This window comes from Helianthus annuus, chromosome 15, assembly GCF_002127325.2.
Source record: "Helianthus annuus cultivar XRQ/B chromosome 15, HanXRQr2.0-SUNRISE, whole genome shotgun sequence".
NCBI lineage: Eukaryota > Viridiplantae > Streptophyta > Magnoliopsida > Asterales > Asteraceae > Helianthus > Helianthus annuus.
In genome coordinates, this window is record NC_035447.2 from 18,482,787 (window position 1) to 18,554,875 (window position 72,089).

Genomic DNA, 72,089 nt, shown 5'->3' on the forward strand with positions numbered 1-72,089 from the left:
GTGAATATCGAGAGAGAGAGAGAGGTGAGAGGGGGTAGAGAGAGACAGGGGGAGGTGAAAGAGATGAGATGTGAGAAAATGGTATTATATATATTTAATATTTATATAAAATTATCAAGTATTTAAATTTTATTTTTGTTTTATTACGAATATGGTCCTTTATAGGTAAAAAAGACTAAAAAACCCTTGGGTGATTAAAATCTAACGTTAAAAATAAACTGGGTTAGTTTCAAAGGACAAACCGTGCAGGATTTGGATACATAAAGTACAAAACACGTCAATTTTAAAGATAAAGGACACCGCCTGAAAAAGGGTATATTGATAAAGGACAAAATTTGCAATTCACTCTTTTTTTAATTATTCATAGTTATGAAATTTATGTAATTATCTTGAGGGTGGGATATATACAATATGCAACTGATTAATGGATAATTAGAGAAAAATAGAATGGAAAGATTTTTTGTTTTTGAAAAATCTAACGGATATACCCAATACACGTATGCCTGATACCCGATGGGATATATATACATATATATATATAGGATAAGGATCATGTGAGAAGTAGTAGGCTAATTGAGAAACTTGAGAGGCATTTTCGACCACACATTTTCCCTAAGTAGTAGGGTTTAGCATTAGTATTTAGGGTTTAGCATTAGGGTTTAGCTTTTGGATTTAGCATTAGGGGTTAGATTTAGGGTTTAGCAATAGTATTTAGGGTTTAGCATTAGGGTTTAGCTTTTGGGTTTAGGATTAGGGTTTAGCTTTAGCTTTAGCTTTAGGGTTTGCATTAGGGTTTAGCTTTAAGGTTTAGCATTAGGGTTTAGCTTTAGCTTTAGGGTTTAGCTTTAGGGTTTAGAATTAGGGTTTAGCTTTAAGGTTTAGGGTTTAGTGTTTAGCATTAGGGTTTAGCTTTAGGGCTTATGGTTTATAACACTTATTTTCAATTTTGAACATGTATATACATATATGTATAATTGATGATATACACATATGTATAGTTAAAAGATTAACAATATACATATGTATATAAATCCCCAAAAAAAATTAAAAAAAAACTTAAACAAAAAGCTCCGATTTTTCCAAAAAATTTTTTTGCATTTTTACATTTTTGCTTAGGGAAAATGTGTGTCCAGATTGCTTCTCAAGTTTCTCAAATAGGGTGGACTTCTCTTAGGATCCCTACCCTATATATATATATATATATATATAGGAGAAGGATCCGTTAGGAACCATCCTTTATTGCGAGAACCGCGAGAATTAATGTGAACACAACCAAAAATACCTAAAAAATCTAAAAACACCCAAAAAATTTTATCTTTTTTAGTATTTTTTTTTTGGAAAAATCGTTATATTTCATCAATAACAAAAAAAACTTTCAAAAAAAAATTTCAATTAACAGTTATCCATGCACATGTGCATATGATCATTTCTTTGACAAATTCCGGAATTCATTACAAATATTAGACAATTGCACTTTCATTTACACTACCATATGTAATACACTACTTTTTACATTACCAATATTAGAAATGCACATATGCATCTATATGTATCAACATGAAATAAGGTGTTTTGGTACACTACTTTGAATACACTTTACCTTTCATCTATCATGTCATCCATAATAGACTACCATTACCTCCTACTATCCATAATACAATACCGTTACCTCCTACCATCTATAATACAATACTATTACCAATATTTTCATTTTATTACATGTATATCAACACCATTTATACCATCCAATCAACATATTACATCATAAAGTCACAACTATAACCAAACCATTAACCACTAGATATAACTAACCAAAAACGTTGTATATGGGCCTACTTCTCCATTCAAAATCACAAACTTTTTGTACCAAAACACGTTATATCATGGTTATACATAATGATGCACATGTGCATTTTGAATATTGGTAATGTAAAAAGTAGTGTATTACGGATGGTATTGTAAATTAAAGTGCAATTGTTTATTATTGATAATGTATTACAGAATTTGTCAAAGTAATGATATATATGCACATGTGCATGGATCTGTTACTCGAAAAAAAAATTGTAACGAAAAATAGCGATTTTTTTTAAATATTAAAAAAATTGAGTGCTTTTTTGATTTTCTTTTTTTAGATTTTATTTTGTGTTCACATTGGTTCTCGCGGTTCTCACAATAAAGGTGGTTCTCAAATGAACAATATATATATATATATATATATATATATATATATATATAGGGTCAGGATTTAGAGAAAACGGTGAAAAGTGTGAGAACAGTGAGAACGCTTATAGATCGTCTGATCAAAACAATCCATTGACTAGATTGCGCGGTGGCATTTTCGTAAATAACATCAATTTTATTATGTGGGACGCGCTTCATTCAAATGATAAAACGCCATACAAAAAATTAAAACGCCATTAAAAACAAAACGCCAAAAATTAGTAATAAAACGCGTTGAATATTACAGGAAGATGAAACAACACAAATAGCTGAATTTCAGTTATTAACATTTATTAGAAGAAATTCCCCCCTAAATTACGCGCCAAAACATCATTATATAAACAAAGGTAAAACATAGCTTCCATAATCTCTTCAATCTATCCATTTTCTGCAAAAAAAAAAAAATCATTAACAAAAAACGCCAACTTAAACAAAACGCCAAAAATGGCAACAATTGTTTCGTGGATATACACTCTGGGAATCAGGCGATACGTCCTTCATTTTGATAACAGAAGGAGGGTGTATGTTAAGACGGCCAGGGCAATTCTGAAGATGGAAGAAGAGATACAGAGGCAAATCTTATCCATTGGCATCGCTCTAGACAACGAATGCCATGAAACGCATATGCTATGAAAGCATTAACCAGCAAATTTGGACCAATCAAAGGAGATGTGAAGCCAGACCCTGTTATGACATCATGGCGTTTTGATGATGAAACAGAGATGGTGACGGTTACATACGACAGCGGAGAGCAGAAAGTCTACTGGCTAGAGAACATCATGACAAAGCAGCGACTGGGTTTCATGGAAGAATTGCATAACGCCACTTGTACCAACACAGAAATAGACTCAATATTGGAGTTAATGCAAGACATGTTCAGGTGGAGGCTTCAGAATCTTCAGGAACAAGAAGCTGATGAAGGTGAATGTGATGACATGGATGAAGATCCAGATGAAGACTCCGAGGAGGAAGAAGATGACGCAAGTGATGGTTACTATTCGGATAAAGTACCTTCTGACGAAGGATTTTAATTTTTTTCCTCTTTTTTTTTCTTCTATGTAACTTTCTTTTTTTTAAAGATAATTAAATGATATATTTCTATCTTTATTAGCAAAACGCCAAAATAATACTAAAAATGGTTAATCCTAACAAAATGCCAAAAATAACAAAAAATATTTTTCCTGCTTAATATTTTATTTACTCCGTTGTTGTATTTTGTCATGTTGGTCTGCATAACGCCATTTAAAAAAACGCCAAAATTAGAAGATGGGACGTCTATAACCTATAAAACTAACAAAAGCTGATCAACACAGTTAATACAAAAAACAGTAACTGAAAAGACAATTATTTTATTACTATCATTTATTACAATAAAAAGTCCCGTCTAAACTACGCACCAAAAAACTCCTATAAGAGAGGGGTCTATACACAATGAAATTAATCACACCCAGAAAACGCAAAAAATGCCATATCCTCTAGAAAACACTCCCTTTAAAACGCCACAGATAGCAAAGCTTTCACTAAAATGGATCCTTTTTTCTGAGGGGGTTAACTCAATAACATTTTGCTGAATGAGATGGACAAATATTCAAGAAAAAAAGACTGATGACAGTGATATGCCATCATGTGAGCTTTATTCTTGATGATTATATGGATGGAATAAAGGGTTCAACACAACTGTAAAATGCTATTTTGGACTCCATTATTACAAATAGCATCAAGCAAGATTTGATCTTTAATGACATGCCACCAAACAAGAATATCACACCAAAAAACAGGATGCCACTAAGCAGCTTCTTCTGAAAAAGACGGGGTTTATGAAGGAAAGTTGGCATCTAGCTAAATTATTCAAAAAAGGTTCAAAACGCCAAAAACAAATTCAAGAAGGAAGAGGCTGATGACATTGAAGATTGGAAAGAAAAATTAGATTACCATTTTTAATTATTTTTGTTTTCATTTTATATTGTATTGATATCAAGTTATATGTTGTTTTGTTATCTAATTCTTTATAAATAAAATAAATTATTATATAAAACACCAAAAACTACAAACACCAAAACGCTAGTAGAATGAAAACTGAGAGAACAGCTGCTGGCAAAGCACCTTGTAAAGGGTATTAAAACGCCAAAAAATTCACTAAACGCCAAAAGAAAAATTGGTCTTATTTTAATCTTATTCAGATATTAATTACTCGTAGTGAATTATTATACAAAACGCCACAAACGCCAAAAAAATTAACCAGAAAACGATATAACGCAAAAAAATTGTATATGTGACACAAAAACAATTAATTCAACGCCAAAAAGTTTAATAAATACAATTAAGGCCAAAAAAACTTAGTCGCCAGAAAATATTATACCGCGTTGTGAAAATAAAAGAAGAATGAAAAGACAAAAATGCCCCTCCGCCCTTCTCTATGGCGCGGGATATGTGTTGGGCCAGGATGCGTTCTTACCGTTCTCACACTTTTGAGCGTTTTCTCCCGAACCTATATATATATATATATATATATATATATATATATATATATATATATATATATAGGGTTGAGTTCATTTCAGAACTCTAAATAAATACAGAACTTTCAGAACTCCTAATAAACAATCATTTTATATATAAGTTTTTGTATTTAGGATATTTTTATCATCTATTATATGTATTTCTTTGATTACATACATGTTAAAAGTAGTTTACATATGTTTAATTGCCAAAATTATATATACGTGTCATAACTAATTACATATATGTAAAAAAACTAATTTACATATGTGTAATTATAAAATTACATATAAAAAATGATAAAATTACTCTTAACATGTATGTAATCGTAAAAATACACATAATAAATGATAAAATTATCCTAAACATAAAAAAGATATAAATAAAAAGATTGTTTATTAGGAGTTCTGCGAGTTCTGTAAATATTTATGGTTCTGAAATGATCCTGACCATATATATATAGGGTAAGGTTCATGCGAGAACCACCCTTATTGCGAGAACCGCGAGAACCAATGTGAACACAAAATAAAATCTAAAAAAAATCAAAAAAGCACTCAAAAATTTTTTTATTTTTTTTTAATATTTTTCTTCAAAAAATCGCTATATTTCGTTACCGTAAAAAAACGTTTTTTTTTCGACTGACAGTTATCCATGCACATGTGCATATGTATCATTACTTCGACAAATTCGGTAATACGTTATCAAGAATAGACAATTTCACTTTAATTTACAATACCATTAGTAATACACTACTTTTTACATTACCAATATTCAAAATGCACATGTGCATCATTAGGTATAACCATGATATAACGTGTTTTGGTACAAAAAGTTTGTGATTTTGAATGGAGAAGTAAGCCCATATACATGTTTTTTAGTTAGTTATATCTTGTGGTTGATGGTTTGGTTATAGTTGTCAATTTATGATGTAATATGTTGATTGGATGGTATAAATGGTGTTTACATACATGTAATAAAGTGAAAATATTGTTAATGGTATTGTATTATGGATGGTAGGACGTAATGGTATTGTATTATGGATGGTAAGAGGTAATGGTAGTGTATTATGGATGGTATGATAGATGAAAGGGAAAGTGTATTCAAAGTAGTGTACCAAAACACCTTATTTCATGTCGATACATATAAATGCACATGTGCATTTCTAATATTGGTAATGTAAAAAGTAGTGTATTACATATTGGTAGTGTAAATAAAAGTGCAATTGTCTAATATGTGTAATGAATTATGAAATTTGTCAAAGAAATGACAAAAAATGCACATGTGCATGCTTGTGTATTATGGATGGAATGATAGATGAAAGAGAAATTAGTGTACCAAAACACCTTATTTCATGTTGATACATATAGATGCACGTGTGCATTTCTAATATTGTTAACGTAAAAAGTTGTGTATTACACGTGGTAGTGTAAATGAAAGTGCAATTGACTATTATTTGTAATGAATTACGGAATTTGACAAAGAAATGATACATATGCACATGTGCATGGATAACTTTTACTCGAATTTTTTTTTTTAACTTTTTTTTTATTTTTTGTATTAACAAAATATAGCGATTTTTTCCAAAAAAAAAAAATAGTAAAAAAATTAAAAAAAAATTTGAGTGTTTTTTAGATTTTTTTAGGAATTACTGTTTGTGTTCACACTGGTTCTCGCGGTTCTCGCAATAAAGGGTGGTTTCTAACGGATCTTTGTCCTTATATATATATATATATATATATATGGGATGGTTCAAATGAAAACCATTTTTAACGTGAAAACTCGAAAACTAACTAAAAAAAAGCCTAAAAAACACACCAGTTTTTTTTTCAATCTTTATATAAAAAATCGCAGGTTTTTATATATATAAAAAAAACTTTTTTTCAAATTTTTTTTTGTATTACACATGTGTAATACTACACATGTGCACTAAAAAAAAAATTTTTTGAAATTTTTTTTATATATAAAAACCTGCGAAAATTGGTATGCAAAAAAAAATTTGTATGTTTTTTTGGCTTTTTTAGTTAGTTTTCGAGTTTTCCGCGATAACTATTGGTTTTTCATTTGGAACCTTCCATATATATATATTGGACTTTTGTTTGTTATACAATATTTAGTTTAGGCTTTTGCTTACCGAGGGTTCGAATCCCTCTCTTTCCTTACCTTCACCTAATTTACCGATCTTACTAACCACAATCTAACCACAATAGATTAAATTAGCAATGGATACGACTATTCCAACAGTTAGGACCTTTCTTGATATGAATTCTCTATTCCTAATGGCTGTGGTACAGAAAATACTGTTAAAAGAAAAGAGTAGGACAAGGAATGAAAATATCCCTCTCGGTCTATGGACACCTAAATGGAAGAAAAATCCGGATCAAACCCTTATTTATCTTAACCTTAGGATAATTTACTTCGCCGAAAGTTTTTATGTGCAAGAACGGGTCATTTGAATAAATGAATTTTTTAGTTTTATTTGGAAACTATTATTATTTGACCCAACCTGAATCGAATAGCTGACCCGACCCTGAAACATAACGATAGAAAAAATTTGTGTCCCATCACTTTATGCCCCCTTGGAAACTTTTGATCAAGCTACGCCACTAATTTCTATCATTATTTTTAGAATGGATGACAAACACATTGTCCTAATCTACACCACCTAAAATTCACTAAAATGTCCATCATAAAGTTTGAACCATTTGAGGATGGGTGTACCTATTGGCACACCCAATGCTTATATACACATCAAAAAGGGCTTTTCGTCTTATATGCACACCCTGCAGTGTCGAGCTGTGGCTAAAGTGCGGCGTTTTGATCTGGTCAACCAGACAAAAGACTGACGGGTCTGTTGACCGGATCAAAACACCGAGCTTTGGCCGCGTTTTGTTCCTGTCAACCAGACAAAAGACTGACCAGGTGTCTGGTGACAGGACCAAAACGCGGCCAAAACTCGGCGTTTTGGTCTGGTCAACAGACCCGTCAGACACCGTCAGTCTTTGTCTGGTTGACCGGACCAAAACGCCGTGCTTTGGCCGCATCTCGACACTACAGGGTGTGCATATAGATAAAAAAGCCCTTTTTAAGCTAACTATTTGCACACCAAGTGTGCAAATATTCTCCCCTACATTCTCATTGGTCCAAAGGACTCTTAGCCTGGTTTCTAACTGAATTTATGATATTCATTTTGTTGTTTTTGGTTATTAATTTGATAAATTTCAGTAAAATATGCCACATTGGATTTTAGATCTAAAATACACAGTTTATTTAGGATTCACGTGTATTTCTTTTTAGGATAAAGAAAGATGAAAAGATACACTGATATGGATACTAAATTGTAGTATATGTCGAGGGTTTAAAATTTACCAACCTCGTTAGGGCAAAAGCCCACAGAAGAACATGAATCTATAGGCTCGTACTTTGTATTCTTGATTCCTAAAAAGGACAGAAACCCATGTCTGGCTGATGAATCAAGACCATGGAGCCAGAGCGTGATTAACAGAGCTTGTGGTCTAGATCATGGCTCGGTAGAGGATCGTTGCTAGCCCATCTTATCCGGTCCTGACATGGCTCCATGGTTGTCTGACAAACACCAATCTCTATAAACCATCATTAGTGCTCTAATGGTGACCATGTGTATTTAAGTTCTACCTATGGTGGGCCCGGATGAGTTTTCCCCTTCAGGTCTCAAGTTTGTGTCAGTGATAGAGTTTCTCATTGAGGGATTTAAATTGGGAATCTATTGTGCGAGGGGGCTCTCTAACGCCAACCCGATTTAAGACAACGTATGCTAAAACTCCCGATATACACGAATAATTCACACCTTTAAAAAACATGCAATAGTTTGATTTGTGAAGGGGTATGGTCCCAGATCTCGCGTCAGCATCGACCGCGAGTGACCATTACCCTTATCAAAACCCCCACCAGCCAACAACTTGTGCCCATGCGAGAACGCGTCGACACAAGGGTTGAATCTAATCTATCTAGTAATGAAGGAGGACTTACCTGGAACATGAGAACGGTAGAGTGATGCGACATAGCATCACATCTGATGTATGAAAACGGAAGTATTCACAGCGATGGTCCAGTGAACACTTCTATCAATACAAGGAAGCTGGATAACAGCAACAGTCACCACAGGCGACGATGCGGCCAAAACCGCATCTCGCGTATTTCTTGATCACAAGCAAGAGACGCGATAACATCAGATGTTACCGCAGGCAGCGATGCGGCTAGTACCGCATCCTATACGCTCAACAAAGTGGGACTGACACCACGGTGCAAGTGGAACCAATGGCAGTCACCTGTCAGGTCTACGTAAGGCGACAGACTGACGTGGCGTCGTCTCCCCGGCCGACATGTCTGACACACCTGCAAAGTGCAGCATGCCTTCAGTCTATCCTTCCACCTCCTCCCTTCACTCCTCGGCTATAAATACCAACCCCAAAACCAGGTTTGAGGTACTCTTCACAACTCTCTCACTACTACTACTATCTTACTTTGCTTCCCAAGCAAACTACTGATTCTCACGCCGTGAGGAGTGGTAACAAGGAGCACCCCCCCACCCCATCCTCCTTGTTACGAGTCACGGTTTGTTTCCTTGTGCAGGAGATCAACCCACGGTGATCCAGCCAGCGATCTCTCCGAGAGGAAGGGATTAACCCTTCTTGACGAGACCAGTGAGTAACCCTGCCCGGTTAACCATTGTTTCATCATTGGCGCCCACCGCTACTCTTAGCACTTTTTCGATCATCCTTTTTCCTCTCTCAAAATCATGACTGATCACCAAAACAATACTGGGGATAACCAAAATCCCACAAATCTAAATCCGGTAGGGGTCAATCCCTCAACATCGCAACCCGGACACATGGCACATCAACGCAACGGGGTCCATTCCCTAACGTTCGGACATGACTTATCACAATACGCATCTGTGATCCCCCCGAACATGGACCCCCATGCCTGGTATGACCAACAGGCCACCCTACTGGCCGCAACATACAACCGCCGCTTGTGCGGAAGCGCACATACAAGCTGGCCAACCCCAGCACCGCACACCCCTGCCGATCGTGTTTTACAATACGAAGGCAGGGCGCATTCACGTCCAGCTTCGAGAAGCAGACGTGAAGACCGTGGATCATCTTACTGTTCGGTACACACAATCAACGAGGATGATTCCGCATACGGGTCCCACACCAGGGGACCAGTGCATACCCGCCTAGGTCCTTACGTTGAGGACAGACGACGATCCGCATCCCGACATGGCTCTGGAATTAAGAGCCGGTTGGGCCCACAGCCATACACCGAAGGGTATGGTCGTACCGACCCGGACGACCGTACATATTGTGGGGATTCACATGACACCTGCAGCAGACCGGAGGACGCAAACTATGTTCCTCCCACTCACCCCCGCAGTACATACCTCAGGGCTGCAAAACGCCCTGAGAACCAGCCCTATAGGCCGAAAGCTGCAGCCGAAAACTCCAAATTCGCCCCGCGAATAGCCCACGCCCATGTCACCACAACAAAATTCCCATTCAACGTTGGGAAATACAGTGGTTCATCCGACCCGGACGACCACATGAACATTTTCATAGGCGCAGGGTGCAATGGCCAATGGACGAACCCACTTGGTGCAATTTTTTCCCCCAGACCCTTACGGGTCTGGCCAGGGCTTGGTTCGATTCTTTGCCAGTGAGATCACTGGACTCATTCGAGGACTTTCATGAAAAGTTCCTCGCTCATTTCAGCCAGCAACGACGTCACACGCGTGACTCGTTGGACGTCATGAATATCTGGCGCAGAGACAACGAATCCCTAGAAGCATTCGTTGTCCGATACAATAAGGAGTGCCTGGAAATAGGCGACGTGGCAGATCAAATGGCACGGAACCATTTCATCAGGGTCGTGAAAGATAGGCAGATGGTTATGACCATCTCTGGCAAAGAAGGCTTGCCTAAAAAATGGGAAGATGTCATTACCGCAGTCAAGACATATGCCCAGACACAGCGGTCCCTCTAACCGCATGTGGCAAAGGCAGAGCCACAGGCCGAAACTTCTAACCACGGGTCCAAGCGTAACAATAAACGCAACCGGGACGTAGAGAATAGCGATATCTCCAAACCATACGTCCCGTGGACCAACCCGTTTGACCCGAGGAAACGCAGCCCTCAACGGGACAACCGGGCACCAAAGAAAGATTCTCGGGACCGCAACTGGACCGAGATCAACATGTCGCCAAGCGAGGTCCTTCTTGCGGACCCGCAATTCTTGCGACCGGCCCAACCAATGAAGTCCAAGAAAAATCAGGACCTCACACTCTACTGTGAGTATCACAAGGACTCGGGCCACACCACCAACAACTGCATCAGTCTCCGGCTGGAGATTGAGCGCGCCTTAAAAGAGGGAAACTGCAACACCTTTTACCAGGTGGGCAAAAACCCACCAAGCGCATCACCCCTCATGGCGAAGGTACCTCCTCCGGAAAGAGAACCATGTACGTGGCTTCTACTCACATGATCAACGGAGGCAAAGGTAGACCGCGCAAAGCGGCGAGAAGGCCGGACAATGACTGTAAAGACGAGCAAGTCGTCTTTCCAAAAGTTCGAGGCGGACCGCGCGATAGGCGCGCCGTCGTTATTTCAGGCCAACTGGCACATTACTGCACCGAGCGTCTATTCATCGACCCGGGCAGTACTTCTGATATAATCTACGAACAATGCTTCAACCAGTTCGACCAGGAGGACAAAGATCGATTGCAAGCAGTAGATTACCCATTGGCTGGGTTCGCAGGGGAAACTGTCTTTCCCCTAGGCCAGATCACTTTTTCTGTGCGCCTTACCAGCGGAAGGCACACAAGAACAGAAGAGGTAAACTTCATGGTTTTACCTCACACTTCCAGATATGACGTACTCCTTGGGAGAGAATCACAAGGAGATTTCAATATGATTACATCCGTCCCCCACTCTGCGGTCAGTTTCCCAACCGAATCAGGGGTCGCGATAATCTATGCCCGCAGGGACGTCATGATGTCGGACGAAGTACGTCCGACCAAGGTCGCAAGGCCCACCCCCAATAACCAACCAGAGAAATGGGTTCTCAACGCGAGATACCCAGAACAAAAGGTTACATTGGGTCACGCCTTGTCCCCGACCACAAAAGCGCACCTGAAGCAGCTTCTCTTCGGGAACCAAGACATTTTCACGTGGACACCCGCAGACATGACAGGGGTCCCGCGTGATATTGCGCAACATCACTTGAATACCTCACCAGGTATCAAGCCGGTGATCCAAGGCCAACGCCACCTTGGGTCCGCAAAGAATCAGGCGATGCAAGAGCAAGTCGAAGAACTGCTCTCCGCAGGCATCCTGCGGGAAGTCAAATACCAGACTTGGTTATCCAACCCGGTCATGGTAGAAAAACCATCCGGGGGCTGGCGCATGTGCGTCGATTACAAAGACCTTAACAAATCCTGCCCCAAGGATTGTTACGCACTTCCGGAAATCGACGAGAAGGTCGATAATCTCGCACCATTCAGATGGAAGTGTTTCCTCGATTGCTACAAAGGGTACCATCAGGTACAAATGGCGATCGAGGATGAAGACAAAACGGCATTCCGCACTCCCACCGGGAATTACTGTTATACAAAAATGCCGTTTGGGTTGCGCAACGCGGGCGCAACCTATCAAAAGCTGATGAACGACACTTTCCGCGGCCAAATAAGCAAAAGTGTCGAAATCTACATGGACGACCTAGTCGTCATGAGCATGGAGGAAGATACCATGCTCACAGACATTGAAAGAACATTCCAGACTCTGCGAAGCGTTAACATAAAGCTCAATCCAGGGAAATGCTCGTTTGGAATGGAAGAAGGCAAATTCCTTGGGTTCATCGTGACTAAAGATGGATTCAAGGTAAACCCGGAGAAAGTTCAGGCGATCGAGCGCATGCCATCGCCTTCATCAATGAAAGATATGCAACGACTAGCCGGCAGGCTAGCGGCACTCAACAGATTCTTAGCCAACCATGCAGCTAAGTCTTATCCTTTCATCAAGACCCCGCGGAACTGTTTAAAGAAGGAACAATTCCAGTGGACCGCAGAGGCTGAAAACGCTTTCCGGGAAATGAAGGAGTGTTTGATACAACTCCCAACCTTAACCGCACCACGCAAGGATGAGCCACTCATATTATACCTATCTGCCACGGACAACGCGGTAGGCGCGGTATTGATAGTGGAGCGGGAGGGGGTTCAAACACCCATCTATTACATCAGCAAGATGCTCAACGACCCAGAAACAAGGTACTCAATAATGGAAAAATTGTTATTAGCACTAGTGCACGCATCAAGAAGGTTGCGACGCTACTTCGCGAACCATGTCATCACGGTGCTAACCAATTACAGGATCGGCCCGATCCTATCCAAACCTGACATTTCTGTGAGATTAGCAAAATGGGCAATAGAGCTGGGCGCGCACACGCTGAACTACAAACCGCGCCCCGTGATAAAAGGCCAAATCTTAGCTGATTTCACTGCCGAAGTACCGGTGAATCGCATCCAAGAATGCGAACAAGCACAAAACCCTGTACCAACGCCATCTTCCTCAGAAACTTGGGCACTATTTACCGACGGTGCCTCCAACGAGGAAGGTGCGGGCGCAGGTCTGCGACTCGTCAGCCCTGATGGCCAAGAACTTACATATGCCATCCGCCTCGATTTCAAAAGCACAAATAACGAGGCCGAATATGAAGCCCTACTGGCAGGACTACGTTTAGCGGTCAAACTCGGCGTGCAGCATCTGGAAGCACACGTCGACTCTTTGTTAGTTGCAGGACAGATACGCGGCGACTATGCCGCAAAGGGGGATATCATGATCCTCTACCTCGAGCAAGCCCTGCAACTAACATCGAAATTCGCTTCGTTCAATATCCGACATATTAACCGAAGTGAAAATAAGTCCGCGGATGCACTATCAAAACTCGCATCCACCAGCTTCCAGCACTTGGCAAAGGAGATACGCATCGAAATTCTGCAAAATCCTTCGGTACCCCTGCGCCAAGTCAACGTCATTCAATACGGTACAACATCATGGATGACACCTATTATCGCATATCTGCAATCAGGTGTGACTCCCGAAAGCAAATCAGAGGCACGCAAGTTACAACATAAAGCGTGCCACTATCAAATGGGAGACGATATCTTATACCGAAAATCATACCTAGGGCCACTCCTGCGATGTGTCAACCCGCAGGATGCCACATACCTCATCCGAGAGATACACGAGGGCATATGTGGCATACATGCCGGACCACGCATGGTAGTGGCCAAAATCATGAATGCCGGATATTACTGGCCAGGCATGCACCTGGACGCCGTCAAAGAGTTGCGCAAATGCATCGACTGTCAACGTAATGCTCCAAAAACTTTGCGGCCAAAGAACAACTTAGTCCCCGTCACAACCGCATGGCCCTTTCAGAAATGGGCAATTGACGTTGTGGGACCTTTCCCTGACGCCCCGGGTGCGGTCAAATTTATCATAGTAGCGGTCGATTACTTCACAAAATGGGTAGAAGCAAAACCGCTCGCCTCAACCACTGCTATGATAACAAGAAAATTCATTTGGGAACACATCATCTGCCGTTTCGGTTTACCAATGTGCATTGTCACCGATAACGGCACCAACTTCGCTGCCGACTAATTCCAAAAATGGCTAGAAGAACTACATGTTGAGCACATATTCTCATCAGTAGCACACCCGCAAGGGAATGGCCAAGTCGAGAGTATCAATAAAAGTATACTCGAAGGCATCAAAGCACGGTTGGGAACGGCCAGGCGTGGCTGGGTCGATGAACTCCCAAGTATCTTACGGGCTCACCGTACAAGCCCAAAAACAAGCAATGGGGAAACACCCTTTAGCCTAGTCTACGGTTCAGAAGCGGTGATCCCCGCGGAAGTAGGTCTCCCCTCTCCTAGAATGTTGGCTATTGAAAAACTAGACAACATCACGGAACGCAGGATCGATTTGGACCTCTTGGAAGAAAGGCGCGAAAACGCTGCCATCAACGAGGCCAAATATAAATCCAAACTTGAAAAGTACTACAACACGCGCGTCCGCGTTTGTACTTTCAATCCAGGAGACTACGTCCTACGCGATAACGAAGCATCTAATGCTGAGCGCCCAGGCAAACTTGCCCCCAAGTGGGAAGGACCCTACCTCATCAAAGAGGTCTTAGGGAAAGGCGCATACAAATTACAAACATTAGAAGGCGAATCTATCGCACGAACATGGAACGCACAACAGCTTCGACGCTGTTATATGTAAGCCATGTTCCTACATTTTCTATGTAACATATCGGGCCGCAGGCCATTGGCAAATAAATAAATAAGCAATTTTATACATTATTGTTTGTTACTACTATTACAAATGCGTGTCCACTTTGCGGTATCCCAAAAACAGATTGGTAAAATTTTCATTCGCGATACCCATACAAAGTGGTAACCACAAACAAATATTGTAATAGGCCAGCAAAAGGCAAAAAGACTTGCATATTTATCCGGCCGGATAAACAAGTTTTTGTTAACACTAACACAATTCCTGAGCCCAAAAAGGCAAACAATGGAATTGACGCGTACTCATACGACAAAGGTATGGAGTATACTTGACCCCATTCACAAATGGGTAGAGTTCCGATTATATAAGTTTTTACAAAGCTTACGCAATTCTAAAACCCTAACGGGGTAAATAACGGAATTGACGCGTACTCATACGACAAAGGTATGGAATATACTTGACCCCATTCACAAATGGGTAAAGTTCCGCATACATACGTTCAAACATGCAAGAATTAAAAACACTTGTACAAATTGAACAAATAAACTTTATATTCAAAAAATTCAAGCACCCACGCGATGCTTAAGGGACTTACATAAAGTTCCTATCATATACAAGAGTAAAGCAAAAATGGGGCACATTAGCCAACCTAAACCCTATTTTGTACCGCTGGCTCCCGCACCATCTCCAGCACCACCAGCGGGATCTTCCTCTTCCGCATCGGCATACAGCATCCGCAGCCGGTCAACGTAGTCTGCAGCCTCTAAACAGTCGTCCAACTTCTCCACACAAGAGAGAGACGTATCATAAAAGGAGGCTACGGCCGCGTTCAGGCGACCTTCGGTATCCACGTCACGAAAGCCGGATCGCTCTTCGATAACACCGCCTATAGACATGACGTTCATATGGGAAATGCAGCGGTTATAACCAGCTTTAAAACCGGCATCGCGGGCACGCTCCTTAACCAGGTCCAAACCAGTTGCGGTCTCAGGTGCATCCATGATAGCCTGAACAATCTGCAATAAAAGGATGATAAGACTCGGATACTAATCCAAGCAAATATAAAGGCAAGGGATACTTACACGCGCGATACCGTGACTCCGCATCCACTCACGGTCAGCCTCCAGTTAGTTAAACGAAGAGGTCAGAGCATCTCTGGCCTCAACGGCAACATTGGCCCGCTCTTCCGCTGCAGTCATGCGGGCTGTGAGGTCAGTGACCGCGACCTCCCGGGCCTGAACTTCAGCCTTTCAAATAGCAGAAAACAGTTTACTCAATAAACATTCTCAAAAGGCAGAGAAATATACAAACAGAAGTAACGAATCATACCTGAAGGCTGGCAACAACTTTATTCAAACGAGTGCGCTCAGCATTCGCCTCTTCAAGAGCCTTAGAGGAGCGGCCCTCCCTCTCTTTGGCCTCATCAAGGGCCTTCGCAGTACGGGCCCCCGTTTCCTTGGCCTTTTCCAGCGCCTTAACAGCCAGGGCCTCTGCTTGTTGAGCCTTAACCGCCACTGCCTCAGCTGCAGCCTTTTCTTTGACCAAAGCAGCGTTCGCTGCCTTGGCATTCGTTAACTCCTGACGAGCACGAAACAGATTGTCATTCTGCTTAGCCCAAGATTCATTCCACTTCTTGCGCTCATTGGAAAACTTTTCATTCCAACTCTTGCGTTCATCAGAAAGAAGTTTGGCAAGAGTACGAACCTGTTTCAACTGAGCAGTGGCAGCCCACTCCGAGGTCTGTTTCTGCTTCTCAAAAGCAGCTCTATCCTTCTCAAGCTGCTCCGCACCCGCACGAGCAGCCTTGACCAACTCCTCTGCTTCCGCCCGCAAGCGCGCAGCTTCTTTCTCGCGGCGACCCAGCACCTTGTAATCTTCCAAAATGGCATTCGCCACAATGGAAGTTCCTACTAACATTGAAGAGAGATGGTTGATGCGCAGCTCACGAGGCGCGGCACGGGCGCGTTCAACTTCAAAGGGGGTACCCAAACCACCCAGAATCTCCCTACACGCGGAAGGATCGTTAGAAACATCATCCCCCTGCATAACAGTCCAGGGGGGTCGATGATACGCGGTACCGCGATCCTGCGTGTAGGTGCGGTAATAGTACTCCAATTCAGACTCCCCAGGCTGAATGGGAGACTCATCGGAACCCGCACCACCAGAAGTAGAACCAGCAGCCTCTCCTCAGCAGAAGATTTAGGCGGCTCCGCATCATGCTGCCGCACCTCAGCATCAGACTTCTGCTTACCAGCATCTGAAAACCTCAAGTCCAATCCATCACCCTCATTAGGAGAGATCAGATTGTCAGAGGAATCTACAGTATCGAAAATATGGGCAGCAGTCTTTTCCACCGTCTTCTCCACGGTGGGATCGCGAACCGGCCCAACAAAAGGAGCCGTAGGCTCCTTGGGCACAACAGGCTCCTTCGGCACCCCCGCACCCGCAGCAGCGGTATGCGAGGGAGACAAAGGGAAGTCAAAAAAAGACAACCCTGCATCTTGGGATTCTGCAACGCAAAGAGCAACAATTGTTAATCCAAACACATTGTACATACGAAACAATGAAAAAAGATATACTTACCAGCAGCAACCGCAGGTTTCTTTTGCGCCGGAGCCGCCCTTTTGGACTGCAGTCCCCACGCTTTGGTTCACCACCACAAGCAACCTTCTGCTCTGGTTCTCTTTTCTCACCAACAACGGGGGGACCCGCAGCAGTTCCACCCGCAGCCGCACCACTACCTATAACACCCAAACCCTCAAGGGTGTCAGATACTACCACGTAATCGGTATATCCACGATAACAAGATCGATAGGTACCTGCGGCTTCAGACACTGAAGAAGGGGCAACTGAGCCTTCAGCCTTCCCCTTGCCACGACCCCGCGTGGTTTTCTTCACCGGTTTCTTCTCCGCATGCTTTTTGGGGATGCGCTTCTCAAACTTCCCCAAATCCGCAAGGATAGCTGCATTGAAACAATCAAGAAAACCAGTTAAAAAGATAAACTAGAAAAACAGATGCAACTTACGAAATACCTCTTGCGTCTCCCGGCACAGGGGCATCCAGCATTGCGCGCGTCGGCACGCGGAAGTTGCTAAGAATTTCTAGGTTGAAGCCTTTCTTCAGCTCAACCGCAATAAGCTCAACCCGACCCTCGAAATCGGGCTCGAACATTCTCCACAAGCCAACCGCATCCACTGATACAACACATGCATGCAGATTACTACAAGGATTAGGAAGTAAGGAAAACAACAAAGAGTAACAAACTTACCACCACTCTTTTCCCGCAAAACGGGCCTTGCCTTCCTATCCGGTCTAGTGAGCATCACCCGCAACACCCACAGCTGATTGTTATCCAACTTCTTGAGTTCAATAGGCCGCAGCCTAGAGAACCAATCCACAGTCTTTGCGGTGGCAACAGGAATATCTTCATCAGAAACTCCAACATTGACATTCCTGAAAGACATGCTGGCATAGACCGCACAGGCTTTAACATAGAAGAATTTCTTCTTCCAGCCTGTCACACCCTTAGGAGGCGTCATCAACTTCAAGCTCCCATGTCGTTGAGTAAACGAGAAAAAACCAGTGTTCACCGTCAACTGGTAGAATCGCCGGAAATTTTCAACAGTAATGGGCAAACCATGGGCACGGAATGTATATTCAAAGTTCCTGATTCGGAACATTCCAAAGGGACTAAGTTGGGAGATATGGAGATGATAATACTCCAACACCTCTGCAACGAACACCGTCACCGGCAACCTAAGGTTGCCGTCGTTGAAAAAATCAGCCCACAAAGTAATATAACCGGCCGGAGCATCGGCACCGGTATCCCCCTCTTGTGGGTAAGTAGCATCCCACTCGTCGGCCATCTGAACGGTGGTTATTAGGGTTTTGAAACCACCCCTCGACCACTTCAACACCGGTAACCCACCACCGGGAACATCAACATCATCATCTTCGTCTTCATCAGCCGCTACGACCGGCTGTTCAGGGTTCTCACCCTCCACATTATATGGACTTGATGGTTCAGCCATCAGAAATGTCGAAGAAACGAAAGAACGTGAGTAGAAACACTAAACTCAACCTCACCGGAAGTTCAAGAAATATCGTCGGAGAAGACAAAGAAATGTTCTCTCACCGGCAAATTTTTGAAATTTCGAACAATTGAGGGGAAACCACGAACGGTTTCCCCTTATATACCCATCGCAATTAATGCGGAGGGAGAAAACGAATCATCACGTTCAAAAAGAACGAATTGCGCGACACCACGTGTCAAGCGCCGTTTTCACTGACGGTTATCACGCGCGCGTGGCCGCCCACGCGCCTGACATAAGAGACGTTTACACTCTTTGCTACAGTGCATTTAATGCCTCGGGCAGTGCAAACGTCCTTTCATTTCAGCACATGCCAGAAAGATCTCACCAACTTCCACCAACTCACACGTGCGCTCAGCTACGTATGTAAAAAAAAGCGACTACCTTATCCAATTACAAGCGGTATGCGGTTTCTCTGATTCCCGCACCATAACCCATACCGCATATCGTTTTTTTTTACATACCCCTAAAAATAGGCAGAAATATATATCTCCACACTATAAGGGGGTATAAGACCTTTCCGCACTATCCACGAGCACACGTGGAATATGCGGAAATGACACACACGAGCCCGTTCAGGTGTGTCAGATACTCAGAACCAGCGTTGTTCTTTGGACTGAACCGCATCTCAGATACAGGTAACCGCATTGCCTTCATTCTCTTCAAGCTTCAAATCCCTCCTGTCCGGTTCACAACCACAGAGGGTGCATGAACCCCTTCTTTAACAAGAAGAAGGAAGGGAATGTATGCGCGCGCACATCAGCAACCCTGACTCCTGAACCTTCAAGATCCACATCCGAATAACACACCCGTTTCGAGCGAATATGGGAATGCAAAACCGCAGACACTCATGAGTCGCTGCGGACATAACCATAGCTTCCGCAAATGGTTGTTACGGAAGAGCCACAACTAACTCCACATCGAGGAACGAAACTACTTCAAGGAAAAACTCCTCGGTATTGGAGCGTGAAGGAAGGTGCCTAAGGAAGAGATGCGGACAAGATCCCCAATGATCATACGAGCCCTTGTCGAACAACAAGCGATCGAACAAGCGGTAACAAGTCTGCTTATGACTTTGTTACCCTACTTGTACGTTGGGTAGAATAAACAATGATAGGCATTACCATGCCTATGATCATGTTTATTTGACCGTTATCCAGAATCACATTGTTCGACCAAACATGGCCAACAATGACGTAAGTGCCCAACGTTGTTCCCACAACCGTGGCCAACAATGTCAAGCAACGAGGTAACCGCAAAGGACGTGCGGTTACTTGAGAGCTAATGGGAAGAACATGAACACCCACGAAAGGAATCATCATTAGATATCCAATCATGGGAACAACATGCTCTCTTCTTCATTCACCACTTCAAAGGTTGGTTCGAAGTTTGTGCACACCTTCAACCACCATCTCAAAGATTGGTTCGAAGTTTGTACACTTCCTCCAACTAATTCCTACAGTTGGTTCGGCACACCAACAGGTGGCAACCAGCCAAAGGCTGAGAATTTCGCATCAGACGAAACATTTTCACCGGTACGGAAGAGGCGTCAAATGACCCTTCCAGACCTCCAGCTTGATTTACAAACAGAAAAGACCATCCACATGGTCTAGGATCTCCTCCAGACTCCAAACTACCTTCTAAACACCATAGTCCAGTACTCCTCCCACATACAACTTATATGTGGCAGCAACACTAGACTGGGGGGACTTGAAGGGGTATGGTCCCAGATCTCGCGTCAGCATCGACCGCGAGTGACCATTACCCTTATCAAAACCCCCACCAGCTAACAACCTACTTGTGCCCATGCGAGAACGCGTCGACACAAGGGTTGAATCCAATCTATCTAGTGATGAAGGAGGACTTACATGGAACATGAGAACGGTAGAGTGATGCGACATAGCATCACATCTGATGTATGAAAACGGAAGTATTCACAGCGATGCGGCCTCGCACCGCGTCCAGTGAACACTTCTATCAATACAAGGAAGCTGGATAACAGCAACAGTCACCACAGGCGATGATGCGGCCAACACCGCATCTTGCGTATTTCTTGATCACAAGCAAGAGACGCGATAACATCAGATGTTACCGCAGGCAGCGATGCGGCTAGCACCGCATCCTATATGCTCAACAAGTGGGACTGACACCACGGTGCAAGTGGAACCAACGGCAGTCACCTGTCAGGTCTACGTAAGCGACAGACTGACGTGGCGTCGTCTCCCCGGCCGACATGTCTGACACACCTGCAAAGGTGCAGCATGCCGTCAGTCTATCCTTCCACCTCCTCCTTCACTCCTCGGCTATAAATACCAACCCCAAACCAGGTTTGAGGTATCTCTTCACAACTCTCTCACTACTACTACTATCTTACTTTGCTTCCCAAGCAAACTACTGATTCTCACGCCGGAGAGTGGTAACAAGGAGCATCCCCCACCCCATCCTCCTTGTTACGAGTCACGGTTTGTTTCCTTGTGCAGGAGATCAACCCACCGGTGATCCAGCCAGCGATCCTCGAGAGGAAGGGATTAACCCTTCTTGACGAGACCAGTGAGTTAACCATGCCCGGTTAACCATTGTTTCATCAGAATGATACATTGTAGGTGGCAAGTACTTGTCAAATACTCTCAAATTAAAAGCTAGAAACAGGAAAACTCACCTTGAATTATATTGAGATGAGAATCTGTGACTCTTGACATCTGAACCCAAACATTCTGCAATAGATATCATCTCACAATGTTCTCCCTTCTTATTTAATGAAAACCACTGTACTCCCATTAAACAAGTACAAGTTAGATCGTGCATGTTAAAAGTTACATGTGATATTCTATAATATAGACATAGAAGCTAATTACCGTTTTGCCGCCGTTAAGGAGGATCCCTTTGGACTGAAACTTCATCGGTTCAACGTCAGATCTGCAGTTCAGAGGACATTGTTTGTTTTGTTCCATTCACCCATAAACTCTTGATAACTGAGTAAATCTAGACTTCTCTCAAGTACTGCCACAACCTCAACCATCTTTGGCCGATCATCACCAGATTCCTTGAAACATTGATACGCAATGTCTGAAAATATTTCTAAAGTACTCTGGTTCAATGGTTGAATGGTCGGATATTTGAAGATGATATCATTTAACTTGTTTTGTTCATATCTCTTAATCCACGTGGTCATTAAGATCTCCTTAACATGATCCTCGCTATCAAGCGTATAGCATAATCTCCCGCATAAAACTTCAAATAAGACCACACCAAAAGAGTATACATCCGACTTTTTCGTTAGGGTGTGTGTCATCGCGTACTGTGGATCACAGTACCCAGGGGTACCTTCTGCGACTGTGACAATAACAGAGTTCTGCTCATCAGCGGGGTCCATTATTGATAATCCAACGTCAGATACTTTAGCATTCCATTGGTCATCAAGTAGGATGTTGGCACTTTTTACACCATAGTGGATAAGTCTTTGGTGTGTCTCCCTTTGATCATGAAGGTACCTTAGCCCCTTTGCGGCATCCAAACATATCTTGAGACGACGTGACCACGTGAGATGAGGGGAGTCCAAATAGCGGTCAAGGCTTCCACGAGACACATGCTCATACACAAGGATCATCTCATCCCCTTGGTAACAAAATCCCAGAAGAGAGACAATATTCTCATGCCTGTAACAGGAAAGAGTCATGATCTCTTTCAAGAACTTAGGGATTCCTTGTCCATACTTCGGATCAATACGCTTAATAGCAGTCATGCTTCGGTCCTTACAGAGAGACACTTCTCCTCTATAAACCTTCCCAAAAGCACCACCTCCAATATAGTTCTTCTCAACATTGAAGTGGTTGGTGGCTAATGTTATCTCTTCCAGCGGGATTGTAAGATCTTGAAATTGCTGCCAGAATACCAACATATTTGGGGATCAGATAATAGTTATTATACAAATCAAGGGTGGGAAAGCAATTGCAAGTGCACAGCTAGACACGACGTCTGCAAACATTTTCGTTTCAATTCGTTGGTGTATTTCAATTTTAATTAATTCCGCAATCTTATTTCTTTGGTGTTTAGAGTGAAATTCCCAAATAAGCTAACATCCTACAAATATAATTTAACATCCTACAAACATAATGTACCTTCTGATATCCTATTGCAGTCTCAAGTTCTGACACAACCTCAGCCATCCTTGGCCGATCTTCACGAGATTCCTTCAAACATCGATACGCAATGTCAGAAAATATTTCTAAAGCGCTCTGATCCAAGGGTAGAATGGCCGTATCTTTAAAGATGACATCATTTAACTTCTTCTCTTCATAGCTTTTAATCCACGTGCGCACTAAATTCTGCTGAACACGACCATTGCTATATGTACAACATAACCTCCCACATAAAACTTCAAATAAGACCACACCGAAAGAGTATACGTCTGACTCTTTTGTTAGGGTGTGCGTCATCGCATACTGCGGATCACAGTACCCAGGGGTACCTGATGCAACGGTGACAATAACCGACTGCTGCTCATTAGCGGGGCCCATTATTGATAGCCCGAGATCAGCAAGTTTACCATTCCACTGGTCATCAAGTAGCGCTTTTTACATCACAGTGGATAAGTCTTTGGTGTGTCTCCCTTGGATTATGAAGGTAACTTAATCCCTCTGCTGCATCGAGGCATATCTTAAGACGCTGTAACCACGTAAGATGAGCGTTATTTAAGTAGTGATCGAGGCTTCCACGAGATGCGTGCTCGTATACCAGGATCATCTCATCCCCTTGGTAACAAAATCCCAGAAGACAGATGAGATTTTCATGGGTGTAACGGGAAAGCGTTGTGATCTCTTTCAAGAACTCAGGTATACCTTGTCCATGCCTCGGATCCAGACGCTTGATAGCAACCGTGCTTCGTCCCTTAGAGTGAGACAGTTCTCCTTTATAAACTTTCCCGAAACCACCACGTCCAATACAATTATCATCGTTGAAGTTGTCGGTGGCTGATGTTATATCTTGATGTTGGATTTGAAGATGTTGAAACTGCTGCAAGAAAGCATCCATATTCGTGGATCAAGTAATAATTAAAAAAAATGAAATGAAATGAAGCAGTTCACAGCTTGACAAGAGATCTGTAAAGAACCAACACAAGATGAGAGATATTGAAGGATCCCAAAGTCAACTTCGTGTCGGTCAGTCTACCAGCTGTCGTGTGAATAATTGAAGGATCCAGTGTGGGTTAGTCTACCAGCTGTCGTGTAAATAATTGAAGGATCCCAAAGTCAACTCCATGTCGGTTAATCTTTTTTTTTTTTGAACGGCCAACAAAAACTTTTATTCCATTTAGCCAGCGGCTAACACCAAAATTACAAGATCGTCATGACCACCATAAAAAAACCACGAAACCAAGCTTAGAATGACAGAAAATCACAAAACATCAAAAAACATCAAATGATTGCCATTTCTCCCAAGTCATCGTTGCTTCCTTGGACCGATGCTTTACCCAGCCAAAACTCTTCAGCTTAATCTCCTCCACCACAGCCGAGATTGTCTTCGATTTACCGGTAAACATCAACTCGTTCCTAAGGTTCCAGATGCTCCATAATGACACAAGACAGACCGCATGAAAAGCCTTCTTTTTCTCAGTCGAACCCCCGAACCTCTTGTAAGCGTCCAGAATATCTTGTAACCTGAAGGCTATTAGTTGCTGTGTTTTGCACCATTGACATACCACCTGCCAAACAACTTGAGCGAACCCGCAAGAGACGAATAGGTGATCGCATGATTCATCATATTCTCTGCACATGAGACATTCCAAGTTTTGGATTGAAATACCCCTCCTATGAAGGGCTGTTCTTGTTGGTAGTCGCTCCTTTTCAGCCCGCCAAGCCACCAAACCAACCTTTTTCGGAACCCAGTTATTCCAGTCAACCACATAGTCAGGTTTTACATAGTTTAATTCGACCAACTTCCTTCTGAGACTACTAACTTTAAACTGCCCCGTAGAATCCAAGCTCCATAACCAGCTATCCGGCCCAGACGTCACCGTGATATGTTGCAGCAGGTTATTAAGTTGTTGAAATTCTGTGAGTTCATCCGTATTCAGCCAACCCCTTTTCCATCTCCAAACCCACGGACTGCCGATTGAGCCTGGCCTAAACTTATCCGCCACCAAACTCCCTTTATCTACTTCCAACTGGAACAAAGATGGAAAAAGGACCTGAAACGGCTCCGGAGCAGCCCATACGTCCAGCCAAAACGCGACTTCTGCCCCGCCTCAAACACACCCTTTAATTGCGGTTTCAATATTTACACCTAGAGACGACAACCTGGAAGAGATGTTAAAGATTTGCTTCCATGGGCCCGAGATTGTAAGTTTTGCCGGTATCGGATTCCACGACCTGGAGTTATAGTGAATTGCCCAAATAACCTTTCGCCCAAATAACCTGGAAGAGATGTTAAAGATTTGCTTCCATGGGCCCGAGATTGTAAGTTTTGTCGGTTAATCTTTTTTGATCCAGCATCATCGATGATTGCTTCATTTACGAGGCTGTTAAACGGACCCTCCTTTCTTTAAGTTTTACGAAACGTACCATTCTCTTAAAGTTTCATGTTAATACAATTCAAATCTCTTTGTTTTTTTTCTTTTAGTATTGTTTTTTAGGGTAAAGTTCTTTTACAAATAATTTTAACATACTAAACATACAAATTGAAGGAAAACTCAAAAAGACAAGGTGGCATTTTTGTAATTATCAATAACTATCAAAGTTACTCTACAAATATACCTAAAAAAACCTAACCACTCCCCCCACCCCCAAAAAAAACCTAAACCCCCCCCCCCCCCCCCCAAAACAAAAAAAAACCTAACCCCCCCCCCCCCCAAAAAAAAAACCTAAAAAAACCTAACCCCCCCCACCCCCAAAAACCTAAAAAAAAACCTAACCCCCCCCCCCACCCCCAAAAACCTAAAAAAACCTAACCCCCCCCCCCCCCAAAAAAAAAAAAAAAAAAAACCTAAAAACGTATTTTATACATTCTAAAATTATTTGTATTTGATCTTTTGCCTTGTTTTTTAAAACGTATTTTATTATTTACGTAACTTTCTTTAACGATTTATTTTATACATTCTAAACATATTTTTGTTTTTTTAATTTTTAAATGACGTTTATTCTTCTTATTTAGAAAATTACCTTTTTTTCGAAATATTGTTTTAATTTTTTAGAAAGGGATATATTTATAGAGTTTTTAATATTTTTCGCATCTTTTGTTAGTAAACAAAATGGTTAATTAACGTGTTCATCATCGTTCGTTTAGAAAATGAACGTGTTCGTTCGTTAATATTCTAAAAGAACTATTCAGGGAAACTACAAAGAAATGTAAATGAATATTAACAAGCATAAATGAAACACACATAGATGAACGTTCACGATACCCAAAGTGGTCATCGTTTTGGTTTTGCATACGGTTTTTCTTTTAATTTATGATCGGTTGGCTTCGAAAATTTGAAACCACACCAAACAATTTGGTTTCGGTTTTTACTCAAAACCGATCGCATAAACCCAAACCAAACGTTTGGTTTATGGTTACAAACTATTTTTAATCTTTAAAAATATATAAGGGAAGAATATGACACGTTTTAATTTAATTTTTCAAGAAGGGGTCTAAAAAGTAAGTAAGGGGAGCGAAATCTGAATTTCTAATTTGATGTGAAATTACATAAATTTTAAAGATTTATATTTAGAAACTAGAAGTTAATGACTAAATTTAAAAAGGATAAAAAAATCGTTAACTAGACTTTAGAAAAGCTAATTATGAGAAGTAATGAGAAAAAAAAAAGGAAAAAGATGGGTTGATGAAGATAATTACTAGACTTTTTACTATAGAATAGATAGTTATGGCCCAAGTCTTTATAGTCTAGTGGTATCTTAGGTTGAGATAAGACTTTGAAACCAATAAATCATAGGTCCGATTCCCACAAGTGGGGTTTTTCCATATTTATTGGGTTTCCTCCTGAATTGGTGTATAGGCATTAATAAATAAAACATATTTAAAAAAAATAAAATTACATTTAATTAAAAAAACGTCATTACATTAAATTAAAATAAATAAAATTATATTAATATAATAACAAGACAACACGTTAAAATAAAATAGATAAAATGACATTAAAATATAAAAAGATATTTTAAAACTAAAACTAATTAACTATTCGTCGTCGGAATCCGCTAATGGTAAATCTTGTTCTCCAAGATGCTCCACGAGATCATATTTTAGTCTCTAATGCGTATCATCATCAATGAGCTCGACTAAAACTGTATCATCAAAAAGAAGCTCGACTGGAGGATCCATAATGTGTATCGGTGCAATCGCGTTCCCGTCGTCTTTTAGAAACATGTTATGTATAATAATACACGTATATACGACATACCTAATCTTTTTTACGCTCATAGCACGCGTTGGTCGATTAAGTATACCCCATTTTAACTTTAAAACACCAAAAGCCCGTTCCACGTCTTTTCTTGCCGTTTAAAATACAACATATGAATTACATCAAATGAGGCATAAAATCAACCCATTTCTAGTACTAATGTTGGAAAAAGCTTGTGTTTTTGTTCCTTTTTAATAAACAGGGTTAAAAGAGCTTAAAAGAACAAAAGAAGAAAAAAGACAGTAAAAACCAACATAAAATACAATGAAGAAGGATTGACACAACTTGCAGAGCCCCCATCCACACCCCAAGGCAAAAAATAACAAGTCAGAAGGTTGACATGGGGCTGTGCCACCCTGACATGGGGCTGTACCTCCCTCAGCACGGGGTCGTGCCCAACTCTAGAAAAAGACACCCAGAAGCAGACTGTCAACACGGGGCCGTGGTCAACTCCCAGATTTTCAGAATCTTGGATAATACAAGCAAGTACAGTGGGTACGGGGTCGTGTCAACTCAACACGGGGCCGTGTTAGTACAAGATCTGACACTGCAATTAACGAAGAAGATAGAGAATGACCAATACGGGGCCGTGTCAGGTGGGCACGGGGCCGTGTTGAGGTTCTGTTTTCGGCTATAAAGAGGGAAGCTTGGTTTCATTTCAACTCATCCCTTGGCAAACCGCTTCTCTCTCACTTGCCACCACTCCACCACCACTACAACACCATCATCCATCTTTTCATCTTTAGAGTGTGTGTGTAGTCTCGGGATCCAAGATTTATCATAAAAATCTTTATCAAACAAAGGTCATGCTTAGCTAAATTCTTACATCACTTGGTGAAGACTTTTCTTTTATGTATTTTCTTTTATGATTTCTAATCTTTGGCTACTTTTTAATTGGGTATGTATTAATGATTTTAATAATTAGTTTTTTTTTATATTGAAGGCGAATTTATTCAAATACTCTTCATATGTTCGTTTACTCAACATGTTCATGTCTTTACAGTCTATATAAAGCATGTTAATTAACCTGAAAGGTAGATTAGAAGGGTGGTTTGGGTAATTCTATGTCTCGTTCAGTGTATAGATCCTACGAGAACCTGGTTCAAGCCTAATAACATCTCACGAGTCGGAGCGGGCATTACCCACCACGGGAGGTGTGCAAAAAGCTTGAATCCCTTATTCTTAAACTACTATTAAAAACCAACCCCGCGAGGACTGTATGCCTGCTGACTCAGACCAACGGGTTGAGGGGTCCACCTTTGCATTAATAACTTACTTAATTATCTTTCAATGTTCCTACCTAGTGGGATTGTACCCTTGCTGACTCAAACCACTAGGTTGAGGGCAACGTCACCTCTAAAAGAGGGGCCTACTACTATAACTAAGATAATCTCTTAAAATGCCTAAGGTGCGGAAATCATCAAAAGGGTACATGAAAGATAAGTTGGATCCAAGTGATCCTTTCTTGTTTATCATTTTTATGTTATTTTTATTTTTTCTGTTTTTATCTTTTTATTAGTTTAAAAATCTTTTCTCAAAAGTTGGTTTGATTAGACGTTAACAATAAGCCGGTACCTAAAGCTCTTGTGTCCTTGGACGACCTCGGTATCTTGCCATCACTATACTACGTCCGCGATGGGTATACTTGCCCTAGCGTGTGTGTAGAGTGATAGTAGAATATCGTGTTTTATAAATTTAAAACTTGAAATCGGCGAGTAAAAAGAGCTAAAAATATAACTAAAAATATATATACACCCGCACGCACGTCAAGTTTTTGGCGTCGTTGCCGGGGACACAAGGATTTTAAGTAAGCTTAAAATTAACGGCCTAATCAAATTCTAACACTTTTTTTCAAAACTGCGCGCTCGTTTTTAAATCTTTTCTTTTTTACAGTAGGTTAACATGGGGCCGTGCTGTTGGGACACGCCCTCGTGCTGCAAATTTTCTAAAATCTTTTTAAAATGCCCAGATACAGAACTGAACACATGGTCGTGCCAACTCAGCACGGGGCCGTGCTCAACTTTCTGTTAAATTTTTAATTTATGTTTTTATCCCTAGGCTCGTTGTTCTTCTGGGTATCTTCCAATACAATACTACTCAGAAGACTACACCTACTATATAAAGGATGATTATGAGGAACCTTATTGTACCATTTGCGAAAAATCCCATTCGGTACAATATTGTGACCTTTTTATACCATCAACCTCATACACCCCACCAAGTTCTTCATACACCACTTATGAAGAACCAAGGATGGAACTCCCAAGGTCAAGCTTTTGGGATACCAATCCGTTTGAAGATTACAACACTCCACCAACAATCATCCACGAAGCTGCAAGACTCATAGAAAGTATGAAAAATCTAGAAATCTTACTTAAGAAATCTATAGAAAAAGAAGAGGCTATTTGCACTAAAGAGGTTATAATCGAAGAGGTAAAAATAGAAGAGCAAAATGAAAAACCTCACGCATGAACCAAATCAACAAGAAGGTAATTCTAAAACTAACAATTCTAAAATTGATCAAACTTTTTCAGAAATTCACGTTTTACAACCATCTTTTGCAAATCATTGTTTGGTTTCTTCACATGCTAAGTTTTTAAAAGAATTGAACACTTCTACTAAAATCAAAGAATTAGTAAGCGTCACGTTAACAAATGATCAAACCTCACTAATAAAAGATGAATATCATGAAATGAACATAAAACTGGTACCATGTTTTTTTCAAAACGTCTTTGTTAGTAATGTGCTAATCGATAAAGATCTTTACGTTAACATAATGCCTAACTATATTTTCGGAAAATTGGGTACTAGTGATTTTTCTCCTCTTAAAATTCCTATTTTTCTCTCAAATCACAAAATGATTAATACCACGAGATGGTTGGAAATGTCTTAATTCAAACAGGCTAAGAGGTAGTCCCAACCGATTTTGTCATCTTAGATGATGCCCCCCTCGTATTGGGACAACCATTTTTATCCCATCAAGCCTTGACCCAATGGAAGCAAAATAACCTACCACTTAAATTAGGGGCCAGCAAAAGGTACGTTGATCTTGATCAATCAATGAAATATCCAATTGGCAATGCCGACCCCCTAATTGAAGATGAACCAGAACCACCCGATAAAATGGGTCTAGCCAAGGACCCTTATAAACGTGGCGCGCCATGGAGGCATTTCATGGACTATCCAATATTAAAGTAGTTTTAATTTTAGTATAACTTTTAAGCTTTTATTTTTGAGTTTTTCTTTTAGTAGGAATAAAATACACTCAGAAGGATGGTGAGAAGGCCAAAGGACATTGACCCAGCACCCGATGCATGAACACAGACGACTCTCGGCTAAAAATCTTCAATTCTGTAAGTGCAGCACGGGGCCGTGTCAGGTAAGCACGCCCTCGTGCCCCAAGTCTGCTGTAACATTTTTCATTCTGGAACCTTGACATGGGGCCGTGTCCCGTGGGAACTCCCCCCCTGTTTGCTTTCTGAAAAAATTTGGTATTGGCACTTTTAACACGGGGCCATGGCTCCCAGACACGGGACCGTGTCATGTGTCTGTTTTTAAAAAAAAAAATTGTTATTTTTACACACTCTTACACATTAATCAAAATAACCCCTATTTGGGACACATTGAGGACAATGTGTAATTTAAGTGTGGGGGTAGGGGTGGGGGTGGGAGGAACTCAATAACTTGAATTTGTTTGTCCTAAATCAAGCTTTACACATAACTCTACTTGGAACTGCTAAAACACCCCAACTCTTTTTCAAAAGTTTTCTTTGTTTTGTCTTGTTTATAGTTTAAGTTAGAAACCAAGTTCTAAAATTTTCATGTTTTTATAAAGTTTACAACCGATAGCACCATGATAAAAAAGAACCATACAAGAAAAATTTATAAAAATGGCATGACAATTCTTTGTAAAATTTGATTGTGTATATAATTTCATCCTTATACCCCTTTTCCCACAAAGATGTGAGTTTTGAGCCTTTACCGAGCATTCAATCATATATTTACTAAATGCTCATCTTTCGTTTCTTGTGTGAATAGCCGTATGCTTCTTACAAATCTAGAACTTGACAAGACAATACATTCTCGGTCCTTACCAACGAATCCAAGTAAGTAAATGACGGAGGCATTAGGATTTTAAACCCTCTTTTTCCTCTTCAACTTTATTTTCTCTTTATCTTCCCATAAAAAAACAACAAAAATACTCCCCTAGTTAAACCCCTTTGAGCCTAAACCTTTCGTTTAAACGCGTAGGACATAATGGTCACATGTTCTAACAGTGGTATCAGAGCTACGGTACTGATTCAATCGAACTAATCGCCAGTTCAATCACCTATGCTCATGATTTTGTGGTTTAAACGTAAAAATGAAGGTGCAAACATGTTATTATCAAAATTTAAGGTCAATTCACGGATGATAAGTCAAACTGAAGCCATAGGATTGATCAGAATTGATTTTCGGACTTGTCTGTGGATGAATCATTGTCAAATTCGAAGAAATAATGATTTTGGATCGAAAAATTGGATCCAGCGCGTTGGAGCGCATGACCTCATCCGTCCGCATGAGCCTCACGCATGAGCTCATACGCGCGCATGAGAACAAACGCGTGAGCTCATCCGCGAGCATGAGTCACCCGCATGAAAGAGATCAAGAGTTTGTGTCATCCGCGCGCATAAGCACGTGTCATATGCGCGCATGAGCAAAAAAAATAAAGAATAATGCATTTTTTGATCGTGGTGACGAGACGAGTGCCTAGAAAAAAATTTGTGAAAGAAATTTTTTTCGAGATTTTAATGACAAATACGGGTTGTTCGGGACACAGTCGGAGGATACAGAGAATGGTTAAGATGATGAGATCATAGAGTATTGAAGATAGTGGGGTAGTCATGAAGACCGGTGTATAACATGTATCATTTAATAAAGTGACTATTAATGGGCCTAATGAAAAATCTGCATTGATGAAAAATAGTCCTTTGTAAAGCAAAATATCACATATTTGAGTTTTTCAGAGAAAAGAGTTGTTAGAATTTGCCAAGTGGATGGGGAAATACTTGGAAATTCAGAGATAATGATAAACAGGTCAGAATTTGAAAAAATGACGGAGAATAAAAATTTCATTGGATTAATAATGAAATTCAGGCATTTTCAAAAATTCAGACATGCAACAATATTCAGGTGGTTCCTACTCAAAATTGACTAGTGATGCATAAGTATCTCAGATTCGTTTGTCTGTGATCTTTAGAAGTTCAGATTAGTTTGTGATCAGATTGATGTCCTTGTCTTCGTACAAGCTGGTTAGTAGGATTAGCTTCAGAGGAGGATACATCAGTATTGTCGATAGATATCAGAGAGCTTTTAAAAAATTTATCTGATAGTTATGTGAGAATCTAAAGTGTCAGAATGGTTAATTTTTGAGCAGATGAGTTGTTTTCTGGACTAACCGCCGGGGAATGATGATGTTTGTTAATTAAGTTGATACATTTGCTATCATGACTAAAGAGGAAGAATATGAATTTGATCATTGGAAGAAGATTCCTTGAAGATCAAAGTGGGTTACCAGATGATTTGTGATCCGATGAAGATTTGTTGATTGTGGAAATCACCATTTACACTGATTAGTCATTCAAGGTGAGCATAAACTTGTTTACGGAAGACGGGATTTCAGATTTTTGTGGGTATTCACAGATTTGAAGTTTACAAGTGTGGTGTTCGAAGTTTATATCAATTGTCGCTTAGGTTTTTGAAGATTAATAGATTTAGCTAAAAAGGTAAGAGAGATTGAGCTAAAGAGGTAAATCAAAAACCGAACATGGATGTTGTGAAAGTTGAAATGGAGATACTACATCGTGTTATTTCAAGTTGGTGATTATTCGTGAAGATTGCAGTTCAGCAAATCATAAGAGGTTAGGAACTGTGCAATTAGAGAACTGAAGTGTGGATTCATTTCAGGGGGAATATGTTGGATATAATGCAAACCGAATCATCAACCAAGGGGGAATTAATTGAAGATATTCATAGCACTTTATTGAAGTTGTAGAATATTGAAACACGGTTCTCATATTTGAAAAATCAAGATTCGACAGTGACGTTCAAGGGGAAATCTGTTGGTGCATATTATGTGTGTCCGCCACTGTGTGAATAGGCTAGATAGAGCGTTTCAGCCAGACTCTCAAGGACATTATCTTCTTCGTAGTCTGTGTTTTCTTTGCTCTTTTTGAGGGGTGGCTAAGGATTTGGATTTAGAGGGCTTAGAAGACTTCTTTGCAGAAGACTTCTTCCTCTTTTTGGTGGTTTTTGTTGTGGGTTCCTATGGGATAGGCTTCTCCTTTGTTCAATAAGAGCAGTGGGCTCATGAGAATGTGTGCCTCAACTGCTAGCTGTGCAAGGTCATTGCTCTGCATTGGCTCAACTTCTTGTTCATTTGTTTGCTCATGTTTAAAAGTGATTTGACCTGCACTAGCTCAGCTTCTTGTTCCCTTGTAAAAATTTGAGCTAAAAGTGATTTGATGGAAATAACTTCACCCCTTTTGTAAACTTCATTAAGCAATTCTTGTTGCAAGATTGCAATGATGAACCTAAGATACATTAAAAGTTTTGTTGTAGAAGTGACGTTTGACTTTAGTTCTTTAAAAAATTGATTTGAAAGTTTAAAAGCATACTCAGTTAAATTGAATAGGAAATATATTGAGTTGACCGAGTAACTTCATTCCAAGAACCTGATTTACCTGATAAGCACTGCATGATAATGTGAAATAGATACTTGAAGCCAACAGAGCAATGGTTTTTTTTTCTCATAAGTGGTTGTGATTGCCTGTTTCCATTAACCAATCCTTGTTCCATTAAAAGTCTGTGAAATCAACAGAAACCCAGGATTACCGGAGGGATATAGATGCAATGGATTAGAAGAACCTATATGCAATTAGATGTAGTGTGCACAAAACTAGATGTTTATGACATGATAGACTAAGGTTTCACACGAAATAGGGAAGTTTCGGACGAAAGTAAGATATCACATGGAAATGAAGCAGATTGAATCCAACAAAAACAAACGAAAGAATGAGAAAGTATTTGGAAAAAAGATTGAAACATAAATGAGTGTTAGTGCATGCGTCTGTCGACTTCGTCTTGTATCGAGCCTTGTACATAAAATGTTAGATCTGGGCACGTAGCTCGAGATTTCATGTATTTTCGCTTGGGAGGTTAATTCCGCTTGAAAGTGTTTGAATGTAATTCCGCACGGAATTAAGTTCCGCTTGGAACACTTTCAAACGGAATCATGTGGCTATAAATACTTCTTCAAGCGAGATTAGATGTAACTTTTCTGGTTTGTGCAACGAAGTGCTGCCGAAGTGTCGTCTCGCTGTAAATTGTCATCTGATCAATAAAATCGACAGTTAAAGTGTATATCTTGCTGAATTGAGCTCATTACGACTGTTTCCGCCTTTCGTTTTGAGTATAAACTCTTCTGAACGACTCGTTCGGGTCCGAAAACGATCCTACAAGTGGTATCAGAGCTCAGGAGGAAGAGTTCATACCAATTCAGCTACAAATTCTGATTTCTACACCTTGTTTTTCAAATTAAACTTGATTTTACAGTCAAAATGTCATGATTTTCAAACATCATGTGCGCTTTTGTGTTTTAACAAACCCTAGAAAGTTTCAGAACTAAACTCGGCCAATATCTTGATCAATTTGACAATTTTTAGTTCGAGAGGATGACATCAGCATAATTCCTCACGAAATTAGGGTTAATTCCGCTCCAGAAAGTTAATTCCGTTTGAGTGTTCAAATAGAATTAGCTAATTCCGCTTCATTTGGGTAATTCCGTTTGATAATTTCGCGTGGAATTAGTAATTCCGCTTGAAAATCTTAATTCCGTTTGGCAATCTCGCACGAAATTATAATTCCGTGTGAAAAAGTGTTGTCTTCAAACGAAATTAGGGTAATTTCGTTTCTGAGATAATTTCGCTTGAAAGTGATTCCGTTTGAAAGATAATTTCGTATGAACAGGACTGTTTTGTGAAATTTGAAAAACCAAAACATGGAAGAGGAATTTTATAACGCCTTTGCTACCCCGATTACTGTTACACAGCAGACAATGTTGGAAAATGAAACGGGGACTATGCAAAAACCACCTAAGCTCATGAACATCGAGGAGTATAAAGGTTGGGAAGGACGTTTTGAAAACTGGGTTAAAGCAAATTATTTGAATGCTTGGGAATGCATTGAGACGAAATACATTAGACCGACAAATGATGAAGAAGAGGAGATTGCTATCAAAGATATGAGTGCTGATGATAAAAGGAAATACAAGAATGAAAAAATGATGCTAAGTCTATTACAACAAGCTGTGAAAGAAGACATCTTGGTCTTATTGCAACATAATGGAAGTGCTTATTCGATTTGGAAAGCTTTAAGATCCAAGTTTGTTGGTAGTCAAGAGATGATCAAGAACAAGAAATCGCTTCTTTAAAAGGAGTTTGATCTATTTTGTGGTTTGAAAAATGAGAGCGTAAAGCAGATAATCGAAAGATACTGCAATTTGTTGGTAAACATGAGAAGGGTGAGCATTAATAAGGATAATGAGGAGTTGATTGAGAAATTAGCAGATGCGTTACCATACGAGACTTGGGGCACTTATCTCATGATGCTAAGAAACAAGAAAGGTTTTAGCAATCTAACACTGAGCAAGTTTATTGAAAAGATTGAGGCTCAAGAGATGGAGCAGAGAAAGATCTCAAGAATGAAAGATTTCGATGGTGAACAAGACATTGGGCTTTTTTACAAAGCAGGGTTGAATGACAAAACCACCAATTTGTCTCCAAAAGTTGAAACTGCTTTCAATGCAAAGTGTTCATCGGGAGGTTCATCCAAAGGATCAAATAATAATACAAGTTTTTCATCATATCCGTCTTTTGATCCAAACATTTCAGCAACAAAGAATGGCAAGAAGTTACAATGCAACATTGTACTGAGTCTGGAAAATGATCAGGAGTATTCTGAGGAACTTGCCAAAAGCCATATGTCTTTGTTGGGAACTGTGTTAGAGTCCTATGGTAGTTTTGTTGCAGGTAGGATCGGGAATCCAATGCTTACAAAAGAGGATTACGATCAGATAGATGCTGAAGAAATGGAATTGATGGATAAAAAATGGTGTTTAGCGAGTGTGTTAAGACGAGCTGAGAAATTTAAGCAGATCACAGGAAGAGATGATTTACGTGACGCTAATGTTACTACTTTAGGATTTGATAAATCTAAAGTTACTTGTTTTCGTTGCAGGGAAAAAGGACACTTCAAGAGGGGGTGCACTAATCGCGAAGCAAGTGGAGCTCAAAATCCATTCAACAACAATGATTACTACCGGAAGGCCATATATCATCAAGTTGCTCAACAACAACAAGAACCACAAGTGGCACATGGTAGAAAAGTGATTGAAGAATCATCCAAGAGAGCTTGTCTGGTGAATCAAGATGATCAAAAAGCTTCAACAGATTTCAATTGGGACAAATATGTTTCAGCTGATGGTAAAGCTTGTTTGATAGACCAAGATGATGAAAAGTTGCCAGAAGGCTTTAGCTGGGAAAACTTCAATTGGGATGATTATGATCCAAACAAAACTCCAACTCAAAAAGCTTTTGTTGCTCGAATTGAAGAAGATAGTGATGATGGTACCGATTATTATGCAAGAAGGATGGAAAAGCATTTGAAAATGATGGCAGAAACTGATAGTGAAGATGAGAAAGCTAAAAAGAAAAAGAAGATGATCAAAACACCAGTCAGCAGTGATGATGAAGATGTTCCGGTGGTCAGAAGAAAAGTGAAAGAAGTTCAGCTTTCAAGATAGATGAAGAAGCTGATGCAAGAAAGAATCCAGTGATTTGTGAAAATTGTGAAGCTGTAAAGAAACAAAACAGTACTTTGATTCACAACATGAATAGGTTGAAGGAGTCTTACGATGTGCTGAACAAAGCCATGAATATGTACAGTGATACAAGCGAAGAACAGGCTACAACAATGAAGACACTTCAAGGAGCTTTCATGATAAAGAAAAAAGTTGTGAACAATTACATCGAGAAGTGTGCTGTTCTGGAACAGAAGCTGGAAACTCAAAGAATTGAAACAGAAAGAGTTAATCGTTTGTTGAAAAGTTACTCATGTACTTCTTATGTCATTGACAGGATTTATCCAACTGTTGAAGGCATGAAGGCATTTGAGGATGATGAAGTAACTGAAGAACAGAAGGTTTCTGAAGAAAAGACTCCTGAAAAGAAGAAAGAAAAGAAGAAGGATGCTAAAGAAAAGACATCTGGTAAGAAACAAGGTGTCAGTTACAACAAGTGTCCACCCCCGCTTGAAAATGGATATTCTCCGAGAAATCCAAATTCGGAAAGAGTCAAAAAGGCAACAAACTTACAGTGGGAGTCGGAGTCATCAGTTAACCTGCCAGAAAATATTGATGTCACGTTTACATCGTCTGACACTGATCAACAATCTCAATTGATGAAGAAAGCGGTGGATCATGTGTTAGATAATGATGAAACCAAGGAGTCAAAGTCAGAGTCTATGTCGAAGTCAAAGTCTGAGTCCAGCACTCCGAGTCAAACCGTCAAACAGGGCAAAAGAGTTTATAATAAAGAATTCATGTTATCAAAATCTAATTTGGATGACGAAACGTTTAAAGTAGCATACACTTTGAATGATTCTGAAAAATTATATTCTGATGAGGAATTTCCAATAAGAGGTGTCAAACCTGAAATGATCAAAAAGGTTTTTAAACTAACAGAAATTAATATTTCTGAAATAAAAGATGTAAATCTTACTGATAAACCTAAAAAATACACCTCAAGAGTTCAACAAAGAGAAAACAAGATAAAAGGTTACAGTTCTGGTTCTGGTTATCGAAAGAAACCAAACCATAACGGTAATTTCAAAAAGAAGGGTTTAGGATTTATTCCAGCAGAAAATCATAAAAATGAAAAATATGTTCAAGATTTTAAATCAAAATTTTTTTTTGTTTCAGGTGCATCTTCTGAAGAAGAAAAAGAAAATTTGTTCAGAAAGCAGTCGAACAAAGAATTCCTTGCAAAGAAGCAAGATGAGATGAAGAAGGAAGCCAAGCAAAAGAAAGAAACAAGAACCTCTTTTAAATGTGGTAAAAGTGGTCATATTGCTAAAGATTGTTCAAAGGCAATACAATCAAAACAGGGAGTTTCTAAACTAAAAGAGAAAGTGATTGAGTTTGAACCACCAATTGAGAGAACTAAACTTTTCAAAAACTCAAAATTCGAGGTTGGTGAATGTTCAAATAGGTTTTATAAGAAAAGAGCTAAATGTGACAATCAAAAATGGGTTGTTAAGAACTCTGATGATAGTTCTAGCAATGATTCTGATTCATCAAAATCAGAGGAGCTATCTTCTGTCGATGAATCTGATTCCACAAAATCAGAGGAGCCACAGGTTGAGGAAAAATGTGAAAAATCAGTGCCGACTGTGGATGATGAGAATTTTCCACCACTTCGGGCTGAAAATTTTAAGAAGAAAATTGGTAAAGTTGAAATTTCAAACCAATTTTATTCTGATAAAAAGGTTTTTGATGTTGAAAAGGCCTTTAACCCCAAAGTGAAGCACATCTTTGGTAAAATGATTGACAGAAAAGTCAAAGGGGTTAAAGAGTTCTATGAGAAGAAGATGGGAGGTAAGAAACCGAGTGTTGGTAACTCGGTGTCACCCAAGGCTGGTCAGGCTTGGGTGGATATATTCTTTGACTAAAAACCTGACTTGCCGGAGCTCACAAGTTGGTAATCGCGGAGCATGAATCGGCATCTTTATTAAAATGTTTTTAAAATGGTTAAGTGTGACTTGCCGGAGCTTCCAGGTTGCTAAGAGTGTAGCAGGAATCGGCATCATTCTTTGTAACAGGTTTGTTTGTGCTTACCTACAAGTGGTAAATCAGGGACATTAAGTTGTAATTGATTTCTTACAAGTTATAAGGAAGGTTGTTCTTACAAAGTGATTAATCAATGTCATTAATTTGAACTTGAGGTAATCCTCATACAAGTGGTTGAAAACAAGGTGATGAATTGATTCCCGAACCTACAAGTGGTTTTAACAAAACTTATTTTCCGGAAAAACCATTTTGATTAAAACAAACTTAAGTGTTTTGAAATCTTAATGGGAAAATAGTTTGTTGTAAGGGGGAGTTCTGATTGTTTATGCCGAGTGGATGGCGATTTGAAGCAATTCACAACAGTTGTCAATTTTCTTGTACGGTTTGTTTTCAAGTTTCTTTAAATGTTTCTGAATTTTAGGGGGAGTAAGAAATTTCAGAAAATCCAAAAACATTAGAAAATTGAAAAATCCAAAAACATGATAAAATTCAAAAAATTGAGTTTGGTTGTGAAAAAGAGGAAATGATAGTACATCAGTGGACTATCACAACATGCTAAAGATATGAAAAGTCAAAAATGTGATAAACAATCTCACTGTGGATGTGCCAGTAGATTTTTGCACATTTAGTAAATTGTTTTCGAGATATAAACCTAAATTTCAAACTTGCTTATCTCGTGGGGAACATTTCTTGGATATATGGGTAACCCCCGAAATCTTGTTTGAAAGGTCCCTCTTTCTGAGATACTAGGTCTTTATACTCAGTGATATCTGGGGTATTATCCCGGGACTTCTAATTTTGCGGAAGCAATGGCCTAGTCCCAGTATAATACTTTGCATTTGCTTGAAATATAGCATCGCCCTCAGTACAAAAAATGATGAAACATTGAAAAATGCTAATCATGTGCTGTTGAAGAAAAGATTCTCTAAAGGGAACATACCAACAGTCGAGCCGTCATCTCTCTGCTGAACGGAAGTTCTGACCTGAGCTCTCATGGTTTCGCATTTAACCCTTTACAGATATCATCTAGGTATACTCACCTGTAAGACTGAATATTGGGATCTGGATACGGGAGTATATTCAAGTGGTGGGACACACGAATAGGTTTAAGTCTCTAAAACATTAATCTCGTATCTTGGAACAGTTGAACTTTGTGTGAAAATTTAAGTGGACAAGTATACTGACAATCTAGGTGAATTGTTTAGAACTTAAAATGAAAAATGCTAATCATGTGCTGTTGTAAAAAAGATCCTCTAAAGGGGACACACCAAAAGTCGAGCCGTCATCTCACTGCTGAACGGAAGTTCTGACCGGAGCTCTCACGGTTTCGCATCTAACCCCTTTACAGATATCATCTAGGTATACTCACCTGTAAGACTGAATATTGGGATCTGGATACGGGAGTATATTCAAGTGGTGGGACACACGAATGAGTTTAAGTATCTAAAATATTAATATCGTATCTCGAAACAACTGAACTTTGTGTGAAAATTTAAGAGGATCTGTATACTGACAATCTAGGTGAATTGTTTAGAACTGAAAATGTTTAAAGCTTAACGATGTTGGTGATTTGTCTCAAAAACTGATATGATCCTCTTACACAAACTCACAAAAAGATTGTATGTAAATATTTCTTTACTGCATTTCATTTTATTTAAAAATCCAAAAAGATTTTAAGTGTGTTTTAGCATAAAATTTTGAAAAATCCAAAAAGATTTTTGACAACTGATGTTGAAAAGCTGATTTTTTAAATTCCAAGTGCTGAACATGATGAACATTTTGTGAGGGGAAGTTTGTGTGTGTGTTCCTACAAGTGGTCATCAGAAGCTTTAAAATGAAAAATCATTCAGGATTAATTTGAGGGGGAGTTTAGATATATATATAATTTTGTCAAACGTTTAAATTTGTGAAATTTATTGTGAGGTAGAGTGTGTGCAGGTTTGAGTAAGAGTTGGGTGAGTCGATCCTGAGGAGCCTGAGTTTAGAGAAAGCCAGGTCACGATCCTGATTCTGTGAAAGCCAGAATGTGGTCTAGCATATCGAAAGGGAGAGTCTGAAGATACTTGAGTAGATTTGAGCCAGGTTACGATTCTGGAGATAAAGTTCACGCTAGCTGATAATGCTGATGAACTTAAGGAATCAAGAGATCTGATCAAGAGAATGAGAAGGCTTGATAGCCAAGTTCAGATCCTGGTAAAGGAGTTCGAGAGGAGTCTGTTGGTACTGACAGAGAAGAGAAGAGAGATTTGAGGATGATTTACAATGTTAGATACTTCAAAAGAGCCCAAAGACTGATAAAGACTGAAGATGTTGAAGACTCGACACTTAAGACTCGTCAACATTCGAGGGGGAGTCTGTTGGTGCATGCGTCTGTCGACTTCGTCTTGTATCGAGTCTTGTACATAGAATGTTAGATCTGGGCACGTAGTTCGAGATTTCATGTATTTCCGCTTGGGAGGTTAATTCCGCTTGAAAGTGTTTGAATGTAATTCCGTGCGGAATTAAGTTCCGCTTGGAATCTTAATTCCGCTTGGAACACTTTCAAACGGAATCATGTGGCTATAAATACCCCTTAAAGCGAGATTAGATGTAACTTTTCCTGTTTGTGCAACGAAGTGCTGCCGAAGTGTCGTCTCGCTGTAAATTGTCATCTGATCAATAAATCGACAGTTAAAGTGTATATCTTGCTGAATTGAGCTCATTACGACTGTTTCCGCCTTTCGTTTTGAGTATAAACTCTTCTGAATGACTCGTTCGTGTCCGAAAACGATCCTACAAGGAGAATCGAAATCGATTGAAAATGTGTAAAAAGATGACCTTAATTTTAACAAATTCATAATCTATCAAATATTGATCGATTGAACAAATTAAAGGAGAACAGGCAAACAAATTAGATGAATATGACGAAAATGATAAGATTGTTGAATATATCAGAAATGAATAATAAAATGACGAGAAATAAGCAGAATAACATCAATTGATGGAACGAAAATATGAAAACATAATTTTATCGAATGAAAATCGAGTTCAAGATGAAATCAATGAAAACAAATATTGAAACAAACCTTAATCAAGATGATGAACAAAAATCAAACCGACAAACTAATCAAAATCGAGCAAACCTGCTCTGATACCATGTTATTAGAAAGAATTTGAGAAATTTTATGTTGTGTTGATTAGCTAACATGGAAATAGACTTACAAACTCTTTTTTATATAGAGAGCAAACAAACGAAACTAACTAAGAAAAACATGTGACATTACCTTCGTGTGGAACTAACTTGCGCATAAACATTCATGTGAAACTTGTTCCAAATAACAGATCTATACTAAGCCGATATAATTATTATAATCTTGCCCATTATAGCTATGGTGTTGTTAGCAACACCTAGAGATATACAACATCACTATGTAGTAAGAGCATTCATATCCCTTCCACCAAATTATGTGAGGGGTTTTGTATATTATAAAAAATAGTTGTAAGTGGTTTTGAGTGAAGGAAAAAAAATATTACTATTCATATGTATATTTGAGGGACATTGTTCATCCTTTATAACTTTTTATTTATATTTTGAAAGTGATTGTGAGTGGAGGAGAAAAAAATAATAATGATGAAGGTATAAAATAGTATTATTTAGAGAAAAATGCCCGGATAGTCCCTGTGGTTTCGCCTTTTTTCACCTATAGTCCCCAACTTTCTAAAATTACCTGAATAGTCCCCAAGTTTTCATTTTTTGTTCCCGGATAGTCCCTGGGTCTAACTTCAGTTTGTTTTCTCTGTTAAGAGGGTGTGAAATGACAAAAATACCCTTTTCTTAAAAGGCCAAACCATAGGGACTATCCGGGCATCTTCTTCCTTTTTATTTATAAAAACCCACCACCACACTTCAGAATTCAACCTCCACCCACCATCACCCTCCTCCACCCTCCACCATCACCGCCACAGTCACTCTCCATCAAATGGGCCCACCAAACATATATCTTCTTCTTCAATAAACCAGTCCCCTGCCTCATCGTCCCATGAAGACTGTTACACCACCACCACCCTACACCGGAGCTTCCTTTGGCGATAGATTGAGCCACCGGCGGTCGATTGAGCTGCGAAATCGGACTGGAGATAATGGTTGCAGGTGGGTGGTGGTACGATTGTGGGAGGTGAGGATGATGGTCGTGGAGATGATGGTTGCGGCGACTGGTGGTAAGAAATGGTTTAAGGTCAGATGGAGAGTGGGTGCTGCGGTGGTGTGGGTTGCTATGGTTGGTGGTGGTTTACTGGTTCGATGACTTGGTGATGGTGGTTCGACGATGACGATGGTGTAACAGGTGTGGGTTTTTTTTTCAATGCAGGGGTAGTATCTCATGAAAGCAATAAACAAAACTCATGTTAAATTAACAATATTCAATGGATTAAATAAACAAAACCCACATTGAATCGTAAATAATGTTCAAGATCAGACTATTATTTAGGCCCAAAATTTGAAATTAAAGAAAATGAGAAAACAGAGGATAATAAATGGTATTACAAAAACATACCTTTTTGTTTTAACACTGCAATCGAACAAAAAATTGTAACTTTTATCACAAAATGGTATTAAATAAACATAACCAACTTCAAATCTTTGAAAATATTCAAGAGCAGATGATGATTTTGACCCAAAAAAGTATAATATATAAGAAAGTGAGAAAGCAGAGCACAACAAAAATATTCTGGTTTTAAACCTGCAATCGAATCGAACATGTTGAGGCATTGAAACGCGCGGATCAGATTAGGGAGAGCGAGGAGAGAGAGAGAGAGAGAGAGAGAGATCGCGCATCGAGGAAAGAGGAACGACGGAGACAGCGGCGCAGCCGTCTGCGGGGTGGCGGTGACTTATTTTTCCGGCGGAGGAGGGTTAACGACGGCAGCAGCCGCACCGGCAGCGGTGGTAGATGGTGATGGAGAGTGACTGTGGCGGTGATGGTGGAGGGTGTGGGAGGGTGATGGTGGGTGGAGGTTGAAGATGAAGTATAGTGGTGGGTTTTTATAAATAAAAATGAAGAAGATGCCTGGATAGTCCCTATGGTTTAGCCTTTTAAGGAAAGGGTATTTTTGTCATTTCACACCCTCTTAACAGAGAAAACAAACTGAAGTTAGACCCAGGGACTATCCGGGAACAAAAAATGAAAACTTGGGGACTATTCAGGTAATTTTAGAAAGTTGGGGACTATAGGTGAAAAAAGGCGAAACCACAGGGACTCTCCGGGCATTTTTCTCTATTATTTAATTGAAAGAACAAGATAAAATGTATTTTTTTTAGTGTAATTATAGGGTAAAATAGTGGATGTGAATGCTCTACCTCATGACGCATTGCTAATTTTATTGTCAATTAGTTATCTTAATAAACCTGTAATCTCAATTAAGTTTATGGCATCGTGTAAACATATTCTTGATCTTCCAAAATCCACCATGGTTGTCTTCCCCAAGTCTTTACGCTCCTACCACCATCAAACCCGCCGTATGCGGCTCTTCTCCACACTTTGTTTCTATCAACTGTACTTCAAAGACTTCTTGAGAGGATTCTTGAAAAGTTTTCCATTTTTTTGTGAATTTTATGAGTTATGATGGTTGTTGTGAGTGAATTGGGTTTGATGGCTATTTATACTTATATGTGTATACTAGGTTATAACCCGGGAACTTCCCGGGCAGGAAAAATTAATTTATATTGTTATATTGTTTTGAATGGAAAGTTATAGTTGAAATAAAAATGGTCAAGCCTTAATCCATAATACTCGGTATGAAACAACACTAATACTCGGTATGAAAACTTTGAAATGCAACCTTTCTAAAAGTTTACAACCTTCACCTTAAAATAACATATTGTTGTTTCACATCTGAATAACAATTTAATATATGATTTTGAAATTGTTAGATCAGAGGTAGAAACCCATGATTGTTAACAACACTCAATCCCTAACATTAGATCTTAATGCTAACGAACCTAATGCTAGTGATGTGGATTACACTTGGGCTACGTGAAAGAAGAATGTCACGGCTACTAAAATTAATGATATAAGTATAGATAAATGTGGATCATCCAAGCCCGTACCAACTAACCCATTTCACTCAATACCCAGCCTGACTAACCTGCCCATTTTGCCACCTCTAGTCATATACGATGTAAGTGAGAAGATTACCTTCAAATCACTCCTCAACTATCCTTCAGTTACATTAGCGAGACCTCATATGTGAAAATAAAGTTCTATGTTTTCTTTAGCAAGAAATATCTTCAATTGATTGTTATTAGCATCTGATATGACCACATAAATTCTAAAACCAAAAAAACATCCTTACAAATTAAACCAACTTTGTTAAAGTTCAAATGAGTCATCAATTATAAAAAAACCAAATTGCATGTAAAACAAACCTGGTTTTAGTAAAGAAATAACAATTAAGTAATTATGGACTAATTCAAAATACACAAAAGATGATAGAAGAAAAAAAGAAAGTGTGATATTGCCGAAATTCTAAGCAAAGTACTTCACATGATTATTCATAAAACATTGAGAAGTTAACAATATATAGCATGACATACTTGCAGCCCAAGTTGGAGATGATAATAGAACTTTTACTTCGATAAAGTATCTCTCGATCAGTGCTTCTGCAACTCGAAGGGACCCGGTTCCTGCGAGACCTTAAATGATGGCATTATAGGGGTGTTACGGGTCGTGTTCGCGGGTTGGCGAGTTCAACCCAACACAACCCAAACCCGAAAATTTTAGACGAACACGACCCGAACCCGAAAATCATGTCATACATATGAACCCGAACACAACCCGAATATTCACCGGTTGACCCAAACCCGACCCATTCAACCCAAATTTATTTATTTGGCAAATTAATATTTTAGAATTAAAGCTCAATTATAAAAACACAAATGTATATAACACAATTATGTTTAAATTATAAAATAGGCAAGTTAATGCTTAAATGATCGAAAACCGCATTAGATATCCCGAGATTGCCTTAACTGTTTTCAAAGTCAATGGGGTTGACTTTGTGAGGCATTGTTGATGATCCAATTTCACCGGCTTAGTTAACTACATAACACAAGCTTTTACAACGTCAGAATCAAATAGTTATTAACGATTGCTTACTTCTTAAAATCTCGTTAAACGTGCACCTGCTTGAAGTAGCCGACAGAGATATAGCCCCATATGTCTCTATTGAAATCAAGTAAGATGTTATTAAACCGGATGAATGAATGGAAAAGTTTAGCCATGTAGTCATGAGACTCAATCTGCATCACAAATATGGTTCCAGATCATGTCGGCTGATCTTAAAGATGATGATTTCAAAAGGTAAAAGCTTAAAGCTAGTAGATATCATTTCCCAGCCTCTGCAACACCCCCAGCCCCTATGCACTTTTGAGCAAGACATTATTGAAATATAGGGGCGGACGTCCTTGAAAACAAAAGTGAAGTGCCATTATTAGTCAAAGTTTGGATAGGAATTAGTGACGGCATTATGGATAAGCACATGATCGATTTGTTTTTTACTGCAAAAGTACACACCCTGTTAATTTTTTAGCAAGATAGATGATAACATCAAAGTTTAAGCAATTATCCAGGTACTGAATTCACCTGTGGTAGTCCAAGAAGTCAGATGCAGGGTATTCTTCATTTTCACATTTACCCCAAGATTCAAACCCCCTTTGAATCGTGTCAGCACTATCATGACGTGGCGGATGACAGAGCGACATTAGCCCAATAAACTGCCACAGTCCTCCAGGACTCCCTTTAGGTCTCTCTCGAACTTCCTATCTTAACAAAAAGATATAAATAAAGTAAAATAAACATCAAATCCTAAAACCAAATAAAATAAAATCAGCAAAGCAAGCTTTATGTGTTAAAAAAGGCATTAATTGATCACCTGGTAGTATGCTATAGCAAGTGACCTTAACCCGTTGTCTCCAAATTTCTCAATGAAGGCATGAATGTCTGATTTGTTGTGCGCAAAATTCAAAATCTACACCAAATTAAAAAAAATATTAACTAACTAAGAAATACATAAATAAAACTTTTTTTTACAACAGTCAATAATAACCACAAAAAAGCTCAAAACAAAAACATAAATTATAGAAAAAGAGAAAAGAAAGATCATGTACGAAGTGAAGAAACGTGATGATTACCTGCTAAAGAAGACACAACCTTCTTGACCCTCCTTTCATAGCCATCACAGAAAACCAAACAAAATTTCAATTTCAGTGAAACAATAGAATCGTAAATTGAAGTTGAATACCGACGGAAACCCTAGAACCCAAATACAAACAGAAAACCAAACAAAATTTCAATTTCAGTGAAACAAAAGAAAATTAGGGTTTAATAGTTTAAGGAATTTTATAAAATATGCATGAACAATGTTGTTACCTAATGATGAACATCAAAGATTAACCCCTGGAAAGTGGGTTTCACAGCTGGAACCCTAACTACCGCCGTCACAGTCGATCTTCAAAGGTTCCACCACCGTTGTTCCATCGCAAACCTGACACAACAGTGGTCATCTCTAGAACCCTAATAATAGCAAAAGGGGAAATCAAGAAAAAGCTTCCTGTGATACCTTTGATTCAGTTTCGATCGAATCATGAATAAAGGAATGGGGAAATATTGAATTTGAATCATGTAACAACTGATTCATAAGGCACAGAGCAGGAAAAATAGGGTGATGAAAGAGAACAATGAAAGAAAGAGACCTGCATTTTGAAATCTGATTAGGGTTTTTGTCATTTGAGAATGAAGGGGGAATTTAGAGGCGGGTGTTCGAATCCATTTGAATTTTGAAATCTGATTACCTCTTTCATGTTTAACTTTTTGTTTGTTGGTTCTAGTTTGCAGGAAGAGATTACCTCTTTCATGTTCAACATATGTACAGGAAGAGTGAGACATATTTTATTGGCCACCTCTGTCATCTATTTGACTTTAGGTTTAATAAAAAAAATCTCAGAGATTGACACATAAGATTAGAAAAAAAAATTCAAGAAAATGACACCTAGGAGAGAGAGAAGGGAGGTGGCTTGTGGTGATGACACCTAGGAGAGACAGAAAATGACACATAGGATTAGGAGAAGGGAGAAGTTGACACATAGGAAAGAGATAAGGGAGAGGGCTTGAGAGGTTGACATGTGTTTAGGGGGAATGTGGGAGTGTCAAGTGGCAAAACCTAGTTCTTTTATTAGAGATAGAGATGAGTTGGGGTCCTACTAATTTGGAGTATTGAAGATCATTTTGGCATGTATGATTGAACCACTTTTGTTGACCATATTATAATAAACTCAATAAAAGCAACTGGAAACGACGAGTCTTCATCACCTTCTTGGAAGATGATAATTAACTCATTAGATAAAAATATTATATAAATGTAATCGAAGTTTTTCAATCTGTGATATGTTATATGCTAATATAGATTTTTGTAAAACTTATGTGATTCTACCCAAATAAAATATTTCCGTTTTCTATCAGCTTTGAAATCTCAGTTATTTGAATATCTTTTTGCTAAATATTTTATTATTGCTTTCGTGTACAAACAACGAACACTTCTAGAAAGTCAGCATGACTCCCCTATATACACTTCTCTCCGGTCATCTTGACGTTCACTTGTTTTAATAAGCTTTACCTTAAAAAATGCAGTAATTCACATGTTTCATGTTTTGGGTAAAATTAAATGGAGAATTCAAGTTTAATATGATAACCTTTAAGATACTATTTTATGGTAATTATTTGATCAAGTGTATGTAGTTTGTTTGGATAATTGGGTTAGTATATTTTTGATAGACCTATTAGTGCTTATGATGAAAGATGCCGGTTTTAATCGAAATATAATGTATGTTCGTTTATGTACATGAATGTTTGTTTGTGTTCATGATTGTTCGTTTGCGTTTGTGTTCGATTTTGCATATCTAAAATCAACGAACAAACATGTTCATTTCCTTGATTAACGAACAAAAACAAAAAATCTCGTTCAGTAAGTGTTCATGAACAGTTTACCTTCGAAAACACATTATTTCCTTAATAAATGAACATAAACAATACGCTATTTGTGTCCGATTGCAGCCCTACCCCCTAGAAATACGGAAAAAAAAAAGTAAAAACACAATCATCTACATTACAAACATTTTTGTAACTAAAAGTGAAGGCTGCTTTAAAATGATAAAGCAAGAGTACATTCCACATTCCATCGACTATATGTTGACCGTGCACATTAAACATTCACCAATTTTATTAATATTTGAATATTATAGTAAATAGTTTTCTTTATAAACATGCATAAATGAGAAACTAAACCTGTAATCTATATATACATGTTTATTACATCGTATAAATGTGAATTTAAACAAAAAGGAAGGGTCAAAGATGGATATATCAATCAAAGATGATTTGAATTGAAGCCAAAAAATGGTAAATCAGAAAAAATAAAAATTAAAAAATTGAAAATATTTGGTTTCTAACTAGCTACATGATAGTTCATGAGTAGATGACATGTTCTTATAAATCTCATAAAGCAATCTGTTTTGAAACTCGTCACTGGAGCCTGCAATACTCTTCGATGATCGATGAGACGTTGAAGTATCTTTGCCATGTTTTCTTGATTTGTTAAAGTTAAACATATTCTTGATCTTCCAAAACTTATCATGGTTGTCGTCTCCAAGACGAACAGTCTTTACGCTCCTTCGACCATCAAACCCGCTGTAAGCCGTTCTCCTCCACACTTTGTTTCTGTCAACTGAACTTGAAACACTTCTTGAAAGACTTCTTGAGAGGCTTCTTGTAAAGTTTTCCATTTTGTTGTGTGTTTAGTTACGAGTTATGATGATTGTGTTGGGAGAAATGGTTTGATGGCTATTTATATATTGTAGATAGGAGTTGAGGTCTCACGAACTTGGAGTATTTATGAATATGGCATGTGCTAGGAAACTACTATTCTGACCATATGAAGTCAAGTCAATAAAGTCGATTTGCTTATAAAATACAAATACTAATACAAAATAATAATAACAATAACAATAATTATGTTATAATAATAACAATAATAATAATTATGTTGCTTACCACATCGACAGGTGTACTATTACTCATATTCCTGGAAGATGGTCAAATTGTTTTTTTTTTAACAACAAATTTGATTAGTGACGTACCATTGGAGTATTATTGTGCCATCAGTGGAACCATCAGATCATATCCATCTCCACTAGGCATAATGCCTATACACCAATTCAGGAGTAAACCCGATAAATATGAGAAAACCCTTCTTGTGGGAATCGAACCGAGGACCTATTAGTCCTAAAGTTTTATCTCACCCCCAATATGCCACTAGGTTATAAAGCTATGGACTGGCCAAATTCATTTAATAATCTATTCTTTTAAGGTAATAATATTTAAATTTCAACAGTAAAAATAATGTTGTTAATGTATGAGATATTATATAGTAGAGAGAAACTTGTTAATGTATGACAAGGTCAAACATCTTTTCTCATTAAATAAAATATATTACAAGGAACATTATATATAGACAATACATTCATTTAATAATCTATTATTTTAAGTTAATAATATTTGAATTTCAATAGTAAAAATAATGTTGTTAATGTATGATTTACTATTAATTGTAGGTCAAACATCTTTTCTTATTGAATAAAATGGGTAAGGTTATTGTAAAAAAGACCAAAAGTGTGAGAAATGTAAGAAAGAATCCCAGTCATTAGATCTAAATTAATTGAAAAGGGTAAACAAATAATTTTATCATTAATTCAATTAATTAAAAACTTCCCATAACCGTCACCTTAATTATAGGAAGTATATAACACCATTCAGCAAGTATATAACACCATTCAGCAAGTATATAACACCATTCAGCAAGTATATAACATCGTTCAGTAAGTATATAAACCATTCAGCAAGGATATAACACCATTCAGCAAGTATATAACACCATTCATTGACTAAACATCTGATCGAAACATATTTTTTTCTCTATATAAGTATAGCAATATGGTACTCATATTAAAGATAAAAAAACGCTCGTTATTATGGTGTAATTTTTTTTAAAAGTTACGTACAAAAATTTACTGAAGTTTAAAAAAGACGGGGGGGGGGGGGGGGAGTTACAGGTGCATTACCTAATTTCTAGTGGGTTTAAAAGATTATATTGCCCCTAGATATTTCAAATCAGTCCAAATTAATGAAAATATTTTACAATTTGGTCACTATTGATCTCAACCATTAGATCAAAAGATCTAATGGCTGAATTCTTTCTTACCCTTCTCACACTTTAGGCCTTTTTTACAGGATCCTCTACCTAAAACATATTACAAGAAATATTATATAGACAAAACATTTACAGTTTAACTACTAAAAAAATTGCACATGTACAATAATAGTAAATCACATATAATGAGTGGAATATTATCTAACATCTCCCTGCAAGTTAAACGGTGATGGCCCAATGCGAAGTATTTGTTGAAAAATATTAAACTGAGAGCTTGGAGCACTTTTTCTAAAAATGTCAGCCACCTGAAGCTTGGTCGGAACAAATTTAGTGGCCAATTTACCAGCAGTCACCGGTTCACGTAAAAAGTAATAATCAAAATCTATGTGTTTGGCACGTTTATGAGCAACGAGATTTTGAATTAGGAAGATAGGACTCTCTTTATCACAAAGGATAGTTGGTCTGTCCGAAGGAAGCGCATGGAGTTCTTGTAGAAGGTGAGTTATCCACACAATTTCAGCAGCAGTATTGGCCATAACTCGATACTCGGACTCGTAGCTGGACCGGGCCACAGTTGGTTGTTTCTTAGCACTCCAAGAAATCAGGTTGCCCCCTAAAAATATAGAATAACCATAGGTAGATCGACAAGTATCAAAGCAACGTGTCCAATCAGCATCAGAGTAGCCAAACAACGATGTGGAAGTGGGACGACTGTAATGTAACCCAAAAGCGATAGTATCCTTGAGATAGCGTAGAATCCTTTTAACCTCTTGAAAATGATCAGTTGTCGGAGCATCTAGCATTAACCGACCCAACCGGCAGAAACCTGAAAATACAGAATACTGAGACCGAAAATTGGACCTCCTGTTCCCTATTCAGTTTCGGGCCGCCCCGGTTCTGGTAGGTTGGTTTACGTGATAGACCGTGACCGATCTCAAAGCGAAGAGAGGAGCGAAGTTACTTGTCGGAAAATTTTTCCGGCCAAGCCGCCATCGAAGTATTTAGCATGTGTCATTTGTTGAAGTGAAGAGAGAAGAGGAGAAGTGAAATTTTTTTAGCCGGTGACGAACTCACCTTTGTTTTCTCTCTTATATCTGTTTATTTGTTTCTTTCATTAGAGTATTAATAACAACATTTTGTATTAATGAGGGCCCACTTTTTCTATATTTTGTTACCTAATAAAATTAGAGTATTAATAACAACATTTTGTATTAATGAGGGCCCACTTTTTCTATATTTTGTTACCTAATAAACAAATATACTTTTAAGTAAGCAATGATGTCAATGTTGTAATATTGTTTACTTGCGGTGTTCAGGGTTCGTGAATGGAAAGGTCCTCATTTGGATGTCCTCAAACTAAAGGCAAATGACTCTCACCTAAGGTTAAGCATAGTGTCAAGTGATTAAAGTGTGGTGGTTCTGCAACAAATACTTGAGTTAGGGATTGATGTTGGGCATATTAATTTCACACTACATTTCCTGGTAGCATACCAAAGTATGCAACTTAAGTTAGGGTTTTTTTTATTGGTTTTTTTTATCATGCTATTCCTTTATATTTGGTCTCACCAATATTATTTATTTCAATTTATTAGCTTATGGTTGCAATTTGGGCAGTTTGGAAGAAAGGAACAACCACCACTTGTAATATGTTGCATTTGAAGGACCTGTTGATTAATATTTATATAAAACAATATCCTCATAAGCTATTTGAAGGTCCATTTGAATGTAATTTCATCCGCCACTCCAGCTTTGGTTCGGTGATAGAGACTGTCTTCTCTTTGAGATAAGACTAGAGTTCAAATCTTGATATGAGGTAGAGTAGGATTTATTTATTAATGTAATTTAGGAGTAGAGCTATTGTAACATTCCATGTAAAAAAAGAAGGTAAATTCATCCATGAGAAGCATTTATAGATAATCAAATGATTCGCCACATTTGATTTTTCTTTTCGTATATTAATGGTTATTATTACATTTTCACTTTTGTAGGTATTAATTCTAATTACAATTTTCTATTTTTTTAAATCAATGTTTCATATAGTTTTATCCAATACGTGGAAAAAAATGTTTCGCGAGTATGGAATTCGTTGATATCCAACCCGATTATCCGAAAACTCGTTTACCCAAAATATGCACCTGAACCTTTAGGTTATATATATATATATATATATATATATATATATATATATATATATATATATATATAGGGGATGGTTCAAATGAAAACCACTTTTAACGCGAAAACTCGAAAACTAACTAAAAAAAGCCTAAAAAACACACAAAAAAATTTTTTTTTTTTTTTTCAATTTTTTTAATAAAAATCGCTAGTTTTTATATATAAAAAAAAACTTTTTTTCAAAAAAAAAAAAAAAAAAAAAAACAATTTGTGTAGTGCACATGTGTAATAATACACATGTGTAGTACACAGACACATGTGCAGTATTACACATGTGCACTACACAAAAATTTTTTTTTTTTTTTTTTTTTGAAATTTTTTTTTTTTTAATAAAAAAACCTGCGAAAATTTGATTGAAAAAAAAATTTTTTTAAAAAAAAATTTTTTTGCATGTTTTTTTGGCTTTTTTTAATTAGTTTTCGAGTTTTCGCGTTAACTAGTGGTTTTCATTTGAACCTTCTCCTATATATATATATATATATATTCCTTTAACTCTTGTTTAGTGATGTTTCATTCTTGAAGTTTTTTTATTGGAAAAATAAACTTTTCATTTGAAGTATATATTTTGAAGCTACGAAATACAAAAAATTGTTTTTTCTTATTAATATTATAATATGTTTACATGTTTGAATATATCAAATATTATTATGGTGTTGATTATATGTATGTTATGTATCATAACTTGATATATTGTATTTTTTATAAAACATAAAATTATAAATGAAAGTAAAAAATATATATACATGAAAATCCTAACGGGTATACCCGATATACGACGGGTAAATACCTGTCAAATACTCAACGGGTAATGGGCCGGGTATGGGACAAGATTTTGAAATCGGGCATGGGTATGGGATTAGCGATACCTGACCCATACTCTCGACCCATTGTTGTCACGGCCCCCGACCTGCAAATTAAAGGGGGGCGTGATAAAGCCCCATGGCTGACATGGCGCTGACGTGGAGCTTAGGTGGACTTGATAAAGCTCCATGGGACTCCAACCACACTCTATAGCCTTAGAGTGATATCATTTTAATAATAAAAAAATGCTATATTGAAAGTGACGTTTTAAACAAACTATTTTTTTAGAAAAGGTGTTTAAAAAAGTGATAGACATTACATAAGAAATAAAAAAAGTCAATAATAACTTGTTAAAAGAGAAAGGTCTCCATCACCGACCTTTCTCTTTAATAATATCTAAATGGTTGCAATTTGGGCAGTTTGGAAGAAAGGAACAACCACCACTTGTAATATGTTGCATTTGAAGGACCTGTTGATTAATATTTATATAAAACAATATCCTCATAAGCTATTTGAAGGTCCATTTGAATGTAATTTCATCCGCCACTCCAGCTTTGGTTCGGTGATAGAGACTGTCTTCTCTTTGGGATAAGACTAGAGTTCAAATCTTGATATGAGGTAGAGTAGGATTTATTTATTAATGTAATTTAGGAGTAGAGCTATTGTAACATTCCATGTAAAAAAAGAAGGTAAATTCATCCATGAGAAGCATTTATAGATAATCAAATGATTCGCCACATTTGATTTTTCTTTTCGTATATTAATGGTTATTATTACATTTTCACTTTTTGTAGGTATTAATTCTAATTACAATTTTCTATTTTTTTAAATCAATGTTTCATATAGTTTTATCCAATACGTCTATTTACATAACATATTAATTTAACCCATATATCATATCATACGCGTATTTACATAACATATTAATTTAACCCATATATCATATCATACGAGTAGCTAAGCTAGTATGCTAATATAAAAAAAAAACCTTATGTAAAACAACATGTGTGATTCTACCCAAAAAAATATATTCCGTTTTCTATTTTCTTGAGTGAATAAGATATTTGTGGAATATCAGCTTTGAAATCTCAGTCATTTGAATATCTTTTTGCTAAAGATTTTATTATTGCTTTCGTGTACAAACAACGAACACTTTTAAATTAAGGATGTACACACTTCTAGAAAGTCAGCATGACTCCCCTATATACGCTTCTCTCCGGTCATCTTCACGTTCACATGTTTTTATAAGCTTTACCTTAAAAAATGTAGTAATTCACATGCTTCATGTTTTGGGTTTAAATTAAATGGAGAATTCGAGTTTAATATGATTATCTTTTAACAGGGTTGTTCCTACGTTTTTAGAGACTATAAGCGAACTATAAAGTGGAGGCCCTAATTTCGCCTACAAATTCTCCTCTAATCCTGACGCCATGGGTGATTACCCATACTTTTTTCGGCTAGTGATAGCCGATAACCTAGAAATTGAAAGCAGGTTGCTATGGGAAATGAAAACGATGATTGCGCCTGTATTTTGGGGCTTTAGGCTGCTAAATAATGATGATTAGGTCGATGGTGGTTGTGTTGTAATAGCTGGAAATCAAGGCGAAATGGGCTTTGAAACTTGGCCTTTTTTTGCCAAACAATGTTTATTTTGGACTCCTTCAATGAAAAACATGTTTAGTTTTGAAAATAAACGTATTTATTTGGGCCTAATACATATAAAAACTTTACAAAAATTCGGAGACCCTAATTTTTTTATGGCCCTAGGCCTGTGCCTAGGTTACCAAGTCTATGTAGCCGCCTCTGTTTTCTAAGATATTATTTTATGGTAATTATTTGATCAAGTGTATGTAGTTTGTGAATAATTGTGTTAGTATATTTTTGATAGAACTATGCAGCGCTTGTGATGAAAGATGCCGGTTTTAATCGAAATATAATGTATGTTTGTTTATGTGCATGAATGTTTGTTAGTGTCATGAATGTTCGTTTGCCTTTGAGTTCGATGCTGCATGTATCTAAAATCAACGAACAAACACAAACACGTTCATTTTCTTAATTAACGAACACAAACAAAAAATCTCGTTCGGTCATTAACAGTCTACGAACATGAACAATACGTTCTTGTCTGATTGCAGGCCTACCCCCCCCCCCTCTCCTTAGAATTTTATAGTATCGCATAAATGTGAATTTAAACAATAGCTATGGTCTCGTCTAAAACACCCAATGTCACACGACCCATTGTGAATTTTATAGTAAAATAATTATCTTGATAAACATGCGTAAATGAGAAATTAAACCTGTAATCTATATATACATGTTTATTGCATCGTATAAATATGAATTTAAATTTTAAACAAAAACAAGGTCAAAGATGGATATATCAATCAAAGATAATTTGAATTGAAGCCAAAGAATGGTAAATCAGAAAAGAAAGAAAATTGAAAATATTTGGTTTCTAACTAGCTACATGATAGTTCATGAGTAGATGATATGTTCTTATAAATCTCATAAAGCAATCTGTTTTGAAACTCGTCACTGGAGCCTGCAATACTCTTCGATGATCGATGAGACGTTGAAGTATCTTTGCCATGTTTACTTGATTTGTTAAAGTTAAACATATTCTTGATCTTCCAAAACTTATCATGGTTGTAGTCTCCAAGACGAACAGTCTTTACGCTCCTTCGACCATCAAACCCGCTGTAAGCCGTTCTCCTCCACACTTTGTTTCTGTCAACTGAACTTGAAACACTTCTTGAAAGACTTTTTGAGAGGCTTCTTGTAAAGTTTTCCATTTTGTTGTGTGTTTAGTTACGAGTTATGATGGTTGTGTTGGGAGAAATGGTTTGATGGCTATTTATATATTGTAGATAACTTGGAGTAATTTTTAATATGGCATGTGCTAGAAAACTATTATTCTGACCATATAAAGTCAAGTCAATAAAGTCGATTTGCTTATAAAATACAAATACAAAACATAATAAAGAAAAAATCATAATCATGTTGCTTACCGCATGCGACAGGTATACTATTCCTCCTATTCCTGGAAGATGGTCAAATTCATTTAATAATCTATTCTTTTAAGTGAACAATATATAGATTTCTAACAGTAAAAATAATGTTGTTAATCTATAACATATTATATTGTAGAGACTAACAGTAAAAATAATGTTGTTAATCTATAACATATTATATCGTAGAGAAACTTGTTAATGGATGACTAGTAATAAGACCCGTGTGTAAATACGGGTAGTTTTTAAAAAACCATGCATAACACATTTTAATAAAAAGTAAAAAAATATATAGTGCACACTTACAAAATTCATATAAACTAATGGTCAACAGGTTTAGTCAAGAGGAGTTCCATTATGTTGATAACCTAACCACTGTTGTCTATCGACTGTTAAAAATCTCTGTTGCTTTTCAACAGACGTTTGCTAACAACTGTCATCCATTATCTCCAACAGAGGTTGCTACATTGATAGATGCTAAGTATCAGATGTTAATCAACCCATATTAAAAGGGTTAGTCAACAGAAGTTAAAAGGGTTAGTCAACAGACGTTAAGAGAATAATACTATGGATGATGAATTTAGTGCTCTCATTAAAAATGAGACCTGGGAACTTGTTACTAAAACACCAGATATAAACATTTTTCGCAGCATGTGTTCTCAGGATAGACTTCATGCAGAGCAAGTATCAGATGTTTTCACAAACTTCTATTGCTTTCCAACAGACGTTTCCTAACAACTCTTCCTCCATTATCCTTGATTAACGAACAAAAGAACAAAAAAATCTCGTTTAGTAAATTTTCATGAACAGTCTACTTTGAAAACACATTATTTCCTTACTAAACGAACATGAATAATACGTTGTTTGTGTCCGATTACGGCTACCCCCCCCCCCCCGAAATAAAGAAAAAAAATTAAAAACACAATCATCCACATTACCAACATTCTTGTAACTAAAAGTGAAGGCTCCTTTAAAATGATAAAGCAAGTGTACGTTCCACATTCCATCGACTATATGTTGATTAAACATTCACCAATTTTATTAATATGTGAATAGGGGATGGTTCAAATGAAAACCATTTTTATTGTGAAAACTCGAAAACTAACTAAAAAAAGCCTAAAAAACACACAAAATTTTTTTTTTTTTTTCAATTTTTTTTTATAAAAATCGCTAGTTTTTATATATAAAAAAAAACTTTTTTTCAAAAAAAAAAAAAAAAAATTTTGTGTAGTGCACATGTGTAGTACACATACATATGTGCAGTATTACACATGTGCACTACACAAAAATTTTTTTTTTTTTTTTTTGAAAATTTTTTTTATATTAAAAAACCTGCGAAATTTTGATTGCAAAAAAAAAATTAAAAAAAAAATTTTGTATGTTTTTTTGGCTTTTATTAATTAGTTTTCGAGTTTTCACAATAACTAGTGGTTTTCATTTGAACCTTCCCCTATGTGAATATTATAGTAAATAATTATCTTGATAAACATGTATAAATGAGAAATTAAACCTGTAAGCTATATATACATGTTTATTACATCGTATAAATGTGAATTTAAACAAAAAAAAAAGGGTCAAAGATGGATATATCAATCAAAGATGATTTGAATTGAAGCCAAAAAATGGTAAATCAGAAAAAATAAAAATTAAAAAATTGAAAATATTTGGTTTCTAACTAGCTACATGATAGTTCATGAGCAGATGACATGTTCTTATAAATCTCATAAAGCAATCTGTTTTGAAACTCGTCACTGGAGCCTGCAATATTCTTCAATGATTGATGAGACGTTGAAGTATCTTTGCCATGTTTTCTTGATTTGTTAAAGTTAAACATATTCTTGATCTTCCAAAACTTATCATGGTTGTCGTCTCCAAGACGAACAGTCTTTACGCTCCTTCGACCATCAAACCCGCTGTAAGCCGTTCTCCTCCACACTTTGTTTCTGTCAACTGAACTTGAAACACTTCTTGAAAAACTTATTGAGAGGCTTCTTGTAAAGTTTTCCATTTTGTTGTGTGTTTAGTTACGAATTATGATGGTTGTGTTGGGAGAAATGGTTTGATGGCTATTTATATATTGTAGATTGGAGTTGAGGTCTCACGAACTTGGAGTATTTATTAATATGGCATGTGCTAGGAAACTACCATTCTTACCATATGAAGTCAAGTCAATAAAGTCGATTTGCTTATAAAATACAAATACGAATACAAAATAATAATAACAATAATAGTAATTATGTTGCATACCGCACGCGACAGGTACCTCATATTCCTTGAAGATGGTCAAATTCATTTTTTTAACGGTAAATTTGGATCGCTGACGAACCACTAGAGTAAAATCGTGCCACCAGTGAAACTATTGGATTATATCCATCTCTACTAGGCATAATGCCTGTACACAAATTCAGAAGGAAACCCCAATAAATATGGGAAAACCCCTTGTGGGAATCGAATCGAAGACCTATTGGTCCTAAAGCATTATCCCACTCACAAAATTCCACAAAGCTATAAAGCCATGGACTGGTCAAATTCAATTAATAATCTATTCTTTTAAGGTAATAATATTTAAATTTCAACAGTAAAAATGATGTTGTTAATGTATGAGATATTATATAGTAGAGAAACTTGTTAATGTATGACATGTTATATTAATTGTAGATAAACTGTGTAAGGTCAGACATCTTTGTCATTGAATAAAACATATTACAAGGAATATTATATATAGACAATACATTCATTTAATAATCTATTATTTTATTTTAAGTTAATAATATTTGAATTTCAACAGTAAAAATAATGTTGTTAATGTATTGACATATTATATAGTAGAGAAACTTGTTAATGTATGATTTACTATTAATTGTCGATAAAGTGTGTAAGGTCAAACATCTTTTGTTATTGAATAAAACATATTACAAGAAATATTATATAGACAATACATTTACACTTTAACTACTTAAAAGAATTGTACATGTACAATAATAGTAAATCACATATAATGAGTGGAATATTATCTAACATCTCCCTGCAAGTTAAACGGTGGTGGCCCAATGCGAAGTATTTGTTGAAAAATATTAAACTGAGAGCTTGGAGCACTTTTTCTAAAAATGTCAGCCACTTGAAGCTTGTTCGGAACAATTTTAGTGGCCAATTTACCAGCAGTCACCAGTTCACATAAAAAGTAATAATCAAGATCTATGTGTTTGGCCCATTTATGAGCAACGGGATTTCGAATTAGGAAGATAGGACTCTCTTTATCACAAAGGATAGTTGGTCTGCCCGGAAGAAGCGCATGGAGTTCTTGTAGAAGTTGAGTTATCCACACAATTTCAGCAGCAGTATTGGCCATAGCTCGATACTCTAACTCATAGTTGTACCGGGCAACAGTTGGTTGGTTCTTAGCACTCCAAGAAATCAGGTTCCCCCCTAAAAATATAGAATAACCATAGGTAGATCGACAAGTCTCTATAAAACGTGTCCAATCAGCATCAGAGTAGCCAAACAACGATGTGGAAGTGGGACGACTGTAATGTAACCCAAAAGCGATAGTATCTTTGAGATAGCGTAGAATCCTTTTAACCTCTTGAAAATAATCAGTTGTCGGAGCATGTAAGAACTGACTAACTTAATTTATAGCATATGCAATATCAGGTCTTTTGATCGTTAAATATTGGAGAGCACCCACAATGGATCTATAAAAGGTAGAATCTAGAAAAATAGTACCTATTGAGACAAAGGAAACATTGGCGCTCAAAGGTGTCAGAGCAGGTTTGGCATCCAACATCTTTGCACACGTTAGAATATCCAAAGTATATTTAAACTGATTTAGAAAAATACCATTTTGAGTGTATGTAACCTCCATTCCTAGAAAGTAGTTGAGTTTCCCAAGATCTTTGATGGCAAATTCTTGTTGAGGCATGAGATAAAGGATGTAAGAGTGGTTTGATCATTACCGTGAGGATAAGATCATTAACATATATGAGGAAATACATAATGCATAAATTATGGTTATAGATGAACATAGATGGATTGACTCGACTACATGAAAAGCCATTGTTGAGAAGAAACAAGCTCATGTGATGAAACCACGCCCTAGGAGCTTGCTTTAAGCCATAAATAACTTTGTTTAATTTACAAACATGAGACAGAAACTGAGGATTAATAAAACCCTTCCGTTTTTCCATAAACACATTCTCAGAGAGATGTCCATGCAAAAAGGCATTATTAACATCTAATTGATGCAGATGGAAATTGTGTATAATGCTTAGAGCCAGGACAATGCGAACAGTGGTTGCTTTGACAAGGGACTAAATGTGTGAGAATAGTCAAGGACAGGAACTTGAATGAATCCCTGAGCAACGAGGCGAGCTTTGTGACGCTCAATAGATCCATCGGATCGAAACTTAGTTCGAAAGATACACTTGGAGCCGATGACATTGGCATTATTTGGACGTGGAATAAGAGTCCAAGTGTTATTTTATTTAAGGCGTTGAATTCTTCTTCCATGACATGTACCCATTTGGTGTCTCTAGAAGCAAGGCATGATGAAGTGGGAGAACGTTCGTGTGCGCCAAATTCACACGATGGCGGGGTTTAAAGATGCCAGATTTGGCACGAGTTATATAGGGTGAGAAGGAGGAGGTGGCGAAGCCATAGGGGTGGAGTAATCGGTGTTTGTGATGATCAAGGAGAGGGGGAGAGGTGTCAGCAGGAGATATTGAGGATGAAGATGTATCACTAAAGGTAGGCACATGTTCGGTTTGGGCTAGTAGAGGAACAGTACCGGCAGTGAGTGTAGATGGGTTCATGTTGGCTGCGGTGGGCTTAGCCGTGGATGTAGGTGGGCATGTGGGGGCTGCAGCGAGTTCAACAGTGGATCCGAAATATGTAGGTGGGCATGTGGGAGCTATTGTGGATGCAGCAGTTGGGCCGATCGTTGGGCCAGATTGTTGAGTATGGTGTGGAGGAAAAAAAGGGATGGATATTGGTAAGGTTTGTGGAGTGAAAGTTTTAGTTGAGCTTTTGACAATAAGAGGTGTAGTAGATTTATTTGGAACAATAGCCTTAGTAGAGGCATGTGGTGAGAAAATTGTAGGGTACACATCCAAAAAAGGTGTGACCTCAAGAAGATCAATGGAAGTAGCGACAGTGGAGTTATTAAGGGGAAAATGTGATTCGTCGAAGCGAGCACATCGAGTAATAGAAACACGAGAGATGCATAGGTCAAGACACCTATATCCTTTATACTTGGCGCAATAACCGATGAAGATACACGAAATGCTTTTAGGGGATAATTTATGCGAAGCATAATCCCTAAGACATGGAAAAACACGATAACCAAATGGTCGAAATAAGTATATTGTGGTACTTGATGATACAAGAGCTCAAACGGTGATTTGTTGATATGCGCAAAATAAAACATATAAATTATATCAAATTGGGGTATAAAATCAATCCTTTTATATACTAATGTTGGAAAAGTGCGTTTCTTTGGATACTTTTGATTTTCAGGATTAAAAGAGCTTAATTGTACAAAATGGACAAATTAACAGCAAAAACCAACATAAATACAAAATAAGAGAACTTGACACATCATACCGACCCTCTAAGCTTCACCCCAAGACCAAAAACAACGAATCAGAAGACAATCACGGGGTAGAATCCATGAAGAAAAGACAAACAGAAGCAGACAAGAGACACAGACCATGGTCAACTTTCATATATGCAAAATCTCCTATAGTACAACAAGTACAAGACCCCGTGGTCGTGTCTCTGAGTGTGTGTAGTAATCACTTATATCACTTGCTGAAGATAAATCTTTTATGTATTACTTTTGATTTCCAAGCTTTGGTTAACTTCTTCATTGGGTATGTATTAATGACTTTATTAACTAGTTTTTATATTGAAAGTGAACTTTATTCTATCATCTCTTCATGTTTTGTGGATTCACTCATTTGTGTCTTTACGGTCTATATAAAGCACATTAACTGCCTGGAAGGGGGTTAGAAGGGTGGTTTGGGTAAAGTTCTTACCTCGTTCAGTGTATAGATCCTACGAGAACTTGATTCAAGCTTATTAAGACTTCTCTTGTGGCAGATAGCATCAAATCGGGGGAAGTAAAAATGACTTGAATCCCTTATAAACAAACTACTATTAAAACTTTAAACTAGTCTTGCGGGACTATATCCTTGCTGACTCAGATCAATATGGCCGAGTGTAGAGTTGTCTCCAAAAGAGGGACATGTCACATTTTGCATTAGTTACTTAATTATCTTTCAATATTCCGGCGTTGCGGGACTGTATCTCTGTTGACTCAGACCAATATGACTGAGGTAGCGTTGCCTCCAAAAGAGGGACATGTCACTATAATTAAGATAATATCTTAAAAAATCCAAAGTACGAAAATCATCAAAGGATACGTAAAACAAGAGTCGGAACCAAGTGATTCTATCTTGTCTATTGTTTGCTTTTAATATTTTAGTTTCTTTCTTTATTTTTAATTACTAATCATCTTTTTTTTTCTAAAAATTTGATTAGATTAGACGTTGACGATATTCCGGTATTAAAATCTCTTGTGTCCTTGGGCAACCTCGGTATCTTACCATCACTATACTACGCCAACGATGGGTGCAGTTTCCCGAGCGTGTTGTAGAGAGTGATTGTGTTATATCGTGTTTTATAAATTTTAAAGCTTTATAAACGAGTAAAAGTGCTTAAAAATATACTAAAAATTATACCCACGCTCACACACGTCATTTGCCATTTAAAATTGGTGACGGTAAACAGTTAATTATAAAAACCGCTGATTAAAAAGCATCAACGGGATGTCCAATAGCACTAAATTGATCACAAATGGCCTTGAAGGTACATGGGGTAATAGGTCCTAATAGTTGAGGATGAGAAGCATCTAAGTTCTCCAATTAATATAATTTGTGGGAGGGACCTTAATAGCAATCATAGGGGCAAGGCCAGACAATAGAGGATTAGTTGTAGAGGATGGGGCAGTTATAGATGATACGAAAGTTGGAGAGGATCAAGAAGGATAAGAGATAGAAGAAGATGAAGGACGAAGAAGAAGGGTAGGTTAGGGTAAGGGGAAGAATATGATTCGGTTGTAAGTTTTAAGAATGTGATAGGCTGGAATAGCAAAAAAAGAAACTCAACAACCTTTCTAGAAATCGGTTGATACCATGTGTAAAGTCAAGGGTTTTTTACATATTTCCCCCTGCTAAGCTGGTTTATTACGTATTTCCCCAAACCAAAAAAACAATTACATATTTCCCCTCCCTAACCTATATATATTACATATTTCCCCTTTTCATTAAAATTACTCTTATTTATGACTATTTTACCCTTAATGAATTATTAAATGAGTATTTACATATTTCCCCATTCTAATATCATTAATCAATTACATATTTACCCAATTCATATACTACTACTCCAATTCTTCTACTGGTTACACTTGTCAAAAAAATACAAACAAAACTATAATACTCATTAAAATACAATCCTTACTTGTTTATAATCAATTCCATTCAAAAAAACATAAAGTTTTGTAAAATTTTAGTAGTAGAAATACGATACAAAAATTCAAAATCACCCACTCAACTGAATTTAAGTGGGCCAAAACATTTTATTAGAATTTTTTGAAAGAATCGATGTAAAGAAATTTTTTGAAAGCCAAAACATTTTTAACAGAAGTAAACTTAAAGGAACGATTTTCTGTTAACATGGTAATATAAAACAATTAAATAAAGCTCATATTCCAACAAATAAAATCGATTCTGTTCATCAAAAGCAAATTAAAGTAATGATTAAATAATAGTTTTTAACAATTGATTGATAATAGAATGATAACTCACAATAAAGGAAGGTCGGTAAAAACAACGGCAGTGGAGGATGACCAGAAGTAGCAGTGAACCAGAGGAAGAAGAAGAAAGGACGACTGTGATATGTAGGGTTTAGCAGGATTAAGCGTTGTGAATGTACGAGTGTGAATATGAAACAAACTGGTAGGTTTTTATAAGGGTAATTGGGTAATTTCTTAAAAAAAGGGGAAATATGTAATTGTTTTTTTGGTTTGGGGAAATACATAATAAGCTAGGTTAGTAGGGGGAAATATGTAAAAATCCCTAAAGTCAAAGATCTTTTCTCATTGAACTAGGAACATTATATAGACAATACATTTATATTTTAACTACCTAAAGAATTGCACATATCTATACTATATAATAAAAGAAACTTCTTTTGGGACACTTGTCATTCTCTCATTTAATTAATTAAAATTATTAATAATACAAAAAATAATAATATTTAATCTAAATTAATACAAACTAGATGCTTTACGTATATATAATTTAATAACCATTTTAGCTACATGGATAATCATATATACAGAATCGGTTTATGAGTTATTGTTGTGGTTTGAATTTTGATTTTTTTGAAAGTTAACCAAATATGAATCAGAATTCGAAAAACCTGTTAGAAGTCAAGTTGAATAATGAGATATAAGTATTTAATAAAATAATCTATCTAATATAAATAATACATTAATATTAAATGTTATCCTAATTTATTAAAAATATAACTTTTTTTTATTAATTGGTATACAAAATTATATTTATCCAACTCGTGTAAAACGCGGGGTTTTTAAAAATAGAACTTTTTTTATTATTTACTATACAAAGTTACATTTATATAACACGTGTAATACACGAAGTTTTTAAAGATATAACTTTTTATCATTTGCTATGTAAAATTAGATTTATTCAACACGTGTAATACACAAAGTTTTTAAGGATACAATTTTTTTTTATTATTTGGTAGATTTTTCAACCCGACTATACACGAGTTTTTTTAAAGATACGACGTTTTTAGTATTTAATATACAAAATTACATTTATTTAATATGTGTAATACACATAGTTTTTAAATATATAACTCTTTTTAAATCTATTCAACACGTGTAATATACAGGGTTTTTAAGGATGTAATATTTTTATTATTTGGTAAACTTATTCAACCCGATTATACATGGGTTTTTTTAAAGATACGGCGTTTTTAGTATTTAGTATACCAAATTACATTTATTTTATCTGTGTAATACACATGGTTTTTAAAGATATAACTATTTTTTTATTATTTGATATATAAAATTACATTTATTTAACCCGTACAATATACGGGGTTCATAAAGATATAACTTTTTTATTATTTAATATATAAATTACATTTATTCAACCCGTGTAATACACGGGGTTCTAACCTAGTACACTAATATTAAATCCCATATAATGAGTGGAATATTATCTAAAAACTTTACATGAAACATGCATAGTGATGTGATTCTAACCGATTATCAACAACTGCGAAATTTCAAGTTAAACAATTAAATTATAATATATGTTATAATTTAACTTAAAAGTACATAATGTCATACCACGTAAATAATAGCTTTTAACTAGGGCTGTAAACGAACCGAACGAACACGAACAAGGCCTTGTTCGTGTTCGTTCATTAAGGAAATAAATGTGTTCACGAACGGTTCATGAACACTTACCGAACGAGATTTTATGTTCGTATTCGTTCATTAAGGAAATGAGTGTGTTCGTGAACGGTTCACGAACACAAATAAATTTGGCGAACTCGACGAAGGATAAAGATAGATGGCCCAGAGAGTAGCACTCGAACTTGAATCCCTTATTGTGGAACGGAGGTCGATCGTACTCGTGGATGTAAATAATGAGAAATGAAAGAGAAATTATGTATAAACAAGGTGAAAGTGGGTTTCCTAATAAAAGTTTAATAATATAAAAAGTACAAATAAAATATAAGAAAGTACATAGATCTTCAATTAAAACACAAACATACGAACATAAATGAACGCAAATCAATGAATGTTCATGAACACGTTCACGAACACCTTACCGAACGTTCACGAACACAATTGAACGAACGAGACCTCTGTTCATGTTCGTTCATTTAACTAATCGAAGGAAATCTCTTGTTCATGTTCGTTCGTTTATTAAACGAACGAACATAAACGAACTTCCCGCCGAACGGTTCACGAACTGTTCGCTGAACGTTCGGTTCGTTTACAGCCCTACTTTTAACTATTATGTTGTGGTTTAACTAATATTAAAAGCTAAAAAGAAAATAACAAAAAAAATGTGATTAGTTGATCTGGGATGGACCCCATCTCACAATTCCCTCATGCCCATGCCTATTAGGGAAGTAAAAAATACTCGAGCCCGACTGGTTTACTCGAAACCTGAAGTATTTGGGACGGGTATACCCGATACTCGACGAGTATTGGGCCAGGTATGAGTATAGGTATGGAAAAAAAAATATTTCGCGAGTATGGAACGGGTATGTGATTAGACGATACCCAACAAGATTACTCGAAACTATATACCCGTTTACCGAAATATATACCCGAAAACATTTAAGTATTCATAGTTGTTAGGAATGTTTCATTTTTTGTAGCTTTATTATTTGAAAAATGAACTTTTATTTGAAATGTTTTTATATATATATATATATATATACATATATATATATATAGGATTAGGTTCAAACGTGAACAAAATCCCAAAAGTGAACTGCGTGAACTGATCTGGGCCCTTGATTTTTATGATCTTGAAATTAAAGTGAGTGGCATGATGGTAATTATTTGGTTAATTTTTTTCATTTAATCAAATACAAAAAGGGTATATGTGTAATTTTAATCTTAAATTGATTGCACAAATCTCTCACAAATCAAGTAATCAATTATCCTCTTAAATTGATTGCATAAATCTCTCACAAATCAAATCAAGGATTAGGAAAGATGTAACTTAATTCAATTATTAACATAATTATTTGTTTAAATGCGATGTACACATGTGTATTCTGATTTTGCCCTCTTTTTAATGCGATGTACACATGTGTATATCGTCTGTTTTTATGATATCTCAGAATTTTTTTTGTATTGAATGTTGATGTACACCTGTGAATTACTGTACACATATGTACGATGCTGAGTACACATGTGTACTGTTCTATTTATATACAAGTACGCATGTGTATACCGTTGAAATATGAAGGTTACGTGGATCTTAAAAATCAAAATTTGAATTCTGGTGATGAAATCTGAAATAAAAATTAAAATTGAAATTTTGTGATTTGTTGTTTGTTTTGATAATTATCTTATTAATAAATAAACATAATGTGGATAATGAATTTAAATTAGCAAAGATGTAACTTAATTCAATTATTAAAATAATGATTTAAATCTAATTTTTTATATAATTACAATCCTACACTTAACAACTAAAAAAGAAATCAAGGGACCATATCTGTTCACGCAGTTCACTCTTGGGAGATTGTTCACGTTGGAACCCTACCCTATATGTATATATATATTGATAACATTATTTGTATTCATACGCTATGAAATGCAAAATTATTTTTTGAGATTAAAATTATAATATATATATATATATGTATGTATGTACACATTTTTAATTGTACCAAACTAGTATTTAGGACTCTCATTTTGCGACAGGATTGCTAAACCGAAAAAAAAAGTACGCGTAAGAACGTCGAACCACGACACGCATTGCAGCATGTTAACTTGCAAAAATTAGATCAAACCGTAAAATATAGAACAGAATAGCCAAGTCGACTTAGGACCCGCGTGTTTCGAAGACATTGTTAAACCGCAAAAAATAGACATAAAAACATTAAGCCACACGTAAAGCATATAGACCTAAACATTGCAGGTGTCAACTCGCAAACAAAAAGACATAAAAACGTTGTACATGTCAACTCACAAAATATAGACTGAAACGTAAAACATTATCGTAAAAAAGCGTGTTTCAACTTGCAAAAATTAGACCAAAACGTAAATATAAATGAGAATAACTAAGTCGACATAGGACACGAGTGTTGCTATGCAATCACCAAACCGCAAAAAAAAAAAAAAAAAAAAAAACGTAAAAACATTGAACCACACACGCGTGTAACATGTTAACTAACAAAATTTAGACCGAAACGTAAAAAATATCATAAAAATAAAATGAATAACTAAGTCGAAACGATAATAAACCAACGTAAAAATGAAATTAAAAATGTAAAAACAAAAAAAAAGCTTAAGATTTAAATAATACACTTATAAAATTGAGGGGTATGATGCGTAAAAATATAAAAGTTAAGGGATTAAAATAAGTAAAAAATTGAATAGTAAAATCCTCTCACAAAACATTTTTGTAAATTAATATATATATGAAATATTATTATGATAATGATGTGTATGTTATTTATCATAATTTCATATATTATATACATTTTTAAAACATAAAATTATAAAGGAAAGTATAATATATATATATATATATATATATATATAGAGGCCGGTTATCATACAAATACTCTAATCGTACATTATGTACGCTACAACAACAACCGTACAATCATCTCATTAAAAGCGCGTGTTTAAACAATTAAATTAATCAAATTAAAATTAATAAAAGAAACCGCCAAGGTTAGAATCATCCATAGCGAGAACAAAACCCCTGATAATCAGCACACAATAACTCAAAATCATACCGTAAACCCAAAATCAAAACATTGCATTCTCCTTCTCCAAAACATTCCCTGCTACTCTCCATTGCGATTTCAACTACGATTCCATGAATATTGAGAAAAGAAGCAAAGCAAACAACGACAGACCACAAGCGAAGAAGATGAATCCAGGTATCTATTTACATTTGCGATTTAAAGTGTAATATACAGGAGCTTTAAAATCAGATGCGATTCTGTTTGTTTATTAACGTTTTAACTTAAACATATAGTTTTATAACATTACATATTGATAACAACTTCAATTTTGCTGGGGTTTATTACTGGTATATTTATTTATTAGGTTTTGCATTTTTTATGTAGTTGTCTTAATGATACTGATAGATGTGCGATATCATATAGGGTTTTGTTGTGGTTTTTATGACATTTGCGATTTCATATGATAAAAAGCTAGTATGCGGAAGGTTTTTTGTTTTAGGTTAGATTAAACTTGCGAATTGATATAAATGCAAATGCGATTTTATATCATAAGTTAGTTGTATTGTTTATGATTTATAATGATTGATAGTTTAGGTAATGCTTATGTAACAAATGCGAAATCATAACTCATATATGCGAATTGATAAAATAACACACGCGAATTGATATCTAACACATGCGAATTGATGACTTGTTGTACATGATTAACTGATAAATGCGATTTTGTAATTGTTTTTAACTATAGCATGCGATTTTGTAGAAATAGAATCTGATGATGACTTTGAAGGACCAATATCAACTCTGATAAAAATTAACAAGAATAGAAAGAGATTGGTGATTCAAGAAAGTTCAGAAGATGATGACTTTGTTAAGCCACCCCCAAAAAAGAAAAAAACATGAGAAGAAAGAAGATAAGAGGAAATCAAAGATACACACAAAAAAACATTCAAAAAAGGGGCAACAACCTAAACAGAACATAGAGAGTTTTTCAAATACAACAATGAAGCAATACTGCTGAGATGCCAACCTAACTCATATATGGATACTGTTAGAAGATTTTCAAAAAAACAGATTGATGATGTTAGGGATATGGGGTTTGGAGCTATTCTGGATATCAACATCAACCATATTTCGACAAGATTGACATATTGGCTAGCGAGAAACTTTGATGAGAAGTTCGATAAGCTAAACGTAGGAAAACACCAAATAAAAATAACATCGGACACAGTTTATGAGGTATTTGGAATACCAAAAGGTCCAAAGAAGGTTGAAATAATAGCCGATAAGAGAAAAGTCAAAAAGCAAGAGAAAATTGAAAAAAGTCAAGAACCGGGAAATGCGGTCCCGGATACATTCATCCGCCAGTGGGGACAAAACGCGAGAATTACCCATGGCTTAATTGCAAATACAATGGAAAATCAAAGAGACGGAGGGAGTCTGTTTAAATTAAATTTCCTTGTATACTGGATGACGTTCTTTGTAGAAATTACAAAGGCAACACTTGCAAATGATAGATATTTGCTCGGTGTAGAAGATGTTGAGGAAATAAAAAATCTAGATTGGTGCTCATATCTACTCGAAACCTTGCGCCGGACACGAGCGGGCTGGAAGAACTATAAGATACAGTTCGTAGGACCTGTTGCCTTTCTTACGGTATACATTACTACATTTAATAACGTATTTAAAATACTAGTTTGTTCTTTTATATAATTAAATGATCTTGCGATTTATACAGCTTCTATACACGCATGAGTACAACAAAAAGCTTAACCTGTTTGAGAAAGCCGTGGAGATGCCGGTTATTCGTTATATAACATCTTCAGAGATTGATAAAGTCGAAGATCATATTTCGGATAAAGGACCTCTATGGATATCAAGTGAGAGTGAAGAAGAAGAAGATAGTGAAG

The 72,089-nt window shown here is 37.1% G+C and overlaps 1 protein-coding gene, 1 long non-coding RNA gene and 1 other non-coding gene across 13 annotated transcripts; 1 reads left to right on the forward strand and 2 right to left on the reverse strand.

Moving 5' to 3' along the window:
• The first annotated feature begins 8,102 nt into the window (after window positions 1–8,102).
• Window positions 8,103–8,311, forward strand: LOC118487899. The gene has a single exon (XR_004882836.1). It is a non-coding gene; the product is annotated as a small nucleolar RNA U3 (small nucleolar RNA).
• A 16,232-nt stretch (window positions 8,312–24,543) lies between these two features.
• On the reverse strand, window positions 24,544–43,431 carry LOC110887936. The gene is made up of 3 exons (XM_035984263.1): window positions 43,343–43,431; window positions 25,436–25,677; window positions 24,544–25,373 (listed from the first exon to the last, which is right to left on the reverse strand). Exons 1-3 carry the CDS (start codon window positions 43,429–43,431, stop codon window positions 24,544–24,546), a joined length of 1,161 nt encoding a protein of 386 aa, XP_035840156.1.
• A 2,454-nt stretch (window positions 43,432–45,885) lies between these two features.
• LOC110889868 lies at window positions 45,886–48,385 on the reverse strand. 11 transcript variants are annotated; one of them, XR_004882310.1, is made up of 7 exons: window positions 48,246–48,385; window positions 48,014–48,146; window positions 47,824–47,938; window positions 47,586–47,617; window positions 47,327–47,422; window positions 47,038–47,213; window positions 45,886–46,952 (listed from the first exon to the last, which is right to left on the reverse strand). It is a non-coding gene; the product is annotated as an uncharacterized LOC110889868 (long non-coding RNA). The 11 variants fall into 11 exon arrangements; XR_002564007.2 differs by having other exon boundaries at window positions 47,586–47,706; window positions 48,246–48,384; XR_002564006.2 differs by having other exon boundaries at window positions 45,886–46,494; window positions 46,578–46,952; window positions 47,586–47,706; window positions 48,014–48,345.
• Between the last annotated feature and the right edge of the window lie 23,704 nt (window positions 48,386–72,089).

Bases quoted from the DNA above. Each gene is read 5' to 3' on its own strand.
- LOC110887936 (XM_035984263.1), bottom strand. From the start codon at position 43,431: ATGAGGCAGGGGACTGGTTTATTGAAGAAGAAGATATATGTTTGGTGG. The intron at 25,678-43,342 runs GTGGAGGAGGGT...TAAAACTTAAAG, and splicing joins TGTGGCGGTGATGGTGGAGG to AAAGGAGGGTCCGTTTAACA. The intron at 25,374-25,435 runs GTTGTCGTCTCT...GAGGCGGGGCAG, and splicing joins ATCTTTAACATCTCTTCCAG to AAGTCGCGTTTTGGCTGGAC.